Raw genomic sequence first — 62,203 nt, forward strand, 5'->3', positions numbered from 1 at the left:
ACCAAATTTCATTATCCTAGGAACGAGAAAGGCTAGGGGTAAATTTAAATTTCCCTGGCATTATCTGTCATTGGCCAACTATTAGGCGAGAACGCAAACTTTTGAAAAATCAGAGTGACGGACTTTAAAGAAGCGCTTTACTATTGTAACCAACTTACAGCAGGCTTTGTAAAGAACGTATTTTGAAAGTTTTAGCGCATTTGGATAAAATACAGATTTTATACAATTTTTTGAAAAGAGGTCAGTGCTTTCACAACAGAGTAAAATGTAATCCAAAATGGCCGCGATTCCGGTGGGGTTTAGACCATGGGTCCAAGAGGCTTTTAGTTAGGGCCTGAAGAGGTGCAAATGTGTTCAAAGTTTCAACATTCTAGGACTAAAAACGGCTTGGGGCTGGTGGTTTGAAGTTTGTTATTTCTAGGGGGCGCTGTAGGAAAATTAAGCCCCGCCCACAAAATATTGCTCTGGATTCCTGTTTGGAGTTGGACTAGGATTATCTCTTGTGATTTTGGTGCAGATCTGATTATTAATAAGGAAATGAGAGCCAATCGTATTTTCATGGTGAAACGCCTCACTTCGCCATGGCGCCACAGCAACACCATTTGACCAAAGCTCTCTGTGCCTTAAACGAAGTTAGGACAACATGTTGTCTGTCAGCTGACACAGTTTTAGGTTGATGAGGTCAAGTAGGACAGAGAGGGACCATTCCAAGTAAAAAACGTGACTTCCGGTTCTCAGGGGGCGTGGCTTCAATTATGTAACAGTTTTAACATACAGTTTTGTTGGGAACCGAGAGAGGATTGATACTACCAGGTTTCGTGTCATTTCAGTTTCATATGTAAAAGTTATTGCATTTTGAAAATGTTGGCGAGTACGCCAACTTCGAGGCCTGGCCACACCCCTTTAAAATGCTGGAAAACTCAAAAAGTTTGATAAGTTTGGATCTCACATGCCTTATCTGCATACATGCCAAGTTTGAAGCCGATGGCTCACAATCCCTAGGAGGAGTTCGCGAAAGTTCGACGTCAACAAAATTAAAAAAGTGCCAAAAATCGGCCTTTGAGCCAAAATGGCCGACTTCCTGTAGGTTTTAGAGCATACCCATAATGTAACTTTTTTCATGATTTGGTGAGATCTATGCACCTGCCAAATCTCAAATCTCTGCGACTTACGGTTTTCCCCAACTCACGTTAGGGGGCGCTGTAGAGCCATTTGGCCACGCCCATTTTGGATTCCATTATCATACGTAAATTTCACTAGGGGGACAATTTACTGCCAAGTTTGGTGAGTTTTTGAACATGCTAAAGCCTCCAAAATGCTGTTTCTTTTACGCGGAGAAAAATAATAAATAATAATAATAATAATAATAATAACAAACGGTACAGGAACAATAGGCTCTCGCAGCGGTGAGCTGCTCGGGCCTAATAATAAGAAACTTTCGAAATACAATAGGCCTTCGCAGCGCTTTGCTGCTCGGGCCTAATAATAATAAGAAACTTTCGAAATACAATAGGCCTTCGCAGCGCTATGCTGCTCGGGCCTAATAAGAAACTTTCGAAATACAATAGGCCTTCGCAGCGCTTTGCTGCTCGGGCCTAATAAAAAGAAACTTTCGAAATACAATAGGCTCTTGCAGCCTTCGCTGCTCGGGCCTAATAATAAGAAACTTTCGAAATACAATAGGCCTTCGCAGCGCTTTGCTGCTCGGGCCTAATAAACATTCGAATTACAATAGGCCTTCGCAGCGCTTTGCTGCTCGGGCCTAATAAGAAACTTTCGAAATACAATAGGCTCTTGCAGCCTTCGCTGCTCGGGCCTAATAATAATAAGAAACTTTCGAAATACAATAGGCTCTTGCAGCCTTCGCTGCTCGGGCCTAATAATAATAAGAAACTTTCGAAATACAATAGGCTCTTGCAGCCTTCGCTGCTCGGGCCTAATAATAATAATAATAAGAAACTTTCGAAATACAATAGGCTCTTGCAGCCTTCGCTGCTCGGGCCTAATAATAATAATAATAATAATAATAATAATAATAATAAGAAACTTTCGAAATACAATAGGCCTTCGCAGCGCTTTGCTGCTCGGGCATAATAATAATAATAATAATAATAATAATAAGAAACTTTCGAAATACAATAGGCCTTCGCAGCGCTTTGCTGCTCGGGCCTAAATATTGGTAATGATATGTTGAGACCCCATAATGTTAAGACCCCATAATGGAAATACAGTCTGTCTGAATGGCGTTGCCATATGAGGACACAATCAGAAGCAGCGGGGCCCCGAGCAGATCTGGTACCTACAGAGCGCATTTTACAAACTTACAGAATAATCCTCATATATAGAGAGAGTAAATAAATCAGTGTATACTAACGCGGAGCCCACAAAGCCCATCTTTATTGAGACGGATAATAAAAGTTCTTTGGACACTGTTAGAAACCACTGAGTTATGATTTCTAAACCTATTGAACCATTTCAATGACCTCCACATAATATAGTCCAGAACTATTTATATCTCTGACGGTGTTTTTACGACAAACTGTTAGGGCCAGACTAGTATTTTCTTTTTCTTTTAATACAAGAATAAAGTCATCACATTATGAAACATTATAAAGTGGTAATATTATAAGAATGAAGTCGTAATAGTACCAGAATAGGTTGCAAGATTATCGGAATAAAGTCATAAATTTACAAGGATAAACTAGCAACATTACCGGAATAAAGTCATAAAATTACGAGAATAAAGTCTTGGGACTATTAGAATAAAGTCATAAAATTATTTCACAAATGTTCAAGAATGAAGTTGCAACACTTTCAGAATAAAGTAATTAAATCACGAGGATAAAGTCACAACATTATCGGAACAAAATCATAAAATTACGAAGATAAGTTCCAACATTATCGGAATAAAGTCATAAAATTGCGAGGATAAAGTAACAACATTATCGGAACAAAATCATAAAATTACGAAGATAAGTTGCAACATTATCGGAATAAAGTCATAAAATTGCGAGGATAAAGTAACAACATTATCGGAACAAAATCATAAAATTACGAAGATAAGTTGCAACATTATCGGAATAAAGTCATAAAATTGCGAGGATAAAGTCACAACATTATCGGAACAAAATCATAAAATTACGAAGATAAGTTGCAACATTATCGGAATAAAGTCATAAAATTGCGAGGATAAAGTCACAACATTATCGGAACAAAATCATAAAATTACGAAGATAAGTTGCAACATTATCGGAATAAAGTCATAAAATTGCGAGGATAAAGTCACAACTTTATTGGAACAAAATCATAAAATTACGAAGATAAGTTGCAACATTTTTGGAATTAAGTCATAAACTTACGAGAATAAGTTGCAACATTATCGGAATAAAGTCATAAAATTACGGGAATAAAGTCACAAATGTATGAGAATAAAGTTACAATACTATCAGAATAAAGTCTTTAAATTTCGAGGATAAAGTCGCAACATTATCGGAATAAATTCATAAAATTGCGAGGATAAAGTCCTAACACTATTGGAATAAAGTCATAAAATTGCGAGGATAAAGTCCTAACACTATCGGAATAAAGTCATAAAATTGCGAGGATAAAGTCACAACATTATCGGAACAAAATCATAAAATTTCGAAGATAAGTTCCAACATTATCGGAATAAAGTCATAAAATTGCGAGGATAAAGTAACAACATTATCGGAACAAAATCATAAAATTACGAAGATAAGTTGCAACATTATCGGAATAAAGTCATAAAATTGCGAGGATAACGTCACAACATTATCGGAACAAAATCATAAAATTACGAAGATAAGTTGCAACATTATCGGAATAAAGTCATAAAATTGCGAGGATAAAGTCACAACTTTATCGGAACAGAATCATAAAATTACGAAGATAAGTTGCAACATTTTTGGAATTAAGTCATAAACTTACGAGAATAAGTTGCAACATTATCGGAATAAAGTCATAAAATTACGGGAATAAAGTCACAAATGTATGAGAATAAAGTTACAATACTATCAGAATAAAGTCTTTAAATTTCGAGGATAAAGTCGCAACATTATCGGAATAAATTCATAAAATTATGAGGATAAAGTCACAACATTATTGGAATAAAGTCATAATATTACAACAAAAAAGTTGCAACATTATCAGAATAAAGTCATAAAATTGCAAGAAAAAGTCTTGGGACTATTGGAATAAAGTCACAAATGGACGAGAATAAAGTTGTAATACTATAAGAATAAAGTCTTTAAATTACGAGGATAAAGTTGCAACATTATCGGAATAAAATCATAAAATTATGAGGATAAAGTCACAACATTATTGGAATGAAGTCAAACAATTACGAGAACAAGTTGCAACATTATCAGAATAAAGTCACAAATGTACAAGAATAAAGTTGTAATACTATAAGAATAAAGTCTTTAAATTACGAGGATAAAGTTGCAACATTATCGGAATAAAATCATAAAATTATGAGGATAAAGTCACAACATTATTGGAATGAAGTCAAAAAATTACGAGAACAAGTTGCAACATAATCAGAATAAAGTCACAAATGTACGAGAATAAAGTTGTAATTCTATAAGAATACAGTCTTTAAATTACGAGGATAAAGTCGCATCATTATCGGAATAAAAAATCATAAAATTACGAGGATAAAATCATAAAATTATCGGAATTAAGTCATAAAATTACGCGGATAAAGTCACAACATTATTTGGAATGAAGTCATTACATGCATAAATTATAATATTTGACACAAAAAAATCTAATAAAATCTCTGGTCCTAATACTCTTTTGTATGTTTTAATAAAGCATGAAGGTTAAAAAAATAAAATAAAAAACTAAAGTTTCTGTGTGTAACAGACAATCATTGAACTTTCCTTCCTCTGGTTCTTACCTCCCTCTGACCTCTGCAAGCCCTGATCCCGAATAAGGTCCTGAGAAAACAGAACAGAAAACATCTAAAAACATTTTCTATTATAAGGAGTGATTCACAGCAGCTTCGTTTGACTAATGTGAAGCTTTAGCCATTATGTTCATTAAACAGCCTTACTTTTCTAGCTGATTCAGTCGTGTTCTAAGAGAATAATGCTTTATAGGTTCTTATTAATAATGACCTGGAAGATTGAACACATAGAATGGATAACAATTTTAATCCTATGGCTTCAAACATTTGTTTTTTAATTGTAATGTTCTTTACTTCCTAAAGAACATGTTTATTTGATAATCTATGTTTCGTTTTTTTTTTGTTTTTTTTTTGCATAAGCAGTGCCAATCAACATGCTCATCACTTCACAAGCTACACTGGTTCTCTTGTGGGGATTTCATTTTGGACAATCATCCATCATCAATTCATCCACTCAGTTTTAAAAACAAGCCTCTTGTTATCCATCAATGCTAGTATTTGCAGGCTTTACAGATAATGGTCCTGATTCATTTTTCTCCAATGATGGGCTTTTACAAACGCACCACATCAGATTCAACAAACCTCCTCAATGCCAATAGATGATTCGGAAATTATCCTCATATACCTGATAAAGTCCACCTGTGCAACAGTCCACACAATGATGATAAATGTAAATCTGCATAATGACCACCCAGTTAATTCCATATTAGGCTATGAATGAACATGCAGCTATTTATTCGTACAAATGCTTAGAAGATGAAAAAAAGAACTTTAAAGGTTCGCAGATCGAGCTTCTACTGACTGAGAGATGAGCAGCAGAATTAGAGGACTAGTAAAGTAAAGTTACTTTCCAGGTCCTTTATGTTTGGCTGTGACACCAGCCAGGAGAGAAATATCAGCTGTGCTGCTGCCATTAACACCTTTGATTATATAGGTTTTGTATCTTGGCCTGTTTTCCCAGTGTTGACCTGTTTCTCTGACTGTGGCCGCTCACACTGAGCCTGGTTCTGCTGGAGGTTTCTTCCTGTTTTTCCTCTCTACTGTCGCTACAAGCATGCTTAGTGTGAGGGATTGCTGAAGAGTCAATGAGTCGATGCAGATAGAAAACTTTGAATCAATTTGACTGGATGATCTGGTGAACTGTAAAGTGTCTTGAGATGACATGTTGTGAATTGGCACTATAGAAATAAATTGAATTGAAATTAAGAGAATAAATAACAAGAGCTGAAAATAAAATGGTTGGGCTGTTAAAGAAGTAAAAATGACATAAGAAAAAAAACATTTGATCCAGATGTTTGCCATCTCTTCGTCTCATAATATATTAAAAAGTTCAAATTGGAAATTCAGGCAGAAAGTCGGACAGACCCAAACATCCCCATTTAGGGTGATAAACCCAGGACAGGGCCATGGGAGGGAAATGAAGGAAAGTCTGACCGTTAGAAGCTCTGCAGAACTTTCTGTTCCAGATGTTATATCAATAGTAGCTTGGTCTCACAGAGTCGCTGACTGTTCTTTCTATGGGCCAAATGACTTCCAATGAAACCAGAGACCCTGGATCTCCTAATGCCAGCTGCAGGTGGAGTGACCCAGAGTTTATTTAACAGCCAATAAAATGTCCTTAAGAATTGTAGAGCTGCATAACATAGAATGTTGCAGCTTAATAGAATAGATGATTGCTTCAAAGTAGCAACAAATGTGGTCATTTAGTGAAAAACTGGGTTTGGATAATAGCTGACTGATGGAACGATGTCAGTCTGGAGAACTTGGAGAATTAGTTTGTAGCTGATAAAAGATTAGAAATAAGAGAGAAATTGTGTGAATGAGATTTTCTCTTAAATCATCAATATAAACGATTTAAGAACCAATTCATTCGTACGAACGCTTCTTGCATAGGGCCAATTAGATCTAGATAAAAAGCTGTAAACTGCACCTCCACTGAATAGCATCAAAAGCTGGAAATCATTCATAATGTTGGGCTTTTCTAGCAGACTCACATCGATGTTGACAGGCTCAATGGTGTTGATATGGACATTGGGGGCGGAGGAAGAACGATCTCTCTGGCCAAACTGGTTGCGATGGTCCTCCTCACTCGTCCGAAAACTAGTTGGGATGGGGATAGACTTTGACGGCGACACTGTAGTGTGGTATATAGATCTGAGGAAGAAAGAGTCCCATCATTTCCCCCTGATGCAGCTTAACATGCACATCTGGAATGTATTATTCTACAACACCCAGCATGGAAAGCATGATCGCCACCATATTTAAATATGAACAATAATACACACAATAAATTAATCTGGAGAGAAATATCAGCTGTGCTGCTGCCATCAACACCTTTGTTTATAGATGTTGGAGCCTTGCCTTTTTTTCCCAGTGTAGTCCTGCTTCTCTGACTTTGACTAACTGGATAGCTTCCTGCTCTGACATGGGAGCTCGCTCAGAGCTCGTCTGCCTGGCTGTGTGTTACAGTTGCCTTTTGTATCTATGCTTCTTTTTCTATGTCTGCTTCTGTCTCCTTGAACCCCAGTCGGCCTCAGCAGATGGCCGCTCACACTGAGCCTGGTTCTGCTGGAGGTTTCTTCCTGTTCAAAGGGAGTTTTTCCTCTCCACTGTCGCTAAAAGCATGCTTAGTGTGAGGGATTGCTGAGTTGATGCAATCAACTGGTTTTCCTTAGATAGAAAACTTTGAATCAATCTGACTGGATGATCTGGTGAACTGTAAAGTGCCTTGAGATGACATGATGTGAATCGGCGCTATAGAAATAAACTGAATAGAATTGAACCTAGCATTGGGCTGAGGGACATTTATTGCATCCCTAAACTAGGCAGGGATGTTTGGACAAACGGGACAGAATATTTAGTGCATTGCAATAAAATAATGACTAACACAAAGCTGCTAGTAAAGAAATACAGGATCTAGACCTACAGGAAAACACAAGTTCAATGAGGCCAATGGTTGGAGTAAGGAAAATCAAGGCTTTATTGCACCGCTTCCAGTTTAAGCCTGTTTGCTGACTCCTAAATATCCAGCTGAGTTAAAGAGGCGCTTACCCAGTGGATTCTGAAGGGGGTAGCGATGGACAGAGCTCAGATACAGGGGTGGTTCCCTCTGAGGAAACCTCTTCCTGGCTGATCGGGTGATGCTCGAAGAACTTTGACACCAGCAGCAGACTGCAAAACAAACACATCAGGATCAAATCATTCCTTTAAAGATAACAAGGATGTGATCTTTAATAATTCCCTCTGGGATTATTAAAGTATGTCTGATTCTGTCAGATATGGAGCTGAGAGGCTGCTCAGATGGAGAGTCAACCGCTTCTTCAGACTGAGGAATGTAGACCTGGAACACATGGCCAGACTTTTACAGCCAGTAAAAGTGAGACAACAGCACCATCCTGTGGTCAGAACACGGAATCTTTACTGTATGAAACCAAAAACAGGAAGAAAACTAAAGAATATTCATCCTTGGTAGAAAATGGGAAATATTAAACATCTTTTTAAATGATTGAAAAACATATTTACATCCATGGTGGGACTTGAATAAATCGCATTTTAATCCAAAACCATCTAATCGACAAAATAAACCACCTTTTTAATTAAAAAAACCTTTTTCCTCCTTAAAATTGAATAATTAATTATATAAACACAATAAGTAAGTAAATAGTAAGTAAATAGATGGATTAAAACACATATAGTTTTAATCCATCTATTTAGGTCATTAAATCATCAGATCAGTTGAAAGTTATATTGATATTTTATACAACACCTGTAAGAAACGGTTTCTATAGAGGTGAGAACCTAAGACTGGTTTAATCCAAGCCTAGCTTAATCCCAGCCTAGCTTAATCCCAGCCTGGTTTAATCAGAAGACAATCCAAGGAGAAAGTGTTATTTTTATGTAAAATGAAAGCGCTGCTTGGAATATGACCTAAATCTGTAATGTAAAGAAAAACTGTAAAGATAGTTCAGAGAAACACTACATTATGGAAAAAAGAAGTGTAATATTGTTTTCGTGGCTGTTTACCACTCAGGCTTTAGACCCTTAACAAAGTTGCCACAGAGAAAAGGTGAGAGTTCAAAGGCTGAGTGACTCGCTGCATTACCACGGTGGTTCGAGGGAAAACCCACTGTAACACAGCGTGGAGGAACTGCTGGGAAACAAACACGCAGGAGCAGCTTTTTGATAAACTGGCTGCACAGACCAAGCTTTGATGTGACTTTCTTGATTTAAACCATTTTATATCCCATTTTGGTGACAAATGAACAATATAAAATCAATTAATTCTTACATCTGCCTCTAGTCACTTCAGCTGCCAATGAAGTAAGGGGTTAATGCTGCCTTCATGAGGTTAGGAAAGGTGTGTTGTGTTCAAGTGCTTTTATTTATTTAATCTCGGTGCATCAGACTCTCTGCAGAAGTTCAGTGATGATCTCTGAATGATCTAATGTTGCCCTAAAGGACTGACGATGATCCATAGAATCAAGCCTCAGTATGAATGCTGCTGCTCTGGGATCGAATCAGAGGTCTGTTTAAAGCTCAGAGCATCATGAAGAACAAAGAACACAGCAGGCAGGTCCAACATACTGCTGTGGAGAAGTTTAAAGCTGGATTTGGATACAAAAAGATTTCCCTGTTTTTAACATCCCAAGGAGCTCTAAGCAGCAATAATATTAAAATAAAAGGAGCATCAGACCACTGGGAATCTATGAAGACCTGCCATCCCTCAACAATCATTCTATACTGCACAGATCTAGCCTTTATGGGAGGAAGACAGTTCTGAAAGATATCAATATGTTGGGAAATATTGCCACAAATGAGATCAAATTAATGCTCTGAATCACACACCAAAACCCCCCCTTCTCCTCCTCCTCCTTTTGTTGACCCCCCTCCCACTTTTGCAGCTGAGACAAAGACCCCCTTTGTCAAAGAGACTCCAGGATTTTCCAGCTCCCTCTGCACAGTCAGCTGACTCACAGACCAATCAGCTGAAAGGAAAGCTGTGATCTCATCAGGACCAACCCCCCAGCATCACTCAGATTTAAAAACTAGTAGCAGCAACAACACTCCTTTTTTTCCCCGCTGCAAGCTGTGAGGAGAGACAAAATTCCACATGGGATGTTTCCTGGAAGGTAGTGGAATCAGCTTCCTCTTTTCCTGCCGCCAAAGCCACGGACTGCAGTGATGATCGTGCCTTCCCGCTGAATTGGGTGAGAAAGAACAGTCTTTCTGCGTGATGTTAGTCGAATTCCCCTTTTGAGGACCGGCGCTGCAGATGCGCTCTGGTATTCCACACCACAACGCAAAAGGGGAAAATCAGGAACTAGCTGTGGGTCTAGATACGGCCAAGGAGGTGAAAAATGGGGGCCAGTTTGTCCGACAACGGAGGGACATGAGTGCGAAAAAGTGCCAGGATCAAGGTGATAAAAGGGTCACCGCGTTCTGGCGCTTCTCGCTCTTCTAGCTGCTCCATCTTCACGAGTCGTTTTCTGCAATGGCAATCATACAAACAAAAGAAGCCGCTAAGGTACCAAACAGGAGAGCGGATGTAGAATTGACCAATCAGAGGCCTCCTGTCTGCTGTCACCTACAGTTAGGGAGAGGTGCAGCAGAGTGTCTGTGGAGGGGGCGGGGACGTCCCTGCGTTCACTGCGACACCGATGCAGACGATCTATTTTCGAAGTATAAATCAGCCTCAACACCTCCCTCCTGCCATCTTCCAGCAGTGACGTCACGGTGCGGTAAGCCTAGCGCCATTCTCCCCGCTTTACAAGCTAAATCAATGGGAACTACTAGACACATCTGCAATCAACAACAATTATTGAAGATTTCCAGAGGACTTCACCATTGAAATTCACCAGAGCTATAGTGAAACTGACAATGCCCACGTGCATGGCAGCTGGATACTGGAATACATCGGGTAAAAGTGAAATTCCACCTTTCTGGTTCCTGATCCTCCACGGACGGGTTGGTCGTTGGATCGCCAACTTGAAGAGGGAGGATTTGCCATCGAACTTCTGGCCAGAGAAAAAACCCGTAATATGTAGCCAACATTTGGAAGAAGAATGTTTTCAAGATGACTTGGATAACAGCGCGTTGTGAGTAGTGTTGCACCGATACCGATACCAGTATCGGACGGGGCCCCGATACTGCCCTAAAATGTTGGTATTGGTGAGTACCAACAAATAGGGCACTGATACCATTTTGAGAGCCATAAGTTTATTCAACTATTGTCACCCACTCCTGGTAGGCAATAAAAAGTTCTACTGGTTTCACTTTGTATTAGATTTCTTCCTGCTTCACAAAAGTAGGCAGCAGCTTGACAAAGCCATGAGGGCAATTATTTTACATTATTATGGTACCGGTATCGGCCGATACTGCACAGCCTGGTATCGGGTATCAGTATCGAGGCCAAACAATGGCATCGGTGTAACACTAATTGTGACAAACACCAGATACAGCACTGGGACTTGATCAACAGCCGATACCGCACCGTTACGTCACTAACCAGTAGGTAGCAGTAGTGTTCTTTGACAAACATGGATGCCTCCAGTAAAGCACATTCACATGGAAATTACTCTGAATTAAAAACACTGATCATTTATTGAACAGGATGGAAGAATTTCAGATTTAAAGAACTTTGAGAGGTTTGAATTCTGAATAATACTGGACTTTTCCTTTAATATAAGCATATGATGCTTCATATGGTCTCAAGGCAGCCAGCCAATGTGTGGCTCTACTGCTGATCCATGTTGGATCTGTGCAATACACTGATGCTCACTGTACTGTACAAGATTTTTTAGCATATTCCTGGCTAAACAACAACAATAATTCAGGGACTGGTTAGAGTGGTGTCAAAAGAAATAAAAACAACTCTAGTCTGGATGGTGGAATATGTGCACATGATGGAAAGACTGGATTTATTTTAGGTTCAAAGCAGATTTTCACCGGATTGTCAGAAATCAGAACTGAAAGTTTCTGCTCCTCCTCAGGAAACATCTGCAGGGTTTAACACAAAGTCTCTGCTAGCAGCAGCTGCAGAGACACTGGGGTCGTCTTCTTACTTGAGTGCACACTCAGAACCTTAAGTTGACCTCATGAGTTAATAATAAACCCTGTTCCATCACTGAACCGCCTATGAAACAAGCCCAAAGCATCACCCTACCAACCCTGTGCTTGTTGGTGGGAGGTGCCGCACATTATTACAAATAGTGATGTTCAAATGATCAGATTATCTCCTCATAAACACGTAGAGCAGGAATGCTTAGAGTGGAGATATCTGGGATGTTTGCAGCTTCTCTGATCATAGCCTGGTCTGACTTCAGGTTACAGTTTCTGGGTCGATCTCTGTTGGAAAGGTTGGAAAATAATTTACTGGACAAACTGCACCTGTATGTTCCTGAAAATTAAAAAGTAGAGCACATCAGGTGCTTATAGACAGAATCTAGCTGCTTCTTCCATCTAACAGAGACTGAGATAGGAATTCATTTTCCCATTTGGCCCCCATCTGGTTGTGGGTTGATTCCATTAATTTCAGAACCGGGGAAACACCACAGAGTTTAACCTTATTCCGTTAGCTAACAGCAGCGGAGGAGGAGACTGTTTATTGAGGTGTGCTGGTCTCTGTTGCTAGGGGCAACACTGTCCTTTAAAAGCTGTAGTTGGTTGCTATGTAAACTAAATGATGATAAAACTAAAAAAAAATAAATGAATTTGTTGTATCGTATTCATTTGTTCATCATTATTTTGACTAGTCTATGTCCACTGGTTATTAAAGCTTCACCTTTTTGACATTAATGTGGAAGCTCAGCATATTACTGCAATTATCATAGAAAGTGCTTTTATTTGGGTAAACGACCAAAACAAAAGGAACAGAGGGAAGCAGCTTCGTCATCAGTGCAGAACGTGAGAAGCACTGCAGAGAACTGCAGATCCAATATGTTTTTACTTTGTTTACGTCTTCCTGCTTTAGCTTTTATATTGTGCATCCAAACTTATTTCAATAGTTATGCTGCTATAGGCTTAGACTGCTGGAGGACATAGGGACCCCTATTTTATCATTTATCTCTATTCTCCCACTCTGCAGAATCTGTTAGTTCAATCTCTAACGTTCTGCTCTCTCTGCTTTTTCTCATAGTAGCTTCATCTGGTCTGTTCCTGTTTGGCTGTGACTCCATCCTGGAGAGAAACATCAGCTGTGCTGCTGCCATCAACACCTTTGTTTCTAGATGTTGGAGCTCTGCTTGTTTTTCAGTGTAGTCCTGTTTCTCTGACTGTGACTAACTGGATGTGCTCTCTTCATCCTCTGACATGGGAGCTGGCTCGGAGCTCGTCTGCCTGGCTGTGTGTTTCCTGGACGGGGCCGCCTGTGGAGCTGGTTGACAGTTGCCTTTTGTATCTATGCTTCTTTTTCTATGTCTGTTTCTGTCTCCTTGAACCCCAGTCTGCCTCAGCAGATGGCCGCTCACACTAAGCCTGGTTCTGCTGGAGGTTTCTTCCTGTTCAAAGGGAGTTTTTCCTCTCCACTGTCGCTACAAGCATGCTTAGTGTGAGGGATTGCTGAAGAGTCAATGAGTCGATGCAATCAGCTGGTTTTCCTTAGATGGAAAACTTTGAATCAATCTAACTGGATGATCTGGTCGAACTGTAAAGTGCCTTGAGATGACATGATGTGAATTGGAGCTATAGAAATAAACTGACTAGAATTATTTTCTAGTTGAATATTGTCTGTTTATTCCTGTTTTTCCTGTTATTTCTTTTATTTTCAGATGCACCTTTAACCTGTTTGGTTTGTAAAAATGTGTCCTGCTCAGGAGATAATAAAGTTTAGATCATCTGCATATGAATTATTGTAGATTTGTTACAGATATTTAGTTGCTCTTTTTTTTACTTTACTGAAAAAATAAACTTATTGATTCACTCTTGTTCATTCAACTGTCATCTTCCTGCTTATGATATGTTCACTAATCTTTCACTAATTTTACCAGCTTTGACCTTAGGAGCTTTCTTAAGGAAGACGATGCTTTGTGCATTTTTAACATATTTATTTTAATCTTAGAAAGTGGAAATTGTAAGTAAATACCTTAAAAATCAAGGATTTATCTGGGAGTGACATCACTAAGAGCTGATTTTAGTCTTATGTTGCATTCACAACAAAGCATTAAAAAAAGTAAAAGTCGCTCATATTCAGAATTCGAACTTCTGAAAGTTCTTTAAATATTAAATTCTTCCATCCTGTTCAATAAATGATCAGTGTTTTTAATTCAGAGTAATTTTCATGTGAATGTGCTTTACTGGAGGCATCCATGTTTGTCAAAGAACACTACTGCCACCTACTGGTTAGTGACGTCACGGTGCGGTATCGGCTGTTGATCAAGTCCCAGTGCTGTATCTGGTGTTTGTCACAAGGCGCTATTATCCAAGTCATCTTGAAAACATTCTTCTTCCAAATGTTGGCTACATATTACGGGTTTTTTCTCTGGCCAGAAGTTCGATGGCAAATCCTCCCTCTTCAAGTTGGCGATCCAACGACCAACCCGTCCGTGGAGGATCAGGAATCAGAAAGGTGGAAAAACTCTTTTTTTTTTTTCACTTTTCCCCGATGTATTCCAGCATCCAGCTGCCATGCACGTGGGCATTGTCAGTTTCACTATAGCTCTGGTGAATTTCAATGGTGAAGTCCTCTGGAAATCTTCAATAATTGTTGTTGATTGCAGATGTGTCTAGTAGTTCCCATTGATTCTGCTTGTAAAGCGGGGAGAATGGCGCTAGGCTTACCGCACCGTGACGTCACTGCTGGAAGATGGCAGTGACGTCAATGGCAGCAGCAATTTTTTGGGGGCGAAAATGGCCGCTCCCAGACTCAGTGATCACCACGAAAATAATATTTTTTTTACTGATTAATGCTAAATTCATTAAATCACGCAAGCGTATTAGTTTGAGGTATAAATAACGATCCACTGATTGTTCCTCGCTGAGCGGACTTTTCCTTTAAATGCAGAAATCTGGACGTCTAGTTGTGTTGCTGCTCAGCACTCTGGTTGTTCATCTGCCCTGTTCTAGCTTCAAGCTAGAGATCAGCTTGACTTTATTTACTTTAAGAGCTGGAAAAATAGTATAAACATGTTTTAAGTGAGAAAGTCCACCTCCAAACATCGTCTGTTGGTCAGGATTATGATCCCACTAAAATCTTCAGTTCTTGTTCAGAGCACCAGACCTCTAGCATACCGGCGGAGGCAGTGCAGCGTTACCAACTCCTCAGCAAGAAAGGTCGTAATTGGCTGTCCTAGAAGGTGCTAGATGTTTATGTTAATGCATTTAGCAGACGCTTTTATTCAAAGCAACTTACCTGTTAGGTAGGCATTAGTGTTAAGCAGTGGTCTCCAACATTGGCCTTCCAGATCTTCTGTCCTGCAGGTTTTAGATGCATCCCTGATTCAACACAGCTGAATTAAATTAATGGCTTGTTAACAGGCCTTTGCAAAACTTGATGGCATGCTGAAAAAGGTAATTCTGTCATTTGATTCAGCTGTGTTGAAACATGGATGCATCCAATACCTGCAGGACAGATCTTGAGGACCAGGGTTGGAGAGCACTATGTGAAGGACCCATACAGGCAGCTCATTCCTCCCAGTGGGGATTGTGTGCCAGTCAGGTGAGCTACCACTTAAGCTAGCCATCATTCTATTATGTGTCAAACCTTAGAAACGACAGAGAACGGCAGCAGGAACTTTCTGAACACTACCAGCCATTGGTTTGGTTCCGGGGTTCTCGGTCCTCCACCTTTAAATGAAACAGATGGGCAGAGCTCCAGTCCTGTCTGGAACTTACTCTAGCTGGTCATAGTTGACACACATGAGAGGAACCTCTGTGCTGCAGCGCTGGTGGAATTTGTAGCCGCAGGTCTGACAGCGAAAACCCTGGAACAGCAGCTTTCTGCAGAAATCACAGAAGGCCAATGTGAAGAAGGTCTTCCTCACCTGCCAAACACAAACAAGTAAACAATCAGGAGCGTGCTGTTCTGAGAGACAACAGAAAAAGCATAGAACACCCTAAAACTAGGAGAAAATAAAGGTTTGGTGGAAAGCCTGGTAACAGAATAAACCTTCAGAGAAACAAATTCACTCTTTGATAAAGCTGCTAAAAATGTCCAACCAAATCCATCAACTCTTAAAATAAAAATATGTTGGAATGCTGCGAAAAAGATTCTCATAATGTTGCTTCTACTTGTGATTGCAAAGGACATAAAATGCTCACTAACTTGTAAAGCAAAGAGTTACTGAAAGGTGATAGCTGCAACTTTTCTTCCAAACACATAACTAATTAAACATAGCCTAATAAACCAGACTAAATGTGAGATTAAATGTATAATCTAGTCTGGCCCCGATGAATGAGACATCGGAAGATTGTTGATGAGAACAACCCGTTGTCTTTCAAACTATGTCTGTGCCTATTGGCCAACGCTCTGACCAATTAGTGTAGCTGACTGTGCGACAGAAACCTGGTGGGGGAATGAATCCCACAGCATGTGAAACGGCGAATACGTCCTTAAAAATGAATGAGCATAGAGCCTCTTCCTGCTCACGTTTCAACAAAAACTCCAAGTCTAATCCTTCCTAAACTGGGACAACAAACCACCAACAGCCATACGGATGGACGGACGGATGGATGTTAACCATCGCCCGATCTCCCGGGGCAAGTGGTTTTTATTGTCGAGAGTACAAATTTCATTTCATTTCCCCGCCGGGCAAGTGCAATGATCGCAAAAAAAGAATTATTTATCACTCAAAATTACTTTAAAATCACCAACATTCGATGAAAATGACCCAGAAGTGTTGCCGGCGCCATTTTTGTTGTTTTGTACACATTCTTGCGTGATTTGAAAAAGGTTCGTGATTTGAAAAAGCCGGGTGATTTTCTGCCAGATTTTTGTCCACCTAGCGGTAATTTTGATGTAGTTATCAAAACGACAAACATGCTAGAAAGCGCTATCATATGGCAGCCTTCTGTACAGTGATGCAGGTCATACATTAAAAAATTTTCATTAAATTTTTTTCTCTTATTGGAGAGGTGCATTTAAATGTTATAGAGCTAAACATGTTAAATTGGTGACCCGCTATATTATTATTATTGTCTTGTAGCTGCATTTATTCTGTCAGGGAAAACTAATCCTGAGTCAATTCAAAGTCAGGAAATTCTGAAATGATGTCAGACTGTGGAAACCCTGAATAAAATAACTATGTATAATGATTCTCTAGAAAAGTCACATTATATTAATAGTATTATCTTGTATAAACATACCGTGACTCTAAATTAAAAGTTATTCATTTGTGACATTGACTTCTGTCTTGTGATTTATCTTAAGTTTTTAACCTGTCAAGTTTTTTTTAGATTTTTAACATTAAAATTTATATTTTTCCAAGAACACAACAGTTTAAAGCAAAGTTTAGTTTGAAAAGAATGAGCAGGAAGGATTGAAAAGCATGTTAACACGGTAATGTAGGCTTGAGTTCATTATCTGATGCATGCAGATACACACCAGGAACCTGGAAACTTAAAAAATACTGAATTACAAAAAACATTTAAAAAACAAACATGTTTCATTGATATATATACAAAAATTAATATTAGGAACTGTATTTATCAAACATTATACTGGGCAAGTAAAAATTGTTTCTGGGCAAATTAAATGTGAAAGTCACTTTCCCTTTGGGCAAGTGGTGAAAATCCTTAACATCAACCCCTGGGATGCCTTCTGGCGCCGTTTGTATTCTAACAGCCACACTGTGTTGCTCCACCTGAAGTACCTTTCCTCATTTCTTTCAAGTTATGTAGCATCTTAAAATGAAAAACTAAGAGGAGACGCTCTCTCACAGGTTTTACATCTAGTTAGTCGATTGAAATATGGAGGGTAGCAGGAGGATGAATAATGAATGAAACTTTTGTTGGTGTCATTTTTTCCATCTGTCCCCATGATTAAATACTGTGGGAGAGCGGCTCCATTTTCATTTAGCTGCTGCGTCTTCGTCATTTTATGCACTGATTTTACATTAACTATTATTTTCAATAAAAAAAGAAGACCTTGTGGTTGAAGGTCAGGGTTGTCGTGGATAGTGCATTTCATTGGTACATTAATATATATCCAGAAATCTGAAAAACGTACAAAATTGTGAGTGGTGAGCGGCACATTCTCCAACACTTCCACATGGAGCTCCTCCCCCGTCAGCCATGAGATGTCCGTGTCCCAGCCAATGGGTTTCTTCTCTCTGAAACAGGAAGTGGAGAGTACAGCAGGCGATTGACTCTATGTGCCTAAAATAACGTCAGTTTCAACATACTGCTGTATTACCATTACTGCTAACCTGAATCATGTACAGGGAGACAACTGGACCACCTCATTACACAAACCAACATCACCTTTCCTTTAATTAAAGGACTTTGTGCTCATCTTTTAGACATTGGACTGCTATAAATGATTCATCTATACCAGGGGTCGGCAACCCGCGGCTCTTTCATCCTTATACTGTGGCTCTGAGTTGCTTGGGAAAATAAATTACTAAAAAAAAAAAAAATGTATATTTTAGTCCTAAATTGGAAGATTATTGTGATCCATGACCTACATTAAAAACAAACATCGCTAACGCCTCACAGACAGCTTACAGTCCTGTGTAAAGATGAACTTCGTTCAGCCCCGATTCGCAGACGCTGTGCACAGAGGTTCAGGAGCAGAAGTCCCATTAACCAGGTTAAATAAATATTTATGCAGATATTTAGCAAATATTTATTTTTCATTGTTTAGTGACACAGTTCTTTTTTCCACAATTTATTTTTGAAATTCAGGTCAAGTCTCCACGACATGCTCTGAAAGCCCAAAGGCGATATAAGAATGACGGCTCACGGCATTTTTGTTGCTTTTGTTTGCTACATGAATAATTTAAGTTCAGCTTTTTAATTTATTTGAAAGAGACATTCAGACATTCTATTATTTTTTCAAGAATTCAAAATGTTCAAAATGTGTTCATTAGATAAAATTGAATTTTCTCTGTAGCACTTAGTGGATTTCATAAGCAACACACTTTAGTTGTTTATACAAAGTGTAAAGGTTTTTTATATATATATATATTTTCTTTCTATTTAATAAATGTGTTCATAAATAAATTCATTTTAGATGTCAAAAAGTATTTGCGGCTCCCAATGTTTTCTTTTCCTTGGAAACGGGATCAAATGGCTCTTTCTGTGTTAAAGGTTGCCGACCCCTGATCTCTACTGTTATAGCCTTCAGACATTAAATATTGGATAATAGGAGTTTATTATTATCCCAGAACTCCCACTGGCAGTCAATTTGATGGGGGACATTTTTCCCAAGTGTGTGGTGATGATGTCATCGAATGAAATGGTTAGTGTACCATATAAACCTATTGTGGATATGTACACCTTAAAACATCTCTAATATATATATATTAAAGGCTGTAGTATATGCTATTATTATTTGTAGTCAAATTTGTATTAAATCAGTGAAATATTATGAAAAAATTTTATGTAAAATGTCAGTGGGCTGCAATTGTGCGGCGCTGAGGAGCAGTGTGGGGTTAAAGGTCTTGTTCGGGGACCCAAAGTGGAGGCTGTGAGGATCGATCCAGGTACTTTCCACCTTCTTAGGGCACAGCTCTAACCACTAGGCTAACCGCTCCCTCATTTTCTATCATGCTTTTTTTCTGGGGCGCCATTAGGACATTTATTCTAGTAGGAACTAATCTGCAGAGTCTTGGTTCTGCTGGTGCTCATAAAGAAGAGGCACATCCTCATTAAAGCATGAGCAGAACAGTGGCAAAAGAAAAGTCCAATTTGAGTTCAGAAACTATTTATAAATACCTTATTTCTGCCTCCAAGGCTCAGCAAACAGCAGAGATTTTATATGATTTTTAAATCTTTAAATTATTCTTTGCTTGTTGCTTGTTTTATATTTTAGTTTGACGGTTGTTTAATGTTTAAATACCCATTAAAGCCAGTAAAGAGCTCCTTATGGACACCAAAGGGGTGGAAATCATGGTTTTCCCAGAACACCTACCCGTCCTGTATCCTATAGACCGCACAGCACTCTGGGATGAGTCCCCGCATCATCAGCGCTTTCTTCAGCGAGTCCCTCACAGTCATCCCACAGCGGGCTGGAACCTGCACAGAAAACAGCGTCCCAAACTGAATGGGAGCATCTAGAAGAGCAGAACCTTTCTGTTGTCGCTATGCTGAGCCTGCAGGCTTCAGGTGGCAGGTTAGTGACCCAAACAGACGTTAAGGTTTCATCTGCATCTAGAACGTTTCTCCTCTCAGCTGCTTTTCAGTCAGCCTCTGCTTTTACATGTTTTTACATAAATAAGTCATACATAAAAAAAGAAAGAAATGCATTTTTGCCAGAGTCATTTAAAGGCTGCATTTAACAGGAAGAAGTTCTGTTTTCAGCAGAGGTGATAAAAGAATTCATGTTTATAACTCCAGTAGAAATCCTGCTGTTTAAAAACACTTTATTAGAAGTTAGAGGATAAACTTCAGCTTTTTACTCCAGTAAAAGTGTAAAAGTAACATTTTTTAAATGATTTAAAGTATAAAAGTAAAAGTGATGCAGGAAAATCTGTTACGGCCAGAAGCTTTGCTGCTCTACCTTATTAAAGGAACATTTTGGCACAATTCCGGATAATAACTTCCTTAGGCTTCATTTTCTTAGTTTTATAACTAATGGTAACAGTGTCACATTTAAGTTTGCATCATCTTCCATTGGAGGAGTTCTGGATTATAGAGCATATCCATAGATGAAAAAGTTTAAAGACATTAACTTTTTTTGTTTTCAATTGTGCTAAATTGGTAATGACCTGCTCTAAGTGGGTTAAACCTTGTTAAAACCTGTCAGCTAAAGGCGTGTTTTAAGTCAAATTAGGCAACCATAACCATGACATCATCATCTGATGGAAAAGCCATAGCCTTTTCAAAATAAAAGTCTATTGTTGTTTGAATGTTTCTCCCTTTCAGAAGGCAGGGAGCAATGTTAATTTGGTCAACCAGGATGATGATGAAAATATTTCGTTAAGACCCCTTTTTCCAGTGACGATGAGGAGATGACGCACAAAAATTGTTTCAAGAAAACAAAAATATGACGAAAATAAAAAATGATTTTCGTTAACGAGACTAAGACCAGACAAAGAGAAGATTATGCGTCGTTGCCGTGGGTGTCCGTACATGGCGCCTGTCCCACAGTGCCTCGCGCTGCTCAGTCAGTGGTAGCAGAGGGCTTTTACTCCTAGAATCACTGGTGGTAGTTAACCGTGGCTAGCTCAGCTTTGCAGTCATTGCGTCGAGCTCAGATACCGGTGTACAGTTTTTTGGAGGAGTGGGCGAAAAAAAAAGCTTGGATGTATGGAGCAATTTTGTTTACAACGTGAAGGACAACACCAGAGGAAGGACGCCAAATCTCACACGACAGCTGATGAGCTAACATGCTGCTATAAGGAAAAAGGTGAGGATTGGGTGGGCCTGTAGTAGTAGGAATGGGTGTGTGAGAGGCGTGCAGGCGCGCATGCATGTAGATGTGTGTGTGCCTTCCTGTGCCTGTATCTGTCTGTCTCTCTGTCTTAGAAGAAAAAAGTTCTACTGATACGCTGGATATTAATCGTTTAAATTTATTCCTCCAAACTAGATTCCTGACACAGTGACACCACAGCCAGATCAGAGGTTGGGGAAGGAAGGGAAGTCTGTTGCAGAGATGTTTGGAGCCCCCCCACCGTACAAACCTGACTCCAAAGAGCAGAAAGCCCTGGAGAACTCAATGGCAAAGTGGACTGGGGATTCTGACCTGCCTCCAGGGACCACTGAGGATGAAGACTTTGTGGATATGATGAAACAAGCCGACAAAAGGTTCAATGTGTGCAGTGGGATATATGTTAAAAAGAGAATCAGTTCTATTCTGCACAGTGTCATACAAATAAAGTAGAGAAAAAGTGAAGCAGTGTGTGGTGAAATTTGATTCTGTACAGGGTTGACTAAAATAAAAAAAATTACTAAAATGACAAAAATTACTAAAATAGGACTAAGACTAAAATTGATTTTCGTCATTTTGACTAAGACTAATTTTAAAAAATCTGATGAAATTAACACTTTTAGGGGGGGGGGGGGGTGTTTGATTGGCAATGGGGCTGTTACATCTTCATCTCTATAAAACACTGCAGGTAGTGACACTTTTTTCATTAATAAACAGATGTGTTAAAGTATTAAAGTTTATTACTCCAGTAGAAAAATAAATTCTACTGGTTTAAAAATACTTTAGAAGTTCAACTTAAGCTTTTTACTCCAGTAAAAGTGTAAAACAACTTAAAGTATACAACTTGTTTAAAGTAAAACAACTTGTTTTAAAACAACTTAAAGTATAAAAGTAAAAGTAATGCAAAAAAAAAATGTTGAAGCTTTACTTTAGCTTTACCAGCTAAAGTAAAGTATAGATAGCAAACATTTCTACTACAGTATTTGTACTTTGCTACTAGATGTCTCTGGTTTTCAGTCTTTTTCCATTTGTTGCAGAAGGAACATGTTGAGGTCAGATGCTTTTCGCAACCTTTTCTTGGAAGCAGGAAAACATGTTTAACCGGTAAATTTAAAAAAATAAAAACATTAATTTAATCCATGCATTGCAAAATTAACTGAAATTTTTATAGTTACTGATAGAAATCTTTTCGCTTTGAGCACAAAATGTTGCTTAAAATCGAATTTAAGTATTTGAGGCTGAACAACAGGATTGTTTATATATTCCTGCCTGATCCAATAATGCAGCCATGGACGCACCAAAACATTGCAATGACACACGTTGGTCGACCTTATTTACAAATTAATCTAGCAAAGATCCTAAACTAAACAGCTGAGTTTTTGTGCTGCTGTTCTGTCAGACCAGCATACCTATAGTAAATATGCATGCACAACACGTCAGATTTGCATTTATCCCTTTCGTTTTGTACGAAAAATAGACTTTAAACTACCTCAATGCGCGTGTATCCCTTTAGTCCATTTGGTCATGTAAAAAAAAAAAAAGATTAAAAGTCGTAGGGAAATCAAACTTAAATGTCAAATCATTCTGGCTTAAATATACATTATATAAATTTACTTTTTATCAGACCATATTGTCCCAAAAGTTAGAAAATTTCTATAAAAAAAAAAAAATCCTGCCTTAAAAAAATTTTTTTTTCCGTTATCTTCTACAGGCCAGTTAGTTCTACGTCAGCTTGAACACCTACATTCGGCCAATCATATATCAACGGTCATCTGTCAATCCATTTTTCGGTCATAGCATCTTGATTCATATGTTGCAGCTAATATACGCAACGGTTGAAATCAGAAATCAGAACCCTTTCCTTTCCCATTGAGTTGCGTCCCAGTGTTCACGGGGATGGATGTCTGTGTCTTCTGCAGGCGTAGAGCTAACAGAACTGGCAGCGTTGCGAGGCAAGGGCTCAAACATGTACGGCTGGAAGCCTTCTACACCAAACCAAGCTTCTGCCGCCCTGGCGTCCTCTTCCACAACATCTTCGTCCCCGCTTTCCTCCTCTAAATAAAAAATGGATGACGGAGGAGACTCATCCACGACCTCCGACACTAAACTCTCCTCCTCTTGCATGTTTCCTCTGTCCATAGCGTTCCTTGACAGCGTCGTTTCTAAGTCACCAATTTAGTGCTACTTGGTCCCAATAGAATTTCCCATTGGGAACCTGCTAGCACTAAGTTGCTAACTGGTTAGCAAGATGCTTCAGACAAACCGGCCACAAACAAACCGGCTTTGCAAACCTTCCGCCAAAACAATCCCGCCCCCTTGATAATCAACCAATCACATTCACTTTATTCACTAATGTAAAGTCGTGCACCACTCGGGAGAATTCCGAACTGCAACGGTTTGAACAGCCGCTTCCCTACGACTTTAAGGTCAGATCACCATACACTTCAGAAAACACCAAGCGTTGTTATATATTGGGAACCAGTGTCCATATTTCATCTTGACATGATGACCAGAGAAGAGGACGCAGCTTTTGTGAATAACAGCTGGGGGACCTCTGCAGCCCCCCCTTTTTCAGCAAAAGCAGTCACAAGCAGTCACATGGCGACTTTTGGCTGGTTCTCCACCACAGTGGAGATGCGACCCAAGAGGACCCAGATCTCCAGAATGATCAAGGAAAGTAACCTTTCAGAACCAAACTGCTGCAAACAGACCTTTTGCAACACATTTCTTTTGAGTTTCAGAACTTATAGAGCCAGACTGGATGAGATGCCGGCCTTGATGATCCACTGAGACAAAGAGGAACCCTGCTGTGAGCCACTAAGACAGAGAGAGCCTGCCTTGCAGTTTAGCTGCCTGATAAACTCCAGCTGGATGGAAACTCAAGCTTTCCAAATGGACATGGACAAAAAGGTTTGCAGGTCTGGCATGATTAGGGACAGAACAAACAATTTGTCTTTTGATGATGTTGATCATTTCATGTGTTTACTGATGAGTAACGACAAAGCTAACAGGATAGATCGCATGCTATGCTATGTTGTGAGCTGTTGTTGAAGCTTGGTCAAGCTTTATTCACTAAGGATTTAAACACTGATATAACATTAGTGTTCATGTGTTCCTCAGATGCTCATTACATTTCCATTACCAAGTATGACCAAGAGTCATTTAGTGGAATCCTAATGTCTATTCGCTGCTAGCTATTTCAAAGAGGGTAAAGAATCATTTAGCTAAAGGTTTTTGGTTCTTGATTAAGCAAATCATTTAATAAAACATTATTTGGCCAAATAATGTTTTATTCACCTCATGGATTTGCATTGTGAATTGGTCTGAAAACATTCCAATTTCTCTAAATTAGTGAAAAGCTAATTTGATCACATTCCAAATTCTTCCAGATAAACTTTGGTTTCAAACACAAAATCCATCTTAAACTGTAATATGGTTTTCAACCATGTCCCCCTTCCTCTTTGTACATAGTAGTTTAGTTTAGTTTTACTAGTCTTGGTTGAGAGTGTTAAACTGACATTTGACTTGGAGCTGAATGATTTTTGTTAATAAACTCTTATATTTTGAACAGAAGTTGTGGTGAATTTATTCCATGTATGTGCAGAAATAACTGTTTGACCATGATTAGTGCTCGAATCATTCTTTCATCTATTGTTCCAAAGCAAAGCTAGGATGGACTGTGTGTCATAAACAGTATATAACAGCTGAAATAACATCAGATTAAATGAGATATTTTCCCACCCCTACAGTGGAGGGCAATAAAGATCTTAAAGTATCAGAAATATTAATTCCAAGCTGGCAGAGAATTGAATAGAACATAAATTCACTATATTAATATGACATCTTACCTTTGTGGGCACTGAACTTAATATCCCAACAAAGGCTTCCAGCCGTACATGTTTGAGCCCTTGCCTCGCAACGCTACCAGTTCTGTTAGCTCTACGCCTGCTGAAGACACAGACGTCCATCCCCGTGAACACTGGGACGCAACTCCATGGGAAAGGAAAGGATTCTGATTTCAACCGTTGCGTATATTAGCTGCGACATATGAATCAAGATGCTATGAAAGAAAACATTTGATTGACAGATGACCGTTGATATATGATTGGCCGAATTTAGGTGTTCAGGCTGACGTAGAACTAACTGGCCTGCAGAAGATAATGAAAAAAAAAAACAACACAGGACAGGATTTTTTTTTTTTTAAATAGAAATTTTCGAAATTTTGGGAGAATATGGTCTGATAAAAAGTACACTTATATACATGTTTAAGCCAGAATAACTGAACATTTCAATATGACTTCCCGACAACTTTAAAGAGTTTGTCCAGCGTTCTTATGAGGAGAGTGAACTAGAGAGAGAAAGCTTTAAGATGCAGAGACAGAGCTTTCCTTTTAACAACCATTAAATAACCATGAACGTATTAGTTTTAGCTATAGATGATGAACCATTGATTATTCCTTGCTAACCGGACTTCTCCTTTAACCATTAACTGATTACTAAATTATTTGATGATTATTTCAATAATCGATTAATCTGATTAATTGTTTCAGCCCTACATGAAACTAAAAAACACTTCTGATATCTTATTGTTTTCATGCTCTCTATTTCAGCCTCCAGCCATCTACATACCACTGTCCTCTGTTTGTTGGGCAGGAACACGCGGACAATGGGCTTTTGGGGGGAGCGTGGATAAGCCCGTCCAGGGTCAGTGGGGGTCTGCAGGACTGCTAATGTGTTGGGAGCTAAGGGAAAGCCATGAGCTCCCCCACAGACTCCTTCGCCTCCGATCTTGACCTCCAACAAGCCGGGCATGGAAGAGGTGGTGCAGGAGAGGTCGGTGCCATTCCCCATGGCCTCCAGCAGCTGCTGCTCCCTCTGCTGTAGGGCATCCAGTTTGCTGGTGTACTCTTCATAGGCCTGTCAGGAAGGACAGGAACACAACGCTGACTGGAGAGCCTCCACACACGGCGTTTTCCTTACTGAACCGCTCTTACCTCAAGGTATATGGAGGGGGGGTTGTGTTCTCCTCCAAATTTCTCTAGCAGAGCTTCCAAGTGTTCCTGCGTCAGCTTTATCATTTGCTTGATGTTCCAGATCTGCAGAGAAATGCAAAAGCAGTTAACAAGCAGTTCTAATAGCGGCTTTTATTTGCACAATGAGCCAATTCAAAAAAAGTTAAAAAGATTCCACTGGACTTTGTTTCCAAGTTTTGAAGACGTTTCTCTTCCCATCCAGGAAGTTTTTTCAATTCAAAATGTCAGAAATAGCGCTGAGCTTCAGGTTTTATAGAGTGGACCAAAACAAAGCCTTGTTTTGGCTTAGAAGAGATGCAAATCGAACCTGATGAGCGGGTCCGCCCCTTAGGAAAAGGGGACTTTGTTTCAGAGACATAGACAGGTTTTGGGTATTACAGGCCAACAAAGAAACAAAACGCCCCCCATTCCCAGGGTTTATACATGAACGAGTAACTTTAATTGAATGCTTTTTAATGCTCTTAGAAATAATCTTAATGCCATCAACAAATACCCATGACTGATAAATATAAGTCATGGGTACTATATAGATACACATATATATGCACGGCAAAATCCTTCGTCATCTTCAACATGCACAGAATGCAGCCATGTCCCAATTTCCTCGTTTTCGCGCCACTTTGGTTCAAATTAGCATTTTCCCCCCATTCTCTAGCCTCAAGCTTCTTTTTCCAAAGCATTTTAATGCGATCGATTATCAAATTTAATGAATTTTAATGCAAGTTAAGGCCTTTATTTAAAAAATAATAATTTAATGACTTTTAATGATTTTTAATGACCCACAGAAACCCTGATTCCAGGGTGCGGACCCGCTCGTCAGGTTTGATTTGAATGCTTTCTAAGCCAAAACAAGGCTTTGTTGGGCTACATTTAAACGGTTGCATTTATTCTGTCAGGGAAAACTAATCCTGAGTCAGTTCAAAGTCAGGGAATTCTGAAATGATGTCAGACTGTGGAAACCCTGTATAAAATAACTATGTATAATGATTCTCTACAAAAGTGACATTATATTAATAGTATTATCTTGTATAAACATACTGTGACTCTAAAATAAAAGTTATTTATTTGTGACATTGACTTCTGTCTTGTGATTTATCTTAAGTTTTTAACCTGTCAAGTTTTTGATTTTTAACATTACAATTTATATTTTTCCAAGCACACAACAGTTTAAAGCAAAGTTTAGTTTGAAAAGAATGAGCAGGAAGGATTGAAAAGCATGTTAACATGGTAATGTAGGCTTGAGTTTATTATCTGATGCATGCAGATACACACCAGGAACCTGGAAACTTAAAAAATACTGAATTACAAAAAACAAAATATGACTATTAATATGACTAACAAAAATAAATATTAGGAACTTTATTTATGGGCAAGTAAAAATTGTTTATGGGCAAAGGAAATGTGAAAGTCACTTGCCCAAAGGTAAAAATCCTTAACGTCAACCCCAGGATTGGTAAATTTCAATAGAACAACAGCTAAATCTTAGGAGCAAAGGGTTTTACTTATGCAGAAGGTCTTCAATAATGGAAATCCGCATAGTTGTCTGATCCGATTCCCTTTTATGAGTGGAAAAATGCATTTAGCAAAATTTGGCACTTTTGCCCGATCCCTAAACCTTTGTGGACAAACATGCTTCAACTTATTCAGTCCAAATTTGCTTGAGTTCTAGTCAAGATATGGATCAAAGTAGGGCTGCAACAACGAATCGATAAAAATCGATAAAAATCGACTTTTAAAAGCGTTGGCAATGAATCTCATCATTGATTTTTTGTGTCACGCGATTAATGCATCATCCGCCGTCGTCATCATTGAAACGGGGGAAGAAAAAAAAATACGGCAGAGCAGGCCAGCGCCGCAGGTGAGCAAAGGCTGTTTTCAAAAGGCAGAAACGTCAACTGTTCTAATGACCGATACCGCAAACGCACGCTGCGTCTCAATTCGCAGACAGCCTGCACTTTGTAAAGGGAAAAAAGTCGTAACATGCAACTTTTGTAACTTTTGTTTGTTTGGTTTTAAAGTGGGGAAACGTAACGTTAGTTTCTCAGGTAGCTCATCTGATGCTTTCCTTACCTTGTTAGTAGGTTAAGCAGCGTTTATATTTTCTTTATAAATAAATGAACTTGTAAATTATGAGGGCAAGGCTTTTAAAGTTTAAATCTTCTGGCAAAGATAAAGTAAAGAAGATCCTGCAATTTATGGAAGTAAAGCAGAATAAAATCCAGCAAGATCAGTAATATGTCAATTAATTATCTGCCACATTTCCATGTAAATATCTGTCTTTGGAGGATGTGTTTTTTAACACCCCTAGTTCTCTCATTTTTATTCCAAATACAATTTATAATTTGAATCACAGGGCTATTTTTATCTCTATGGTTCAGTATTTTCTCAAGTAGCAACTTTAACTGCTATACTTTCCTGTCTTAAAAGGCAGAACTCTTCTAGTCTAAAAAAACTCATTTGTTGAAATGGGGGGACCTATTGTTTGAACCCCTTAGGTAGGGTGACCAAACGTCCGTATTTCCCGGGACATATCCGTATTTCACGTCCTGTCCCGGGCGTCCAGGGTTTTTTTTAGAAAGTGAGGAAATGTCTTGATTTTTTTAATTACCTTAATTGGACCATTAAATTTACAGGCAGTAGGGCACTGCGCACGACGCTCCGTGTGACGTAATGCCTGAGCCGCGTCAGTGCGGGCAGCCCTGTTCTTAATCAGAGGCTCTGTTCAAAAACCTGGGCTGCATCCTCCAAGGACGCGGTCTACCTAGACTGGATCCTTCTTAGTCCTTGAAAATAAGGAGGCCGGAAGTGTTTTGGCTGTGAATTCGAACAGGTCTACCCTTCAGCGGGTTTTACCGCCATAAGCTCTGTTGCTTAGCAACCGTGAAAGTTGACACACAAAGCAGGAAAAGAATGAAAACCGAAGTTTTCAAAACTGTTTGTTTATTTATTTATTTATTTTTTAAGTTAAAGTGAACAAAAACTACATTAACAAGAATCCAGAGTGGAATAAAGGTTCCAACCACCAGTAGCAGGAACAATTAAAATCAAATGTAATGATAGAAACCTTAGTCAGTTAAATAACCTGCTGCTGTCATTTTGCACATCTCTGATGTTGCTGCTATTTTCAAATATCCATTACTGGAAAAATGTCCATAGCTGCATATTGGTTATTTATTCTCCAGTTTTATATTGTTAAAACACTTCACGGTATTTTATTGTTTATATTTTAACTCTTCCCTATTATGTTATTCCTATACATTTTTCTAAGGTCCATATTTTTGTGACCATTTTCAATAATCTTTCTGCTGCTGTAAATTTGCCCATTGTGGGACAATAAAGGGATTTTCTATTCTATTCTATAAAAAGGGTAGAAATATATAAGTAAATCTAAACAATGTATCTACAAAATATATCTGCAAAATCTCTAATATTCAACAACAAAAAATACTTAGTTAAGCATATTGTGCAAAACAGCAATAAAAAAATTTAACTCCTATCAGATTTATAGTTCCCACTCTGCAGATAAATTAGATAATGTCCTTAAATTACAGCCAAACTCATTTACATTGTAACAGATAAAACCTTTAGATAAACCAAACATTACCGCCACATATCTGACTCTATAACCATTAAAACAACTATTTTCATTAACTCCAGACGGAACTATTCACAGACTGGATTATATTAAACTGAACTTCCAATTTTCACCACTGTTCTGCGCCAAGTAACCTTTCCTCTGATCACGGAGCAAATCCCGAGGATGAGACATTATTTCTTTCGTTGTGCTATTCATTCATTACAGGAATTGTTAAGCACTTTTAATAAATACATTTTGAATAAAATTATTGTTTGTTATTGGAGTTATTGCTGTTGACTTTTACTGAAAGCATTTTCTAATAAACCAACTGTAAATATAATGTTATTGTAGGATTACGTAGGTCTATGTTAAGTGAGTTCCCATGCATTGACAGAGTTTCCAATGGGCTTTCATGGTGTTTTGAAGTGTTTATTTTGAATAAACATTTGGCAAGGCTAAAATTTTCTTTACTTTTTTCTTCTTTTTTTAAATCACATACATCATTTAAAATACTGGTTCCACCTGAAAAAAAAATTTCTCCATGCCTTTCTGTCACACAAGTAGTTTGGAAGCTGTACTTTCTTTAATTCACATACGTAATTTCATCTAGAATTTGTTCTAAAGACCCTCAGGGCTTAATGGTTTAAGAAACAGCTAAAGTACTGAATACCTTCCTGGCATAGCTTTGCCTTTTCTGTACACTCCTTCATATTCGAAGTTTATTTTGCTTCTTGATGCATGTAAAGAAAAATCAAATCTACTATCTAAATCAAAAGTTGCGCAGTATAGCCTGATTTGTCTCAGCTACCAAAGCAGTGGAAATGAATGCATGCTCAAAGGGGAAAATAGCATTTTAACTCTCCATCTTTTTACCCTTATCTGAGCTCGGGTGGCAGAGGTAGCAGCAGAAGTAGGGAGGTTCAGACCTCCCTACCTCGCCAGGCACAGGGGCCAGTTGGTCTTAGGGAATACCAAAGGTTCCAAGGCCAGCCAAGAAACAGTTCCTCCCACCTGTCCTGGGTGTCCTCCTGGTGAGGCAACCTACCTGGAGGCCTCAGCCACCTCAACTAGCCCATCTTGATTTGAAGAAGCAGCAGCTCTACTGTTATTCCCTCGCGGATTGCCGAGATTGTCACCCAATCTCTACAGGAGGAGCCCAGACACCTTGCAGAGAAATTCATTCCAGTCATTTTCATCTGCAATCTTTGTCTTATGTCTTTTGGTCACAACCTAAAGCTCATAATCAAAGATGAGGGTAGGAAGGTAGATCGACAGGTAAATCGAGACCTTGGCCCCTGACAGCTAGAGACGGGTACCTTGCCCGCTTCTAGGGCTGCAACAACGAATCGATAAAATCGATAAAAATCGATTTTTAAAAGCGTTGGCAATGAATTTTATCATCGATTAGTTGTGTCGCGCGATTAATGCGTCATCCGCCGCCATCGTCATCACATCCACTTGACTGAAACGGGGGAAGAAAAAAAAATACGGCAGAGCGAGCCAGCGCTGTGGGTGCAGTGTTGCCACCTCAGCGACTTTTCAGACCCCTCCAGCGACTATTTTTCAAAAAAGCGACTAGCGACAAATCTGGCGACTTTTTACGGTGTCACTGGCGGCTTTTGGAGACTCTTACGTGAAAGCATGTATCGTTCCTACTCTGCCGTGGGGTGCCTCCCCCACCCCAACCCCGTTCTCCCTCTCAGCGCTGCATCGATTAATCGAAAAAATAATCGGCCGATTCATCGATTTTTAAAATAATTATTTGCAGCCCTGCCCGCTTCACTCTCGATGAAGACCCAATCTGCCTATGGATTTCCTGATCAATCTTCCCCCATTCATGAACATGACCCCTAGTAGGGCTAAAAGACTGAGCCAAACATAGGGGTGGGTTATCAATTATAACCAATTTATCAAGTTTCCCCACGTACAATAGTTAAAATAACTCAATCGCAGCCATTGAGTACAAATTTGCATAATAAAATGAAGCAGTCTGCATCTACTGCTCTGAGAGTTTTATTTTTCCCACACACTTTGAATGCATCATAGGTCTGTCCTCCCAACAGGGTCGCACACTACAGCAACCATTAACTGAAACATGGCGACAGCAGCTGTTTCAGCTGAGCAATATATGGCAGCGGTCTGGATTTCACGCCGAAGACGATGAACTACAGGCGCTAATTTGTAAGCCGTACAGCAAAAACCATTGCTGCAAAAGGTAGCGGTACAAATTTATTCCAGCACCTAAAAAGTCATCCGCTGCAAAATGAAGAATGTTATAAACCCTTCATGTCAGCGAAACACAATCGCAGAGGCAATCAATTTTGGTTTTATTACAATTAAAGAGTAGGTTGCCAAATGTTTCCCTCCAGCCCTTTATTTGGCGTTAATAAAGTGGGTTTGCAACCACACAGATAGGAAGAGAGAGGTGCTGCTAACCTGCAAATTCATGCATACAGGTAGAATTTATCACTTCTTGACAAACAGCTACAAAGTCCCTTGTTGCAGTAGTTAAGTCCTGCAAAAAAGGACTGAACATGAAAGAAGTGAAACCCTGTGGTGAAACATTTAATGCAAGGGAAATTCAAAATAAAATTACATTTGTAAAATTGGATTAAAATGATCGCAATTTTCATTTTTGACAAAATTATTTAGCCCTATTTGGAAATGCTGACTTCTACCTGCATGCATAGCTCTGTTTGCTTACAGGATGTTTAAACCCATTTTAAAGATATTACTGCTGCCTAAAGGGCTCGAGTGAAGAAAAATGTGTCTCTTAAGCCGGGATATTTTCAATCCTTGCACGCAGTTACAGCTCAAACTGTACCATGGTAACATAAGGGCGCAGGGGTTAAGGGCGCCAAGAGATGGTGCTGATCAGACTGATCAATCTGGAGGAAGCAGGGGAAGAACTCCCTTGTTTGCACATACGCACTGCTCAAAGTTATTCTAAATCGGATCGTAGCTCTGCTTCAACAGCAGGATCTATACACGACCACCTTACGATGTCCGACCAAATTTCAAACATGTTTGATTTTCTGCCGTCCTTACGATTCCTGATGGGGAGGTTTTCATGAGAGGCTGATCGCCCCTCGTTACCCACTCTATAGCTACGCAATGCAAGACGCTCCATGAGGCTATAAGCCTCTCAAAAATGATCTCATGGCTGGAGAATCAGCCTGAAAAGGGAAAAAATCTTACAGTGTACGCCTGGCTTTAGACTTTTGAAGTGTACCATTACTTGAACACCCATGTGATTTAAAATTGTCTTCTGTTAAAGCTACAGTGTGTAATAATTACAGGGATATACAGTCAGAAATGTAATATATTATACATAACTATGTTATTTATCATCATCTACGAGCTCAGCCTCTTAACCTTAATATTCGCGTTGCCTTAGAATTCGTTATTTATAATTACATAGGAGCGGGTCTCGCAGCCATGGAGGCAGACATCTTTGCGCTACGGCAGCGCAGAGCCAACAAACTAGCGATTGCGAGATCGCCCATTACGCTCGAAAGTAACTACGGCAAGTTGTTTAAGTCTACATGAAATCTATACCCTACACAGACTAATGAAATAGTATCTGTAAAATTATCTATGTAAACAAACCTCATCACTTGAGAAGGTAGGTGATGCGGACGTCGTGGAAGACATTTTGTCCCGTAACGCTCGCCGTACTGTTGGGGGGGAGAAGCGGTGGGGGGGGGGGGGGGGGGGGGGGGTGTTCATGTTGCTGCAGTCTGCAGTCTGACCGCTAGATGTCGCTAAAAGTTACACACTGTAGCTTTAACGCTTTATAGGGCACTAAGTGAAACACTTTGATAATCAAAATTTGAAGAAAATACTATTATTGGAATCCAGGACAAGACCTTATTACCTTTATAACATTCAAAAAATATAGATATTTTGATGGCAAAAATGAATGTTTATGTAATAACAAGAAAAGCCCAAATATATTAAGAAAAAATAACCAAAGTACTTCTAGAAGAAATTCATGAAAAACAGAGTGAAAGAAATACATTTTTTCTTTGGTCCAACATAACCTTAAATGCTTTAATGCTGATACTGGCACTTTAATTTTACCGTTTATAAACCTAAATATAATTATTAACAAGGCTTATTATCTTTTTAACTTTTCAATTATCTTTTTACCTTTTATTCTTGTTACTTTTTTTCCAACTTAATTTCCAGTAGGTAATATATCATTCAAGGGCTCATCTAATTGGTCAAATGCCAAAATAAGATGTACAGCCATGTAGCAGCATCTATGCTGAATGGCTGTATATAGATCTAGTGCTTCTAGACCTCACTGAGGGATGGGGGGGGGGGGGGGCTCCATTTGGAAGGGGGATGCGAGGGATCAACGATGCCAACTTGGCCTTTAAAGGGTTAAACCCTAGATACTCGATTTGTCCCCTTAGGGCAGGACATCTTCCCAACAGAGAGATGGCGCTCTAGACTTCCATCATAGAGCCAACAGGACCATGGCATCCACCTTGGCTGCACCTTAACATTCTCTCCATCAATGTTGTTAGTAAAATTAAAGCTTCCTTTGATTATAGATGTTGAAGGTCAGCCCACTTTAGAAACGACACAGTTTGGAGCAGTAGTCACACTTTAAGACAGGGCGGTACAGTACCAGCGTTTTACTCACATTTGCGCCGAAAACATAGATCTGTGCAAGCAGGGGCAGATTTAGGAAATGTGGGGCCCTAGGCAAAGACAGGCAGGGGGCCCTCTAAACTGAGAAGACAGCACATAAAACATCCCCATTCTACAGATAGAGACATGTTAATAGAATAGACATCCATTATCTGTTCTAGGTTGTGTCCCTCTCTTCTTGTCCCTTTTCTTCTTGTTTTCCTCTCTATGTTTTGTACTCAGCTGACTTTTCATGCTGTCTCTAAAGGAATGAAAGATTTTTTCCAAGCACTAAGCTCACTTAGCTGATTGCTCCTTCCTGTGTTTCCAAAAAGGCCAAAGTAAATAACCCAGTCCTTCTTTTCACTGTAGACAAGCCATGATCTGCTTCTCTGTTCTCCATTTTTCATTTGGATGAAATAATAGCTGCATGAATCATGACAGCAGACAAGATAGAGGAGAGCAGGAGGCGGGGTTACCAATCTACTCGCTCTGGAGAGCAGAGTTCGCCGATTTTAGATGTTGTCTCCAAAGTGCCCAAATAAAGCACTGATGGTGAGTTACAGGAGTTAATGCTACCCAAGCTCCATCTTATATCAGAGATCTGATTGTTCCTTATGTTCCTAACAGAGCACTTCGCTCTCAATCTGCAGGTTTACTAGTGGTTCCTAGAATTTCTAAAAGTAGAATGGGAGGCAGATCTTTTAGTTATCAGGCTCCTCTCCTGTGGAACCAACTACCACTTTTAGTCCGTGAGGCAGACACCCTGTCTACTTTTAAGGCCAGGCTTAAAACTTTCCTTTTTGATAAAGCTTATAGTTAGAGTGGCTCAGGTTATCCTGAGCTATCTCTATAGTTATGCTGCTATAGGCTTAGACTGCTGGAGGACATAGGGACCCCTTTTTCACTATTCTGCTTCATTCTATCTCTATTCTCCCACTCTGCAGAATCTGTCAGTTCAATCTCTAACGTTCTGCTCTCTCTGCTTTTTCTCATTGTAGCTTCATCTGGTCTGTTCCTGTTTGGCTGTGACTCCATCCTGGAGAGAAACATCAGCTGTGCTGCTGCCATCAACATCTTTGTTTCTAGATGTTGGAGATCGGCCTGTTTTCCAGTGTAGTCCTGTTTCTCTGACTGTGTCTAACTGGATGTGCTCTCTTCATCCTCTGACATGGGAGCTGGCTCGGAGCTCGTCTGCCTGGCTGTGTGTTTCCTGGACGGGGCCGCCTGTGGAGCTGGTTGACAGCTGCCTTTTGTATCTATGCTTCTTTTTCTATGTCTGCTTCTGTTCCCTTGAACCCCAGTGGGCCTCAGCAGATGGCCGCTCACACTGACCCTGGTTCTGCTGGAGGTTTCTTCCTGTTCAAAGGGAGTTTTTCCTCTCCACTGTCGCTACAAGCATGCTTAGTGTGAGGGATTGCTGAAGAGTCAATGACTTGATGCAATCAGCTGGTTTTCCTTAGATAGAAAACTTTGAATCAATCTGACTGGATGATCTGGTGAACTGGAAAGTGACCTGAGATGACATGATGTGAATTGGAGCTATAGAAATAAACTGACTAGAATTTGGGGCCCAGACATGTTGAAGCTGACTGAGCCTCCAAACAAGGCCCCAGCATTCAGACAGCAACTTATAAAAGCTGCACAACTTTATGCTAAAGTCTGACAGTCTTCCTCTCTACTAAAACAGGACAAGGATCTATAAAAGCTTAGAAAATAAATCCTAGATAGCTTTGGTTTGCTAAAGTTTCCATAGCCTCCTGGTTGATGATTTAGAGCTGTGTTTATAGAGCAGGCAGCTGTCTGGAAGGAAAGGACAGGCCTGATGCTTCCTGATCAGACGCTCTTCCTGCAGCTGGGACAGAAAAAAAACCCATGGTGTTTAGGAAGGAGCAAATGCGGCCAACAAGAAGCACGACTTCAGCTAGCCTCCATCAGCACAATCAGCCGTGAACCATCTGGATCAGATGAAGCCCTCTGCACTCACAATGCACAGGTCTCCGCAGTCAGCGGGGTGAGCAGCGGCTGCGCTTCCCGGCTGGAGAAGCAGCAGCTGGGATAAAGCAGGCCCCACATAAACACTGACTCCTCCGGAGGAAACTTCTCTCTCTGCCGCTGCATCTCGCTGCCTCACCGGGACCCAAGCGGACCGGGCAGGTTCCGTTTCTGGTCCCGCACCCAGCGTTAGCATCCCCCTCCCCAGCCGGTGTTTCCTGGACGTTTCCATCCCATTAGCTCCACACCAAGCGGGCTAAGTCCTCACCCCGCGCCGCCGCAGCGCTTACCTCCTCTTCCTGCGGATCTCCGTGAACCGCCGACGAGCACGAAGAGTCCAAACCCGGGCCCAGCTCCTCCAGGCCGCTCTCCCGCTCCGTGGCGTCTCCGTTGAAGACGGGCGGTGGAGACTCGGCGCTGCTCAACGCCGCCATTTTAAACTGCGAGAAGCTGAGGCGAAAATAATGAAGGAGAAGGAGGCAGCGGCGGGCTGGCTGTGAGGGCAGGAGGGGGAGACAGAGCGGCTCCACCTGACCTGCTGATCCCACGCAGCCAGCCTGCTCCACTTTATTCAGCACATTAAAAACATCTGAAATAAACACACACTTTATTCAGCACGTTAAAAACATCTGAAATAAACACACACTTTATTCAGCACATTAAAAACATCTGAAATAAACACACACTTTATTCAGCACGTTAAAAACATCTGAAATAAACACACACTTTATTCAGCACGTTAAAAACATCTGAAATAAACACACACTTTATTCAGCACATTAAAAACATCTGAAATAAACACACACTTTATTCAGCACGTTAAAAACATCTGAAATAAACACACACTTTATTCAGCACGTTAAAAACATCTGAAATAAACACACACTTTATTCAGCACGTTAAAAACATCTGAAATAAACACACACTTTATTCAGCACGTTAAAAACATCTGAAATAAACACACGCTTTATTCAGCACGTTAAAAACATCTGAAATAAACACACACTTTATTCAGCACGTTAAAAACATCTGAAATAAACACACACTTTATTCAGCACGTTAAAAACATCTGAAATAAACACACACTTTATTCAGCACGTTAAAAACATCTGAAATAAACACACACTTTATTCAGCACATTAAAAACATCTGAAATAAACACACACTTTATTCAGCACGTTAAAAACATCTGAAATAAACACACACTTTATTCAGCACGTTAAAAACATCTGAAATAAACACACACTTTATTCAGCACGTTAAAAACATCTGAAATAAACACACACTTTATTCAGCACGTTAAAAACATCTGAAATAAACACACACTTTATTCAGCACGTAAAAAAAAATCTGAAATAAACACACACTTTATTCAGCACATTAAAAACATCTGAAATAAACACACACTTTATTCAGCACATTAAAAACATCTGAAATAAACACACACTTTATTCAGCACATTAAAAACATCTGAAATAAACACACACTTTATTCAGCACGTTAAAAAACATCTGAAATAAACACACACTTTATTCAGCACGTTAAAAACATCTGAAATAAACACACACTTTATTCAGCACGTTAAAAACATCTGAAATAAACACACACTTTATTCAGCACGTTAAAAACATCTGAAATAAACACACACTTTATTCAGCACATTAAAAACATCTGAAATAAACACACACTTTATTCAGCACGTTAAAAACATCTGAAATAAACACACACTTTATTCAGCACGTTAAAAACATCTGAAATAAACACACACTTTATTCAGCACGTTAAAAACATCTGAAATAAACACACACTTTATTCAGCACGTAAAAAAAAATCTGAAATAAACACACACTTTATTCAGCACATTAAAAACATCTGAAATAAACACACACTTTATTCAGCACATTAAAAACATCTGAAATAAACACACACTTTATTCAGCACGTTAAAAACATCTGAAATAAACACACACTTTATTCAGCACATTAAAAACATCTGAAATAAACACACACTTTATTCAGCACGTTAAAAACATCTGAAATAAACACACACTTTATTCAGCACATTAAAAACATCTGAAATAAACACACACTTTATTCAGCACATTAAAAACATCTGAAATAAACACACACTTTATTCAGCACATTAAAAACATCTGAAATAAACACACACTTTATTCAGCACGTTAAAAACATCTGAAATAAACACACACTTTATTCAGCACATTAAAAACATCTGAAATAAACACACACTTTATTCAGCACGTTAAAAACATCTGAAATAAACACACACTTTATTCAGCACGTTAAAAACATCTGAAATAAACACACACTTTATTCAGCACATTAAAAACATCTGAAATAAACACACACTTTATTCAGCACGTTAAAAACATCTGAAATAAACACACACTTTATTCAGCACGTTAAAAACATCTGAAATAAACACACACTTTATTCAGCACGTTAAAAACATCTGAAATAAACACACACTTTATTCAGCACGTTAAAAACATCTGAAATAAACACACACTTTATTCAGCACGTTAAAAACATCTGAAATAAACACACACTTTATTCAGCACGTTAAAAACATCTGAAATAAACACACACTTTATTCAGCACGTTAAAAACATCTGAAATAAACACACACTTTATTCAGCACGTTAAAAACATCTGAAATAAACACACACTTTATTCAGCACGTTAAAAACATCTGAAATAAACACACACTTTATTCAGCACGTTAAAAACATCTGAAATAAACACACACTTTATTCAGCACGTTAAAAACATCTGAAATAAACACACACTTTATTCAGCACGTTAAAAACATCTGAAATAAACACACACTTTATTCAGCACGTTAAAAACATCTGAAATAAACACACACTTTATTCAGCACGTTAAAAACATCTGAAATAAACACACACTTTATTCAGCACGTTAAAAACATCTGAAATAAACACACACTTTATTCAGCACGTTAAAAACATCTGAAATAAACACACACTTTATTCAGCACGTTAAAAAACATCTGAAATAAACACACACTTTATTCAGCACATTAAAAACATCTGAAATAAACACACACTTTATTCAGCACATTAAAAACATCTGAAATAAACACACACTTTATTCAGCACGTTAAAAACATCTGAAATAAACACACACTTTATTCAGCACGTTAAAAACATCTGAAATAAACACACACTTTATTCAGCACGTTAAAAACATCTGAAATAAACACACACTTTATTCAGCACGTTAAAAACATCTGAAATAAACACACACTTTATTCAGCACGTTAAAAACATCTGAAATAAACACACACTTTATTCAGCACATTAAAAACATCTGAAATAAACACACACTTTATTCAGCACGTTAAAAACATCTGAAATAAACACACACTTTATTCAGCACGTTAAAAACATCTGAAATAAACACACACTTTATTCAGCACGTTAAAAACATCTGAAATAAACACACACTTTATTCAGCACGTAAAAAAAATCTGAAATAAACACACACTTTATTCAGCACATTAAAAACATCTGAAATAAACACACACTTTATTCAGCACATTAAAAACATCTGAAATAAACACACACTTTATTCAGCACATTAGAAACATCTGAAATAAACACACACTTTATTCAGCACATTAGAAACATCTGAAATAAACACACACTTTATTCAGCACGTTAAAAACATCTGAAATAAACACACACTTTATTCAGCACGTTAAAAACATCTGAAATAAACACACACTTTATTCAGCACGTTAAAAACATCTGAAATAAACACACACTTTATTCAGCACATTAAAAACATCTGAAATAAACACACACTTTATTCAGCACGTTAAAAACATCTGAAATAAACACACTTTATTCAGCACATTAAAAACATCTGAAATAAACACACACTTTATTCAGCACATTAGAAACATCTGAAATAAACACACACTTTATTCAGCACGTTAAAAACATCTGAAATAAACACACACTTTATTCAGCACATTAAAAACATCTGAAATAAACACACACTTTATTCAGCACATTAAAAACATCTGAAATAAACACACACTTTATTCAGCACATTAGAAACATCTGAAATAAACACACACTTTATTCAGCACATTAAAAACATCTGAAATAAACACACACTTTATTCAGCACGTTAAAAACATCTGAAATAAACACACGCTTTATTCAGCACATTAAAAACATCTGAAATAAACACACACTTTATTCAGCACGTTAAAAACATCTGAAATAAACACACTTTATTCAGCACGTTAAAAACATCTGAAATAAACACACACTTTATTCAGCACATTAAAAACATCTGAAATAAACACACACTTTATTCAGCACATTAAAAACATCTGAAATAAACACACACTTTATTCAGCACGTTAAAAACATCTGAAATAAACACACTTTATTCAGCACGTTAAAAACATCTGAAATAAACACACACTTTATTCAGCACATTAAAAACATCTGAAATAAACACACACTTTATTCAGCACATTAAAAACATCTGAAATAAACACACACTTTATTCAGCACGTTAAAAACATCTGAAATAAACACACTTTATTCAGCACGTTAAAAACATCTGAAATAAACACACACTTTATTCAGCACGTTAAAAACATCTGAAATAAACACACACTTTATTCAGCGCGTTAAAAACATCTGAAATAAAGACAGACTTTATTCAGCACATTAAAAACATCTTGAATAAAGACACTTTATTCAGCAACTTAAAAACATCTGAAATAAAGACAGACTTTATTCAGCACATTAAAAACATCTTGAATAAAGACACTTCATTCAGCACATTAAAAACATCTTGAATAAAGACACTTTATTCAGCACATTAAAAACATCTGAAATAAAGACACACTTTATTCAGCACATTAAAAACATCTGAAATAAAGAGACACTTTATTCAGCACATTAAAAACATCTTGAATAAAGACACTTTATTCAGCACATTAAAAACATCTGAAATAAAGACACACTTTATTCAGCACATTAAAAACATCTGAAATAAAGAGACACTTTATTCAGCACATTAAAAACATCTTGAAAAAAGACACTTTATTCAGCACATTAAAAACATCTTGAATAAAGACACTTTATTCAGCACATTAAAAACATCTTGAATAAAGACACTTTATTCAGCACATTAAAAACATCTTAAATAAACACACACTTTATTCAGCGCGTTAAAAACATCTGAAATAAAGACAGACTTTATTCAGCACATTAAAAACATCTTGAATAAAGACACTTTATTCAGCAACTTAAAAACATCTGAAATAAAGACAGACTTTATTCAGCACATTAAAAACATCTTGAATAAAGACACTTCATTCAGCACATTAAAAACATCTGAAATAAAGACAGACTTTATTCAGCACATTAAAAACATCTTGAATAAAGACACTTTATTCAGCACATTAAAAACATCTTGAATAAAGACACTTTATTCAGCACATTAAAAACATCTGAAATAAAGACACACTTTATTCAGCACATTAAAAACATCTGAAATAAAGAGACACTTTATTCAGCACATTAAAAACATCTTGAAAAAAGACACTTCATTCAGCATCTTCATTTCAATAAAGACACACTTTTTTCAGCACATTAAAAATAACTTCAATAAAGAGATACGTTATTCAGCACATTAAAAACATCTTGAATAAAGACACTTTATTCAGCACATTAAAAACATCTGAAATAAAGACACACTTTATTCAGCACATTAAAAACATCTTGAATAAAGACACTTTATTCAGCAACTTAAAAACATCTGAAATAAAGACAGACTTTATTCAGCACATTAAAAACATCTTGAATAAAGACACTTTATTCAGCACATTAAAAACATCTTAAATAAACACACACTTTATTCAGCACATTAAAAACATCTGAAATAAAGACAGACTTTATTCAGCACATTAAAAATATCTGAAATAAAGACAGACTTTATTCAGCACATTAAAAACATCTTGAATAAAGACACTTTATTCAGCAACTTAAAAACATCTGAAATAAAGACAGACTTTATTCAGCACATTAAAAACATCTTGAATAAAGACACTTTATTCAGCACATTAAAAACATCTTAAATAAACACACACTTTATTCAGCACATTAAAAACATCTGAAATAAAGACAGACTTTATTCAGCACATTAAAAACATCTTGAATAAAGACACTTTATTCAGCACATTAAAAACATCTGAAATAAAGACACACTTTATTCAGCACATTAAAAACATCTGAAATAAAGAGACACTTTATTCAGCACATTAAAAACATCTTGAATAAAGACACTTTATTCAGCACATTAAAAACATCTGAAATAAAGACACACTTTATTCAGCACATTAAAAACATCTTGAAAAAAGACACTTTATTCAGCACATTAAAAACATCTTGAATAAAGACACTTTATTCAGCACATTAAAAACATCTTAAATAAACACACACTTTATTCAGCACGTTAAAAACATCTGAAATAAAGACAGACTTTATTCAGCACATTAAAAACATCTTGAATAAAGACACTTTATTCAGCAACTTAAAAACATCTGAAATAAAGACAGACTTTATTCAGCACATTAAAAACATCTTGAATAAAGACACTTTATTCAGCACATTAAAAACATCTTGAATAAAGACACTTTATTCAGCACATTAAAAACATCTGAAATAAAGACACACTTTATTCAGCACATTAAAAACATCTGAAATAAAGAGACACTTTATTCAGCACATTAAAAACATCTTGAATAAAGACACTTTATTCAGCACATTAAAAACATCTTGAATAAAGACACTTTATTCAGCACATTAAAAACATCTGAAATAAAGACACACTTTATTCAGCACATTAAAAACATCTGAAATAAAGACAGACTTTATTCAGCACATTAAAAACATCTTGAATAAAGACACTTTATTCAGCACATTAAAAACATCTTGAATAAAGACACTTTATTCAGCACATTAAAAACATCTGAAATAAAGACACACTTTATTCAGCAACTTAAAAACATCTGAAATAAAGACAGACTTTATTCAGCACATTAAAAACATCTTGAATAAAGACACTTTATTCAGCACATTAAAAACATCTTGAATAAAGACACTTTATTCAGCACATTAAAAACATCTGAAATAAAGACACACTTTATTCAGCACATTAAAAACATCTGAAATAAAGAGACACTTTATTCAGCACATTAAAAACATCTTGAAAAAAGACACTTCATTCAGCATCTTCATTTCAATAAAGACACACTTTTTTCAGCACATTAAAAATAACTTCAATAAAGAGATACGTTATTCAGCACATTAAAAACATCTTGAATAAAGACACTTTATTCAGCACATTAAAAACATCTGAAATAAAGACACACTTTATTCAGCACATTAAAAATATCTGAAATAAAGACAGACTTTATTCAGCACATTAAAAACATCTGAAATAAAGACAGACTTTATTCAGCACATTAAAAACATCTTGAATAAAGAAACTTTATTCAGCACATTAAAAACATCTGAAATAAAGACAGACTTTATTCAGCACATTAAAAACATCTGAAATAAAGACAGACTTTATTCAGCACATTAAAAACATCTGAAATAAAGACAGACTTTATTCAGCACATTAAAAACATCTTGAATAAATACACTTTATTCAGCACATTAAAAACATCTGAAATAAAGACACACTTTATTCAGCACATTAAAAACATCTGAAATAAAGACACACTTTATTCAGCACATTAAAAACATCTGAAACAAAGACAGACTTTATTCAGCACATTAAAAATATCTGAAATAAAGACAGACTTTATTCAGCACATTAAAAACATCTGAAATAAAGACAGACTTTATTCAGCACATTAAAAACATCTTCAGTAAAGAGACACTTTATTCAGCACATTAAAAACATCTTCAATAAAGACACACTTTATTCAGCATCTTCAATTCAATAAAGACACACTTTATAAACCACATCAAAAACAACTTCAATAAAGACACACTATTCATTATCTTTAATTCAACAAAGACACACTTTATTCAGCCCATTAAAAACAACTTCAATAAAGACACACTTTATTCAGCATCTTCAATTCAATAAAGGCACAGAATCAGGAACATTAAATCCACGCAGATTGATCCAAAAAAAATTATTATCCAGACTAAATCAGATCAGAAAAATAAATGATCCAGAACAATATGGGGGTTATTTTTTCACCATGCCATTTATTCATTTATAAAAATCAAGTTCATAACTAAATATTTAGATTGTCAGTTTAAAAAAACTGTTAGCAAGCTAAAGATTTTTTTTCCAAACCAAATATAGAGCTTGTTAAATAAATATTTATTGTGGAGCTAAATATTTTATTTGAAAACTAAAAATTTCATTTGTAAATTAAATATTTAGCAAGCAAATATTTAGCTAGCTTGGTGTTAGCTAAATAATTAATTTGCAAATTAAATATTTAGGTTGTTTAATAAACATTAAGTGTGGAGCTAAATATTTATATTAGAAAATAATTATTTACTTTGGAGCTAGACATTTAGTTAGCATCAAGCTAGCTAAATATTTAGTTAGCTTGATGCTAAATGAATACTTATTTTCCAATTAAATATTAAGTTTGGTAAATAAACATTTAGTTTGGAGCTAACTATTTATTTAAGAAACTAAATATTTAGTTTTGAAAATAAATATTTAGCTTGCTGACAATTTGTTGAAGCTTTTTCAATTAAAAACATCAGGAGCTTGCAATGCCCCATACCCGCCTAGGTGTCTGAAAGGTCACTTGTTAAGACACTTTGGTATGCTTTCTGTTTTTCATGGGACTGCCGTATACAGTGCACCTCGCCACGTTGTCATCATTCCTCACCATGGCCGGTACTAGACAGGGGCCAAGGGAGGCCAGTGCCCCTGTAGATCATGTCCTGGTCCCTGTTATGGCCCCTGTAATGAAGACAGTTTTCATCTGATAATTTTTTTTTCCCACAACAAATAAAAAAATGCCCTAATTTTTACAGATGAATTTAACAGTTCTTCTTGAGTTCTAATTCAAATTTATAGAAAACTAGTTTTAACTTAAATTAAGTCAAAAATATTTAAAATCCCTAAATTATAAATGTATATTGCCCTCATAAGAAATAGAATTTTTATTGAACCTCATTGAAAAGAACTTTCTCTTCATGCAGCTCTCTTAATATATTTGAATCTCTTGCCCTGTTTATTTCTTGCTTTTCTGGGCCCCCATGAAAACACTCTGGCCCCCTGGTACATTTGGTCTAGATCCGCCACTGTTCCTCCCCTGCACTAGACGTGGATATACTTTAGTATATATTCTGCTGTAAAATTAGTTCTATATTTTGTTTTTTTACTCGAGGATTGAACCTCTGCCGTTTCCCAGGATGCACCGCTTTGAGTGGTAACTGCCAGAGTTACTGCCAGAGAGTAACCAGAGAAACTAATCAAACTGATCCAATCAGCTCTCAGAGCGTCACTTTGGACAGATACACTGCACAGGTTTCACCAGCAACCTCCTCCTCACCCCCCGCTCTCTGTTGTTGTCAGAGCAATCTCAGTAGTTCTAATCTGCACTTGATGCATGAATTATTGTATTGCCTGCACGCTCTCACTAAAAAAACACCACCTCCCATAGTCTAAAATCTGGGATAATTTATCCGACTCACGGGCATCAATGAACAACTATCTGTATCAGGCAGACTCCCGGAACTTCTGGGAAACTTGGGATATCTGCCAAAGGACCCCTATTCCAAAGGGATGGACTCGTTTGTCTGTTTTAATTAGCATGTTTTCTAAACAGAAACTAGGCTTTGTTGGGCTGCTGTATAAAACCTGGAACTCAATACTATTTCTGACATTTTTAATAGAAAAAGCTTCCTGGATGGAAGAGAAACGTTTTCAACCTTGGAAACAAAGTCCAGTGGATTGTTTTCAATTTACGGTTTTTGGAATGACTATGACCTGGATGACTGAGACTCTTCACCATCAACCAAAATTATTTTTAAGATTTTTTACTGATTTTTACTGCATTAAATCAAAGAAAATGTATTATTTTTAGGATCAACTAATGATCCATTGATTATTCCTTGCTGACCGGACTTTTCCTTTAAAAACTAGAATTTAGATTTCTACTAATAAACAATAATCTTTAACACATCTGTTCGTTGCATAGATTTTCTGATCTTCATTAAATTCTTTGTTGATTAAGGGACATAAAGGACAGTTAAAGTTGAAGCAAGCGGCCAAACAGATGGAGACATCTCAATAAATCAGAATATATTCAAAGAGTAAATTATTTTGGTTTTATATTCCACAATATAAAACTCATATTTGTAAGAGTTTAACATACTGAAATTAGACAAAGAGTGAGCAGAGTCCTCATGTTGGACGACTGCAGCCGTCTAGCTGCAAACTAGAGCTCTTCATGGAGAGGATGGTTGAAGGTTCATCAGCTGGTCCAGGCAGCGTGGAGTTACGGCATCCATTGGGTGCGTCCCCTCCTTCAGCTGAATGTCTCAGTCTCTACTGCTACTGCAGATGACCTGAAGGCTGCAACCAAAGGCAGCAGCGCAGACAGTGCGATGGGTGATGGACTCAGTGCCTCCCAAAGGAGGCTCTACTACGGGCAGCGGGGCCTCGGATGCTGTCCCCCTGGGCTGCACTGAATGTTCCTCCTATTAAAGTGCTGCTCCAGGCTGGGGGACAAAGGCTGGGCATTATGCTGCTGTGCGTTATGTAGAAGTTAGGCTGTCGTTGGACAGACGTTCTGGACTCTATGTTCTAGACTCTATGTTTACGCCCAGAATAGAAAAAATCCATAGAAAGTTCAGCTTATTCCAGCGTTTTAGGAGAATCTGGGACGTCAGGCAGACGCTGGATGAATCATCGAGGTGTGACAGGGCTCTATTAGAACGCCACTCCCTGATAATAGATTTTATAGATTTAAATCTAAAGGGATATTTATCCAGAATATCTAGCATTCTATGTTAGCATAGTATAAACATTAAATTGACTTAGATTATTAGATTTTAGCTTCTCAACCCTTTACGGTTTTTTTTTCAGTACTGGAGTAAGGATGATAACAGAGATCATCCGAGGTAGTTAGTTACATGACAGAAAATCCAGTTTATAATTAAAAACATTTTTCCCCAAATTTGACTAAATGGAAGCTGAGCTAACTTCATCGTGTCACGGAGGTTTCAGGAATCCTTCCTCTCGGCTCCTTTAATAGGAATAAACCTCTGGCTGACCTTTGACCTCAGAGTGAATATCCATCTGAGAGCAAAGAGGTAAAAACAAAGAGAAAGGTTCAGGAAAACATTCAGTGGTAAAAATTCACACTTTTTACGCTGCAGAAAGCAGATAATAAATCAGAAAGCAGGTGGGAGGTTCTCCTTCAGGGTTCAACTGAGTCATGATGCCGAAGGATAACTTCAATAAAATGGTTATTGCACCGACATCCTCCTCCAAGATGGCTGATGGAGCCTCAAACAGAAACACCAGGTCCAGGGGCACTGCCAGGAATTTTAGGCCCCATGAAAGACATTAATACCCCCCCCCCCCCACAAATTTAATGTCATTTTTAGTGTAACATTTCTACAAAGGAAAAATATCAGAACAAAATAAAAGTTAAATATACATTTAGTTACAACTGCATATACTGGTTGATAAAAAACGTGGTCAATTTATTAGTGCTTCGGCATGCAGGGGGTGCAGTGGTTAGCGCACACGACCCATGTACGGAGGGTTCGAGTCCGACCTGCGGTCCTGCATGTCTCTCTCTCTCTCTCATACCCGCTTTCCTGTCAGCCTACTTTCAAAGAAAAGAAACACTAGTGCCGTAAAAACACTATAAAAAAACAAACTTTTTATTCATGCTTTCCTTCAGTGTTTCCTGCTGAAAAAGGAGGGAGGAAACAAAAAGTATTTAATTTACTGCTGGATTTTCTGTTTATATTTGAAATATCTATTGGGACGTGTCTTTTCTTCTTCTTTTAGGCCCCGCCTCAATCATGGGCCCTTAGATCCTTGCTAACATTTCCCCCCAATATGGCGCCCCTCAGCAGGTCTGCTGTAGCTTCTATGAGGAGAAAATACAAGCAAGACGAACAAAGTTAGGGATGCAATAACTGCAGGCAATGCATGATGGGAGGCTTATGTGGAGAAGAATGGAGAAAAGCAGGCAGTATTCATTTAACAACAAAGCTACAGCAGTGGAACCAGCATTTACTGAAAACTATCCAAATGTAATGTTTTTTTTGTTTCCTGAACAACAGCTTTGAGTCTCATGGTGTAGAGTTCTGCCTCCCTTTTTCATTTTAGACACTTTAGGGTCCTGATATTAGGCCTTTGAAAATCTATTTAAAGGAAAAGTCCAGTCAGCGAGGAATAATCAATGGATTTATACCTAAAACTAATACGTTTGCAGTGATTTAATGAATTCAGCTTTAATCAGTAAAAAAATGCAATTGCAATCACCGAGTCTGGGAGCGGCCATTTTTGCCCAAATATAGTAGCCCCTCCCTCCTGCCATCTTCCAGCAGTGACGTCACGGTGCGGTTAGCCTAGCGCCATTCTCCCCGCTTTCCAAGCTAAATCAATGGGAACTACTAGACACATCTGCAATCAACAACAATTATTGAAGATTTCCAGAGGACTTCACCATTGAAATTCACCAGAGCTATAGTGAAACTGACAATGCCCACGTGCATGGCAGCTGGATGCTGGAATACATCGGGTAAAAGTGAAAAAAAGAGTTTTTCCACCTTTCTGATTCCTGATCCTCCACGGACGGGTTGGTCGTTGGATCGCCAACTTGAAGAGGGAGGATTTGCCATCGAACTTCTGGCCAGAGAAAAAACCCGTAATATGTAGCCAACATTTGGAAGAAGAATGTTTTCAAGATGACTTGGATAATAGCGCGTTGTGACAAACACCAGATACAGCACTGGGACTTGATCAACAGCCGATACCGCACCGTGACGTCACTAACCAGTAGGTGGCAGTAGTGTTCTTTGACAAACATGGATGCCTCCAGTAAAGAACATTCACATGAAAATTACTCTGAATTAAAAACATTTATCATTTATTGAACAGGATGGAATCATTTCAGATTTAAAGAACTTTCAGAAGTTTGAATTCTGAATATGAGCGACTTTTACTTTAAAAACAATTTCGTAGAGGTTAAGCTTTTTACTCCAGTAAAAGTGTAAAAGTAGCATTTTTAAAACTACTTAAAGTATAAAAGTAAACGTAATGCAGGAAAATCTTTTAAGGCCAGAAGCTTTACTGCTCTAACCTGTTAAAGTAACATTTTTCTACAATTCTGGATGATAACTTCCTTAAAATTCATTTTCTTAGTTTTATAACTAATAGTAACAGAGTCATATTTAACTTTGCATCTTCTGGAAAAACTATTTATTTTGTTATGTAACAACAAGTTGGGGCAGCACCGAGTCCAACCACAAATAAATGATCTGGATGAAATAAATGATTTTGATGGTTTTTATTGTTTTAAATATGACGCCTCTGGTAATGAAGGGGTTAATGACACAGAAGAAAGACTGCAGGAAAATGTGCTTTCATTTTTTTCTTCTCAAAGACTTTGTTAAACTGCGGAACATTGGCAGCGGTTTTATTCCGATCATAGATTTATGTTTCATTCAGTGGTTTTATCCATAATGAAGCAGTTCTCCTTCAATAAGTCATTTATTTTTAAATAAGCACCTCCTCCTCTGACTGTCCTCCTCACACCGTCCATCATGGTTCCTCCTGCAGGTGGTGGGCCCACCGGGGGATGGCGTCACTCCTTTAGAGGAGGAGCACGACCACCAGGCTGGGCTCCAGGGTGGGGTCCTGCTCCGCTGACCGGGCGACGTCACACGCCTTGAATTTTTAGCTTTTTTTCCAGGAATCTTTGAACAGTCTGCATAAAACGTGTCAAAGCTCATTTATTTCTATTTATCATTAAATCCATAAGTGAAGACTTTAAATTCAAAAAGGGAAAAAACATCCCCCCCCATCAGGGTGGGGCGGGTCCCAGCAGTCTGTGGGCGAGGGGCGGGGTTACACCCTGGACGGGTGACACAGAGACACCCCCCCCCCAAGGATAAACTAGAGAAGCCAATCAAGCTAGCGGTGGAGTTTGGACTGTGGGAGGAAGGAGGAGAACTTAGAGAGAAAAAAGGCTCGTTTCCTGCCAGAAGCTTCAGGACAGTTTATTTTTTCTTTCCCGCCCTCTTTCCTTCTCCTTTCTTCGGTGTCCCTTTTCCTCTAAGCTTCCTCAGGCGCCGCATCTCCTCTTTGAAGTCCTCATGCTCATCTCTGAAAAGAAAACAATAAACCCATTTAATCAACTCTCCTGCAACTAATCATTCCTTTGATCTATTAATCGCTCCATTATTTCTAAGATTAATAATCGGATAGCTAAAGGTTAGTGATTTTTACCAAATGAAACTAAAATCCATTTGAGGAATTCTGGATTATAAAGCATTTCTACGGAAGCGGAGAAACAAAATCCAGGGAATCACATTGTGGGATTTTTAAAGAATTTATTTCTAAATTATGGTGGAAAATAAGTATTTGGTGACAAACCAGCAAGATGTCTGGCTCTCACTTCTTCTGTCCTCCACTGGTTACCTGTATTATTGGCACCTGTTTGAACCCGTAGAACAGACACCCGTCCTCAGCCTCAAACAGTCCCACTACAAACAGCAAAGAGCTGCACCAGGCTGGGAGGAGTGAATCTACAACAGGCAAGCAGCTTGGTGTGGAAAAAAAAAAAAAAAAAATCAACCAATACTTTAAAAATCCTACAATGTGATTTCCTGGATTATTTGTTCTCATTTCATCTCCTGTATCAGTCACATGACATTCTAGAAATAACACGAGCACCGACACAGAGTTTAACTGTTAGAGGAGGACACATCAGTGTTGCTGAACCAATGACCACTTTTTATTCATATTTTTGCTTAAATCCAGCAGGTCGGCAGTAAAATCTACTCAGTTTTAACCCTGAGCTCCAATCCAGCTGCTGGGTCGAAAGCATCAGCAACAGTTCTGCAATGAAAACAGGTTTTAGCTTTCCCCCCCAAACCAACTAGAATATTTCATGATTTCCTGAATCCTAATGCACACTGGAAAAAATCTAAATCTAGATAAGTCATTTTTTCTTAAAATAAGTGTATTAGTTCTTGATCGAGGAAGACATTTTGTCGATGGAACAAGACAATTTACATTTAAAATAAGAAAAATCTTATTTTTAGAGTAAAAATACTCATTCTATTGGCTAACTATCTCATTTAACTACTCAAATTAAGGCTAAAAACATTTTATTTAGGAAGTCTGTACTTATTTCTAGATCATTTTTCCAGTGAAGAAACTGTTCCAGAAACTGCTCTGTATTTTTGTGTCACATTTTTCAAGTTTTTGAAAGAATTTTTTTTTTCTTCCAGTTCCTGTTTTAAAGGAGCAATAAGTGATGACACCAAGTGTTTCAGGTCCTTCGACCTACTGGTGACAATGACCCTGTTAGATCGGCTGAATGTTTCCACGATGGCATAAAACATGGTGGTCGGTCCGGACAGCTATAATAATGCATTTCTGAGGACCACTGGCTAAAAAACGCTTTAAACCCGGGAACAATTTTAGTGGCAGTCTGAACAGCATGTCTACCGGGGTCAAACGACTCGGCAAGAGACCCGCGTTAAAATCTCCTCTGCTCTGATCAGCATGCTGTGGGAACACCAGAGCCGAGACGACGCGCTACATTACGGGACACCATTAAAGGTAACGTTCGGATGTCAACACCCAACAGTTGCTTCTGATCTAACAAGCAGAAATAACTTTCCTTAGGACACGCTGTCCCATACTTTCAATCGCTTCAAACTGTACGACGAAACTGTCGGCTTTAAAAGTTCACAGCTCACCAAGTATGTTCTTCCGCTGTACGTTCCCACGCTCGTATTCAATCTAACTGCTCATAGTCTACGTCCAAAAATCACGTCAGACTCGTCAATCTAGAAGAGTTAGTTAGGAGTTAGTCCTGAGAGGCTGATCACAGAGATGTGGGACCTGGAATCAACAAGTCATTTCCATGTCATGTATTTGTTCTGCCCAGCCACTGAACCAGGTCTGTAGAGTGAACTAAGCTGTGCAGATTAGACTCACCTGGTTCAGCAGCAGAACAAATACATGACATAGAGATGACTTGTTGACTCCAGGTCCCCGATGTCTGGTTGATCACCCCTCGTTACCTCCTGTATGCTCCACAATGCAGGATGAGGCTGAAACTTGGCCCTAGAAGGACTAAAACTCATACGGTGTGAGCCCGGCTTTAGATTCTGTAAACACGGAGCAGCGCTAGTGAGAAGAATTAGGACAGACAAAAGCGTGAAACATTAAAAACACTGACTACACCCTGGCTCTTTCCACGTTGCTCTCCATTTTTTATGCTGATGGAGATTCTCAGTCATCCAGGTCAAAGTCATTCCAAAAAAGTTAAATAAAAAACAAAACTTCAAACTTAAATAAGTTTGAAGACTTTTCTCTTCCGATTAGGGCTGCAACTAACGATTATTTTAAAAATCGATGAATCGGCCGATTATTTTTTCGATTAATCGATGAATCGGACAAAAATATTTTTTATATTAACCTCTTTATTCCAAAATAAACATTTTAGACAGAACAAACAAGCACACAAGTACAGGTTGCTCATTAACTGTACTGGTGCAATATGAAAAATAAATGTTTGTGTTAAAACTATGCAAACTTACATGAGAAATGTAGCTGTACATCCACAAAATATAGGCTACTTTGTTTCATTAAGCGCAAAAAAAGACATTTTTGTTTTTTAAAGCCCCTAAGGGGTTCAAAAAATAGGCCCCCCCATTTCAACAAATGAGTTTTTTAGACTAGAAGAGTTCTGCCTTTTAAGAGAGAAAAGTATAGCAGTTAAAGTTGCTACTTGAGAAAATACCGAACCATAGAGATAAAAATAGCCCTGTGATTCAAATTATAAATTGTATTTGGAATAAAAATGAGAGAACTAGGGGTGCTAAAAAACACATCCTCCAAAGACAGATATTTACATGGGAATGTGGCAGATAATTAATTGACATATTACTGATCTTGCTGGATTTTATTCTGCTTTACTTCCATAAATTGCAGGATCTTCTTTACTTAATCTTTGCCAGAAGATTTAAACTTTAAAAGCCTTGCCCTCATAATTTGCAAGTTCATTTATTTATAAAGTAAATGTAAACGCTGCTTAAGCTAATTCAAATTAAATTAAAAGTAAAATAAGTAGCCAACCTTATCACTGTCTGTAACCTACTAACACGGTAAGGAAAGCATCAGATGAGCTACCTGAGAAACTAACGTAACGTTTCCCCACTTTAAAACCAAACAAACATGGCCGCTCATCCTGCTGATCAGCTCTCTTCACTGCCATCGAAGGCTCCAACATGTTTTCTTTTCAGGTGCTGCATCATTACAGTGGTGCTTCTGTGCCATGTTCATTTGTTTTTACAAAAGTTGCATGTTACGACTTTTTTCGCTTTACAAAGCGCAGGCTATTTTAATTATTGTGATCAATTTGCGCCGTCAATCCCGGCGCATGCGCGCTTCATTTGCAGTCTGGACGCTGAAACATCCTGCAGCTCTGACTGCAGCGCTGAGAGGGACTCCTGCGGGAAAACGCGGTTGGGGTGGGGGAGGCGCCCCACGGCAGAGTAGGAACGATACATGCTTTCACTAAGAGTCTCCAAAAGCCGCCAGTGACACCGTAAAAAGGTCGCCAGATTTGTCGCTAGTCGCTTTTTTGAAAAATAGTCGCTGGAGGGGTCTGAAAAGTCACTAAATATAGCGACAAAGTCGCTGAGTTGGAAACACTGCACCCACAGCGCTGGCTCTCTGCCGTATTTTTTTTTCTTCCCCCGTTTCAGTCAAGTGGCAGTGATGATGACGACGGCGGCGGATGACGCATTAATCGTGCGACACAACTAATCGATGATGAAATTTGTTGCCAACGCTTTTAAAAGTCGATTTTATCGATTCGTTGTTGCAGCCCTACTTCCGATCCAGGAAGCTTTTTCAATTCAAATGTCAGATTTCTGCTTTCAAAAACCTTAATTGTAACAATTCAGTTGATTCCTTCCCGCTATCATCGCAGCTCCAACCCCTTTATAGGAGAGCAGAAGACCTCACCTATTCAGACAGGCCAACAATTCCTTTTAATGAGCCCATTTTCAGAGACATAGACAGGTATGGGGCATTGCAGGCTAACAAAGAAGCCAAATGACCCGCATTCCAGAGGGGTGGACCCGTTCATCTATTTTAATTTCCTTGTTTTCTAAACTAAAACCAGGCTTTGTTGGGCTACTGGAATAAAACCTGGAACTAAACGCTATTTCTGACATTTTGAATTGAAAAAAATCTTCCTGGATGGAAGAGAAACGACTTCAAACTTTGAAACAAAGTCCAGTGGATTGTTTTTTAACCTTTTTGGAATCTCTTCTGATTTCTGTCACACTGGTGACATCATCAACGCTAACCCAGCATTGTCATAACACATGCAGCAGTGGGGGGACCAAGCAGCGGGTCAGACCCAGAGAAGGGAGCCAAATGCCGAGTGTTAGCGAGTCGACCCATCTTTGAAAACCCGCTAATCACAGTGGGAAAGAAGCTTCAGTGTGGCTAACAATTTAAGTTTGATCAGATTTGTGGTGAACTAAGTAAAAGTATAAAGATCAGACCTGGGTAGCGCCTTGGCTAGCTGTACAGAGCAGCTAACAGATTAGCCTCTTTCAGCTTGGTCAATCACCAACATTACATGAACTTTGTTAGCCAGAACCGTCCAATTTCTAAAAGCAAAACAGCTGGAGTTCTTTTTGTCCAAAATCATTCCATGTCCTCTGATCTTTATAGAAACACCTAACTGATTTTAATCACGATCATCCTACAATGCAGAATCGCCTACACTGTTGAGGATGATTGATTTCTACTTTCAACTAATTTAGTTCGTCAAAGGGAATATGAAGAAAAGCAAATCAAGGGAATGATACATGGAACCCCCAGAAAAGATGTGATTCTCATAGAAGCGGCATAAATAGACCGCTTGAGCAGCGTTGCCAGATTGGAACGCCACCAGTGGGGACTGGGCGCCGAGCAGCTCTAGGTATGAAAGGACAAGAACCTGATGATGGAGAGAACTGATTAGTGTTTATAGGGAATGCTACCTCCATCCTAGGTGATCAATTCTGGTTAATTTTCCAGTAGTAGGACATTTTCTAACAATCTAAAATCATTAGATCCATCAACATATACTAAAGTAAAGAAGGGATGATGCTGAGCAATACCTGAACAATCCCATGAACCTGAGCTTCTGGGTCATGGCGTAGTAAACCTTGTGATGAGGATACCATTCGTACACCTCCTTCCTTCTGGCCAGTGGCGGCTCCTGGAACAGCTGGACCACCTTCATTGATTTGGTGTCAGTCGGACGTACGACTTCTCCAAAGATCCTGGAGCTCAGCCTCGCCATGCGCACCGCATAGCTGGTCAAAGCAGACATTACTGCGAAGTAGACAAGTTCATTATATCAGTAAAACTCAATGAAGGAACGCTAACAGCACCAAATTCAACCAGTTAAACCTCATCGGTTAAGAGGCTACAACTTTACTGCAGTTTATAAATTCATTATTATATTTCTATCAAAGGTATAATAATCAAGCAACAGCATTAGACTAAATCTGAACCTTTAACCAGTCAACTTTTATCCGTACAGCTCTTTAGAACTCACAAGGTCTCCATACTCCTCTACAGAAAATAAACATGATGGAAAGAGAAACAAAGCAAAACGCCCTTAATAAGTACAAAATAAATAAAGTAAAAAAGTTTTAAGAATGATCTTTAAAATGTAATAGTATTAACATCAGAAATTTAGTCCGTGAGGCAGACACCCTGTCTACTTTTAAGGCTAAGCTTAAAACTTTCCCTTTTGATAAAGCTTATAGTTAGAGTGGCTCAGGTTATCCTGAGCTATCTCTATAGTTATGCTGCTATAGGCTTAGACTTTTGGAGGACATAGGGACCCCCATTTCATCATTCTGCTTCATTCTCTCTCCATTCCCCCACTCTGCAGCATCTGTTAGTTCAATCTCTAACGTTCTGCTCTCTCTGCTTTTTCTCATAGTAGCTTCATCTGGTCTGTTCCTGTTTGGCTGTGACTCCATCCTGGAGAGAAATATCAGCTGTGCTGCTGCCATCAACAGCTTTGTTTCTAGATGTTGGAGCTTGGCCTGTTTTCCAGTGTAGTCCTGTTTCTCTGACTGTGACTAACTGGATGTGCTCTCTTCATCCTCTGACATGGGAGCTGCCTTGGAGCTCGTCTGCCTGGCTGTGTGTTTCCTGGACGGGGCGCCTTTTACAGCTGCTTTTTGTATCTCTGCTTCTGTCTCCTTGAACCCCAGTGGGCCTCAGCAGATGGCCGCTCACACTGAGCCTGGTTCTACTGGAGGTTTCTTCCTGTTCAAAGGGAGTTTTTCCTCTCCACTGTTGCTGCAAGCATGCTTAGTGTGAGGGATTGCTGAAGAGTCAATGAGTCCATGCAATCAAATTTGATGATGAACTAAGTCCTAGTCCCGATGACACCAGATGATCTGAGCTACCAGATGATGTGAAACACCTGATAATAAAGGCCGCCGGGCTGCTGAGCTCCGCAGGACACCGAGCCTCAGTGACTCAAACCTCACATGTTGAGTCCCCGCAGCCTGTAGCAACGAGCTGCAGTCGCTCATTTCTCTTGAAGACACTTTATTCAGTCAGTTAAAGCCGCTTCTATCCGCAGTGAACTGTGACCTACCTGAAGATGTGGATGGAAGTTCAGATGAAGCTGACAGAACTTTGAGGTCTGAGGATCATAACTCTGTTAGCTAACCTGTCCAGTTTTCAACCTTCAAAACAAGCTCCGCTGCATACTTCCTCTTCTGATCAGTAGAAAATCAGCCATTGCATGAATATGGCGCCACCTACTGGACTGGGGTTTCATAGCGGCCATGTTGTCAGCCCCACAGACACACATTATATACTATACATATGTGTGGGTGTGTGTGTGTTAAGAGATATGTGTATATATTATTGTGTATACCTCTACAAACGTGTTTCTGTACATAGTAATAAAAATATATACATACATATTTAACAAAACTAAGAATATTCTAATACAATGAACCATTTGTTTGTTTTCAGCAAAAAAAAAAAACAAAACAAAAAAATGTGAAAATTAGTTCAATATTCAGTGAGTTAAAGTTAATAAAAATTGATGCTGTGCCCGTTCAACACGTTACATTGAGTGGAGCTGTTGACCTCCCCTAGATGGCACCACCAAGTCCCGTCAGCACCCACAGGAGAAAGCAGTGGATGTAGGGTCTACCCTTTATGTATGCTATGTGGAGCCTATTGCCGCCTCCTCCTGCATTCATCGTTTCAACGTGACCCATAGGAATGTATATCATATCATACATTCTACACATATGTTGACTTTAACTAACTATCCTAATGCATCCCTAAGACCTTAACTTCAGAAGAAACAGCGTCAAGTAAATGCAAAGATCTTATAGAAAAAGACAAGAGGACAATTTTAAGATTAAATGCTGAAATATTTCAAATTTTAGATTATCTATGATTTAATGAAAGCGGTACCACCAAGGCGGTGTGAAGTACGTATTACCTGACACAGAATGTTGCTGTACTTGCATATTTATGGGTTGACATTACCAAAAGTTAGACTTTATGTTTTATGAATAAAGACAGTAATTAAGTTGTATGTGAGTAACCTTTTTACACTCTGACTATTTCGGGATGTAAATATGCGAAGACTGTCCTCTCCCCCGCTTTTTAATAGCTACATTCTGGGGGATTATTACCACTCTGGAAGGTTCTATAAGACTACATAGTTCATATACACACTCTGTAATAGGTTGATACTGAGCAAACATATGTGTTATGACCGAGACAGATGGACCCAGTATTCAGGCGAGTCAGAAAGTGGGGAATTTCAAAACGTTTAATGACAGAAAAGTAATAAAGCAGAGCAGAACCCGGGCTGCTGAGGATAAGCTGACTGCAGTGGCTGCAGGAGGGGGGCGGGGCACCGCCCAATCACTGAACCTCTGGAGGGAGAAACACAAGTAAGTGACCATGATCATCTGACAGGAGATGATTATCAGTGAGTCACTTACCTGGTTTAACAGTTCAGTCCATCCTCTCTTAGGAAGGCAGGATCCAGCCGATGGTCTGCCAAACGAGCTGCAGCGTTAGCTGGTCTCCATCTTGATCCAATCCAAAACCCTGAGGGCTCCGCAGGGAAGAGCCGGGACCTGACTAGTAAACCCTCTCAGTCCACTGGCCACCAGGAACGGGAACATGAACCAGGGACTTTAAGGGGAACTTCAGTTTTTTTTTACATTGGGCCCTTGATTTTACGTTATTCTTATTAAAAATTTATTAGAAATAAAGAGAAATTAATGTTTTGTTTTTTTAAGAATCAGTTTTTAGGTCTTTTTAGGGGAGAGTGTCATGATTTAGCAGGATTTCTAGCCCAGATGCAGAACTCACAGAACAGACAGGCAGGGGAAAGTCCAATATTTTATTGGTGAACACAGGTCTCCCTCCTGGGAGGCAGAGAAGACAGAGCAGGTTAGGTTCAGGTACAGGTTTACAGGAACAAACTCACAGGTTTGCAGGTTCAGACAGGCAGGGTTAACAGGCAGAGTGGCTCAGGTTTGCTTACATGGCAAGGACAACAACCCGGCTCAGAGGGGAGCTCTCACTCAGCTTATATAGGGAGAGCTCTTTAATCAGCAGATGGGGATCAGCTGTCTCTGATGAGCGCCAGCTCTCAGGAGAAGATCCACGGCGCCCTCTGGTGGGCAAACCTCTGGATCCCAACCGACAGCAGAACCCCCAGAAAGGGATCCACATCGCCCTCTGGAGGGCAGACCTCTGGATCCCAACAGAGAGTTTGTCTCTGCAGTCACCTAGAAGTCTTCTCTAAAGATAAATAACATTGCTCAATCCATTTAATGCATATATATCATGTAGAACCATAAATCAATCTAAATAGCACTGCGAGTGGATCTAATAGTCTAAATATGTGCTTATTATTAAGGAACTAAAAAACTAATGAAAATCTGGTCTCTCTTTATTGATTTATTGGGAAAATCTCCATGTTGTGGACGTTCATTTTCCTGCTGGTTGATTTTAATCAGTACAGCTGAAACACATGATGTTTTTGGTGCCTATTAGCTTCCTGCAAACCTTCAGTGTACATTGGCCCCTGCCTGATCCCCCCCCTATGAACATGTTCTGGCACTGCCACCGGTCAGGCACCATACTAATATCACCACTTCTAAAAAATCCCTTTGTCACCATTCAGCTGGAGAAAAATGTTTCTAGAACCGCTGCAGTTTAATATTGACAATGTGACCGTGGATAAAAACAGACCAGAATTTTAATAACTGTACACCTTGGATGACAGCAAAACAACCCGTAACTTATAACTGGTGATCGTGGCGATCAGGCCAGAGAGAATTTAAGGAGGGCTATTAGAGCAGCAAAAAGGGATTACAAGACAAACATAAAGATCCAGTTGGCCGTCAGCGACTCCAAACAAGTTCGGTAGAGTCTACAACAACTGACAAATTATAAAGACAGAGAGGCTGAGGCAATGCTGAAGCCTCACTCACAGCTGAACTAAATACATTTTTCACATACATAGAGGTATATAGATTCCATTCTGCCTACCCAATCTTCTTGGCCTAATTATGATTACAATCAACTGTGTGTGCTACAAAAAAATCATGTCAGAAGGGTTTTGAAAACTGTAAACTCCAAAAGGTAGCGGTACCTGATGGAGCCAACTTCCAGGAGTCCTGACAAGGATTCTGATTACCTCACAGAAGGAGGCAACTGTTCCACATTGTGTTGAAACACTCACCATCATACCTCTCTATTCATACACTATCATACATGAATAAACAGAATCAGGGACTACAGACCTGTGGCACTAACCTATTTAATAATACAATGCTTTGAGCTGGAGAAGATTCTCAGTCATTCAGGTCTTGGTCATTCAATTCAAAAAGGGCAACAGTAGACCTCTCCTGATCAGCCAGGCCAACAATTCCCTTTAACGACCCCCTTCTAGAGACATAGGCAGGTATCGGGTATAACAACCCCCATTCCAAAGGGGTGCACCCGTTTGTCTGGTTTAATTTGCATAACCAAAACAAAGCCTTGTTTTGGTTCAGACTCTGGTTTGGTTTAGACCACTCTATAAAACCTCAAATTTGATGCTATTTCTGACATTTCTAACTGAAAAAGCTGGATGAGAAACGAAACTTCTTCAAACTTGGAAACAGAGTCCAATAGATGTTTTAAAAAATTTTTTTTGTTTGTTTTGTTTTTTTGTTTTTTAGAAAAAAAGATACAAAAAGCAGCTGTAAAAGGCGACATGGTCCAGGAAACACACAGGCAGGCAGACGAGCTCCGAACCAGCTCCCATGTCAGAGGATGAAGAGAGCACATCCAGTTAGAGAAACAGGACTACACTGGAAAACAGGCCAAGCTCCAACATCTATAAACAAAGGTGTTGATGGCAGCAGCACAGCTGATATTTCTCTCCAGGATGGAGTCACAGCCAAACAGGAACAGACCAGATGAAGCTACTATGAGGAAAAGCAGAGAGAGCAGAACGTTAGAGATTGAACTAATAGATTCTGCAGAGTGGGAGAATAGAGATAGAATGAAGCAGAATGATGAAAAAGGGGTCCCTATGTCCTCCAGCAGTCTAAGCCTATAGCAGCATAACTATAGAGATAGCTCAGGATAACCTGAGCCACTCTAACTAGAAGCTTTATCAAAAAGGAAAGTTTTAAGCCTAGCCTTAAAAGTAGACAGGGTGTCTGCCTCACGGACTAAAACTGGTAGTTGGTTCCACAGGAGAGGAGCCTGATAACTAAAAGATCTGCCTGCCGTTCTACTTTTAGAAATTCTAGCAACAACAATTAAGAGAGCTAGGTCAGTTAATAACATCTGCCAAACAGCTCATAGACTTGTGCTTTCCAGCCATTATCGGTGCCTGGGATACTGTCTATCTGACTGATCAATCACAGTAAGTAAACGTTGGACCCCCCTCACGAGTGTGTGCTGAGTCCCTTCCTGTTGATGATTTACACCCATAACTGTGTCCCCAACCACCACGCAAACATGATTGTTAAGTTTGAGGATGACACAGCAGTGGTGGGCCTCATCTCTGGTGGGGGGGAGTCAGCAGACAGGCTGGAAGTTCAGCAGGTTTTCCAGTGGTGTTCAGCCAAGGGTTGCTGGCTGGAAACCAAAGAGATCCATCCATCCATC

The 62,203-nt window shown here is 38.7% G+C and overlaps 2 protein-coding genes across 2 annotated transcripts; both read right to left on the reverse strand.

The window, feature by feature from the left end:
* Positions 1 to 4,850: 4,850 nt before the first annotated feature.
* On the reverse strand, positions 4,851 to 37,221 carry braf (B-Raf proto-oncogene, serine/threonine kinase). The gene is made up of 9 exons (XM_038278637.1): positions 36,989 to 37,221; positions 26,447 to 26,548; positions 26,082 to 26,369; positions 19,995 to 20,098; positions 18,090 to 18,192; positions 15,758 to 15,906; positions 7,982 to 8,101; positions 6,925 to 7,084; positions 4,851 to 4,961 (listed from the first exon to the last, which is right to left on the reverse strand). The coding sequence occupies exons 1-9, from the start codon at positions 37,130 to 37,132 to the stop codon at positions 4,866 to 4,868; spliced, it is 1,266 nt and encodes a 421-aa protein (XP_038134565.1). The 5' UTR covers positions 37,133 to 37,221; the 3' UTR covers positions 4,851 to 4,865.
* Positions 37,222 to 50,366: 13,145 nt separating this feature from the next.
* Positions 50,367 to 57,795, reverse strand: mrps33 (mitochondrial ribosomal protein S33). The gene is made up of 3 exons (XM_038278639.1): positions 57,648 to 57,795; positions 56,143 to 56,359; positions 50,367 to 51,109 (listed from the first exon to the last, which is right to left on the reverse strand). Exons 2-3 carry the CDS (start codon positions 56,355 to 56,357, stop codon positions 51,004 to 51,006), a joined length of 321 nt encoding a protein of 106 aa, XP_038134567.1. The 5' UTR covers positions 56,358 to 56,359; positions 57,648 to 57,795; the 3' UTR covers positions 50,367 to 51,003.
* Between the last annotated feature and the right edge of the window lie 4,408 nt (positions 57,796 to 62,203).

The sequence above is a fragment of the Cyprinodon tularosa genome, unplaced genomic scaffold, assembly GCF_016077235.1.
Source record: "Cyprinodon tularosa strain WSP-4 unplaced genomic scaffold, ASM1607723v1 ctg1424, whole genome shotgun sequence".
NCBI lineage: Eukaryota > Metazoa > Chordata > Actinopteri > Cyprinodontiformes > Cyprinodontidae > Cyprinodon > Cyprinodon tularosa.

Excerpts from the sequence above, each read along its gene's own strand:
- braf (XM_038278637.1), bottom strand. The coding sequence starts at position 37,132 with ATGGCGGCGTTGAGCAGCGCCGAGTCTCCACCGCCCGTCTTCAACGGA. Across the intron at positions 26,549-36,988 it reads GAGATCCGCAGGAAGAGGAG|ATCTGGAACATCAAGCAAAT; the intron begins GTAAGCGCTGCG and ends ATTTCTCTGCAG. Across the intron at positions 20,099-26,081 it reads CCAACAAACAGAGGACAGTG|GTTCCAGCCCGCTGTGGGAT; the intron begins GTATGTAGATGG and ends TTTTCTGTGCAG.
- mrps33 (XM_038278639.1), bottom strand. The coding sequence starts at position 56,357 with ATGTCTGCTTTGACCAGCTATGCGGTGCGCATGGCGAGGCTGAGCTCC. Across the intron at positions 51,110-56,142 it reads AGGTTCATGGGATTGTTCAG|AGATGAGCATGAGGACTTCA; the intron begins GTATTGCTCAGC and ends TTTTCTTTTCAG.